Source organism: Mobula hypostoma, chromosome 17 (assembly GCF_963921235.1).
Source record: "Mobula hypostoma chromosome 17, sMobHyp1.1, whole genome shotgun sequence".
In the NCBI taxonomy this organism is placed as follows: Eukaryota; Metazoa; Chordata; class Chondrichthyes; order Myliobatiformes; family Myliobatidae; genus Mobula; species Mobula hypostoma.
Window position 1 is genome coordinate 58,062,808 of NC_086113.1, and position 72,089 is coordinate 58,134,896.

Genomic DNA, 72,089 nt, shown 5'->3' on the forward strand with positions numbered 1-72,089 from the left:
TGTAGTGGAGGGTATACTGACTAGCTGCTTCAAAACCTGATATGGAAACACCAATGCCCTTGAACAGAAAATCCTACAAAAAGTAGTGGGCATGGCTCAGTCCACCAGGGGTAAAGCCCTCCCAACCATTGAGAACATCCAGATGAAACACTGTTGCAAGCAAGCAGCATCTACCATTAGGGTCCCCACCACTTAGGGCATGCTCTCTTCTCACTGGTGCCATCAGGAAGATTCTACAGGAGATGCAGGAGTCACACAACCAGGTTCAGGAATAGTTACTACCCCACAATCATCAGGCTTTTGAACCAAAAGCCTTCAACTTCGTTTGCCCCATCATTGAAATGTTCCCACAACTAATGGATTCACTTTCAAGGACTCTTCATCTATGTTCTCCATACTGTTTGCTTGTTTATTTATTATTATTTGTTTTTTTTTGTATTTGCAATTTGCTGTCTTATGCACAGTGGTTGAATGCCCAGGTTGGGCAGTCTTTCATTGATTCTGTCATGGTTACTATTCTAGAGATTTATTGAGTATGCCCACAAGATAAATCAGCGTTCTATATGGAAATGTACATTGAATCTTTGAACATATACTTTGATAATAAATTTACTTTGAACTTTGATGCTTCATTTTAAACCATTCATCAACTGTTCTTGCATATTGCTTAGTCATAGAAAAATACAGCACAGAAACAGCCCTTTCTAGTCTGTGCCAAACCATTTAAACTGCCTAGTCCCATCAACCTGCACCCGGACCCATAGCTCTCCATACCCCTCCCAACCTATCCAAACTTCTCTTAAATATTGAAATCGAGCTTGCATGCACCATTCTGCTGGCAGCTCATTCCATACTCTCATGACCCTCTGAGCGAAGAAGTTTCTCATCATGTTTCCCTTAAACTTTTCATCTTTCACCCTTGACCCATTACCTCTTGTTGTAGACCCACCAAAGTGGAAAAAGCCTGCATGCATTTACCATATCCATACCCCTCAAAATTTTGTATACCTCTATCAAATCTTATATGTACCAATGAATAAAATCCTACCCTACTCAATCTTTCCTTATAACTCAGATCCCCCTGTCCCAGCAACATCCTTGTAAATTTTCTTTGTACTCTTTCAAACTTATTTACATCTTTCCTATAGGTAGCTGGACATAACTGCACACAATACTCCAAATTAAGTCTGACTAATATAATACACAACTTCAACATAATGTCCCATCTCCTGTACTCGATAGAAACATAGAAACATAGAAAACCTACAGCACAATACAGGTCCTTCAGCCCACAAAGCTGTGCTGAACATGTCCTCACCTTAGAACTACCTAGCCTTGCCCATAGACCTCTATATTTCTAAACTCCATGTACCTATCCAAGACCCTATCATTTCCACCTCCACCACCGTCACTGGCAGCCCATTCCATGCACTCACCACTCTCTGCATAAAAAAACATACCCCTGACATCTCATCTGTACCTACTTCCAAGCAACTTAAAACTATGCCCTCTTGTGCTAGCCATTTCAGTCCTGGGAAAAAGCCTCTGACTATCCACATGATTAATGCATCTCATTATCTTGCACACCTCTACCAGGTCACCTCTCATCCTCCGTCGCTCCAGGGAGAAAAGGCCGAGTTCGTGCAACCTATTCTCATAAGGCATGCTCCCCAATCCAGGCAACACCCTTGTAAATCTCCTTCCTGTAGTGCGGCAACCAGAATTGAGCACAGTACTCCAAGTGGGGTCTGACCAGGGTCCTATATAGCTCCCGGCTCTTAAACTCAATCCCACAGTTGATGAAGCCCAATGTACCGTATGCCTTCTGAATCACAGAGCCAACCTGCGTAGCAGCTTTGAGTGTCCCATGGATTCGGACCCCAAGATTTCTCTGATCCTCCACACTGCCAAGAGTCTTACCATTAATACTATATTCTGCCATCATATTTGACCTACCAAAATGAACCACCTCACACTTATCTGGGTTAGATAGATAGATAGATAGATAGATAGATAGATAGATAGACAGACAGATAGACATACTTTATTGATCCCGAGGAAAATTGTGTACTCCATCTGACACTTCTCGGCCCAGTTTTGCCTCCTAACATGTCCCGCTGTAACCTCTGACAGCATTCCACTAGTCACAGGTCTCCAGTCAGAGATGCATTCCTTTACTACCACTCTCTGGCTTCTCTCACAAGCCAATGTTTAACCCAATTTACTATCTCATCTTGAATACCAAACAACTGAGTCTTGACCAACTTCTCACACGGGACCTTCTCAAATGCCTTACTAATGTCTATGTAGACAACATCCACTGCCTTGCCTTCATCAACTTTGCTGGTAATTTCCTTGAAAAAAACTCTAAGATTGGTTAGACATGGCACAAAGCCATGCTGACTAGGGTTTATTCCTCTTGCTGTATCCAAGAAATTCAGTCCTAGCAGGTAACTCTTGCTTTCTGTGGTATGCAGTTCCGACATCAGATCTATAAGCTCCAGTAGCTTCTGTGGTTCTTTGTGCGGAGACCTTTGGAAAACTGTACTGAATGTACTGAACAGAGATTCTTCATTTGCCTCCAGAGAGGCATATCTATATCATTTGTCCAGTCTCTACCACAGTATTCGTAATTGCACAGCTGGATTATTGATGTGAACTGACTTAACCCTACTTGCATATTCCAGCGACTCCCCACCAAGCCACTTGCAGAGAAGATCTAGCTCTCAGCTAGATCTGAGGCTTAGTCCTTCCATGACATTGCGAAAGCTTGACTTCCAGGACAGATAACTGGCAAACTGGTCGTTGAACATTTTTGGTCCTGCTGTGACTAGGTCTCAACGAGCCAGACACTGTGCCAAATCTAATGCACCTGCAGCTTCTGAATGAGGGCATTGAGCAGTCTGCTTGCCAAATGTGTGTCCTGGAATAGATGGAAGCACAGGCTGTCCATATCTGTGTAAATGGAGCTGGTATTTGTAGCAACTCTTGGCGGAGATTTTTGCTGTGTTGAAACTTCAGAAGGAGGTGTTGTGGATTTTTGCTACTGTAGACTTAGACTGTCAATACCTGGACTATGTTGTTGGCTGCGTGGTGTGGATAGCTTCTCCTTATAGAGCTGGAACACTGTCTCTTTTATAGCCAAAATGCATTAGAACATATTCTTTAGGAAACTGTGTTGGCTGTTGTGACAGCAAAGCAGGGATGATTCTGGTTGCAGACTCACCACTGTCTAAGTCAGGTGCTGCTTCATACACCTTTGCCTCTGCTGTGGCAGCCTCAGCTTCATGCTTTTCCCTGAGTGCATTTAATGTAGCCTCTACAGGTGGTCTCGTCATGTTTATATGTGCTTTCTCTATGTCTAGAAGAGCTTTCTCCATTTGCATCTCAACGTCACATTTGGCGTAAGCAGCTTTCATTCTTGCACTTTCAGCTCTGGCGTGGATTCATGCTGCAGCTAGGGGAATTGTGGATTTGTTCCAACGATGTGAGGACGCGATCGATGCACCACATTCTGACCTGACTTTCAAGTCTCGGCAAGTGATGTTGCTTGGGTCAGAAGCTGACATTACCGTGTATGACACTGAGATGCATCTCCAGTCCCTGGGCAATACCTTGGAAGACAAGTTACCCTTTCACTCTACTGCTGTCACAGTGCATATTTACAAAGCTATGCAGTGAGTTAAACACCCTTGTAAAAAGCACCCCAGGCAGAAGCTTCCTTCAGGATTGTTAACAAGATCTTACTTATGAACCTGCAGAAAGTTAAGTAAAATGCAAATTAATTCAATACAAAATTGCAGCATGCCAGCATATACTAATACTATTGATTATTCTTACTATCGGTGTTAACACTCAACTCTCCATTACTATGCTTTGTAAACAAGGGTAAATTTGTGACACAAAGGTATCTTAATAATGATAAGTAATAAACATAATACTTTCAAAATATTTCCCAAATGTTTACTGATACTAACAACAAGGATGTTGCCTGGAGTGGGGAGCATGCCTTATGAGAATAGGTTGAGTGAACTCGGCCTTTTCTCCTTGGAGTGACAGAGGATAAGAGGTGACCTGATAGAGCTGTATAAGATGATGAGAGGCATTGATCGTGTGGATAGTCAGAGGCTTTTTCCCAGGGCTGAAATGGTTGCCACAAGAGGACACAGGTTTAAGGTGCTGGGGAGTAGGTACAGAGGAGATGTCAGGGGTAAGTTTTTTTACTCAGAGTGGTGAGTGTGTGGAAAGGGCTGCCGGTAACGGTGGTAGTTACATGACATACAAGGTTTCTAGAGTCAAAAAGGTCTATTTACATTCTATGCCAGAAACATGGCGACACTTGTGGCTGCCCAGCACAATCCTCGCTGATTTTACTTGACGCAAACGACACATTGCGCTGTATGTTTCGAAGTTCATGTGATAAATAAAACATATCTTTATTTCTCTATACTTCCCTATAAGGACAGTGAAAAGCATAAATTAAATGTAACGGGCAGCCTGCTGGAGAATCTCAGCGGGTTAAGCGGTATTTGTGTAAGGAAAGGAATTGTCCATATATCGGGTCAAAACCCTGCACCCAGTTTCTGCAGTCTTTTGTGTCAAAACCCCTCTACCTGCATTCCAGCTCCTGTAGTCTGTGTCACCACTTAAATTTATTCGTGCACCTAGAAAGCATACTGGGAAATATATCATTGGCTTTGTTATGTTCCAGAAAACACGAATTAACATTATACAAACAGCCGTGATACTACCCACCGCAAGAAAAAAGTGCCCTAACCTGAATAGTTATGGTGGCAAACATTATAACTTGTCGCTAACAGATACTTTCGAATCTTTGAATTATTATGAATTATTCAACTTTAGGTTTCTGATTTATATCGCCTATCTATAGATAGGGAATAATTTTCATAGTTTTTGTGTTTAGAAGGGAGTTAGAGTAAAAACCACAGCACACTTTCCCTCGTTTCAGTTAGTTGAATTTTAATTACTGGTTACTTATAGAGTGGCTTTGCAGGAACCAACTCACCCTGCTGCGCTCACTTCTGAATATGTTGGCCACACATCTGCCACTAACCTACAACAGCTGCCGTCACCCGGCAACGGCCAGCCATTCCGGTGCTACCAAATAGAAACCATGCCTTAAAAGGAGGCAGTTAACTCAGCAAACGAGCGCTATTTATACACTAAGAAATGCATTAGTTCGAACAATTCTGCGCCGAGGAATCACTGCAAGTGCGGAGACCGATAATTAAATAGCTGACGCTGTTTTTGAAGCCCCTCTACTAACGCGATGGAAGGACGATGTGCAGCGCACGTCGGGAATGGTAGTCCTCCTAGGCTGTCCAGCGAGGTGTAAGAAAGGTTGACTTCGATTCCAAAATACTACAGGAACCAGCATTCCCCGCGAAGACGCCGAGGGAAGCGCCTGTCGGGACAATCGAACAGGTCGCCGGTAAACTAAGTAAGCGGTTAGTCTTGTGTGCTGCTCAGGCTTCTGGCAGCGTCTGCTGTGTTGTCCGGCCTAGGGTGGGATCGCGGAGCATTTCCCTTCCTTCCCTATTCCCCCTTCTCGTGAGGCGGATGTTGGGCCTAGTGATTGTCAGTGATAGGCACGCACAATCACAGTATGTTACAGAGCATCGGTCTGACCCTGCTGGTCTTGGTCGCCACTCTCCTCTGTGTCCTACTCTTCATGTTGTTCGGTGAGTAACATACAGCCTAGAAGGGCTCTTCTTCTCTGCAAAGAGGAGACTGATTAGGCCAAAATTTGAGATACAATTTTGTTTAAATATTCACACTGCACGGGATCTAAATTTTTGGCGTCTACAGAATCAACGTCTGGTTTCAACAGGGAATAATTTTCAGAACTGTGGAGAATGAGACAAATAGATCAATGATTTCATGTCTACCGACTTTAATGCATGGGTTCGTTATTTTCTGGAGTTGGAGATACAGTAGTTGCAGTGATTGGTTGCGTTTGAAGAGCGAGAATGTAAGTGAACTCCTTGTGAATGGGAAACATCAAGCAAGTATTTCTAGTTCCAGACAAGAAGGAGCCCGTGCATTAAAGTCATTAATCATGATATAGATTTGATGGGCTGAATGGTGTTATCTGAACTTTAGCTCTTCTTTCACTCTAAGCAAATGCATTGGTGGGCATCTGGTATCCCAGCACAAATACTGTGTTTAAATGCCAGGGTGTAATTACTTTTGGGTATTTCCATTTATGTATGCCTAAATATGCTTCATTGAGCCTGCAAGGGTAATTTGAGCATTTAATTTGTATTATTAAAACCAGTCAAAGCCTAGAAAACATATTAATGTCTTTCATGGAGATAGGCTTTTATAAATGACTGCAAGCCATGATAGATAACCAAAAGTTTGGTTAGGGAGGTGGGTTTAATGAGGAATCTTGAAAGAAGAGTAAAGTGTGAGGATTTTCTGGAAAGAATTCTAGAACACGAACAGACAGAAGCTGTGGCTTATTTAACTTTGTTTTGTATAGACCCAATGCATAATTAGATTTTTTAATGGAAAAAAGTAGGCAAAAAACATTTAAAGTAGCTCTGTCATTTTGTACACGTGCATGGAAAAAGTGATGTTTCAATAGGTACATTTAATATCAGAGAAATGTATACAATATACATCCTGAAATTATTCTTCGTAAACATCCATGAAGACAGAGGAGTGCCCCAAAGAATGAATGACAGTTAAATGTTAGAACCCCAAAGTGCCCCCTCCCCCACATAAGCAGCATCAAAGCGACAACTCCCTCCCCCAACAGAGAAAAAGCATCGGTTGTATGCAGTTCTGCTCAAGTGCTTCGTGTGTCACTGTTGTGTTGACCACTGGGAAGTTCAAAGTAAATTTTATGTTCAAATTAACTTTTATTATCAAAGTATGTGTATGTGACCATACACAACCCTAAGATTCATTTTCTTGTGGGCACACTCAGCAAATCTATAGAATATTAACTGTAACAGGATCAATGAAAGATCAACCAAGTGCAGAAGACAACAAACTGTGTAAATGCAAATATAAATAAATAGCAATAAATAGAGAACGTGAGATAATGAAATAGAGTCCTTGAAACTGAGATAAATGGTTGTGGGAACTTTCAGTGATGGGGCAGATGAAGAGTGTAGGGGATAACCCTTTTGTTCATGAGCCTGGTGGTTGAGGGGTAGTGATTGTTATCGAACCTGGTGGTGTGAGTCCTGAAGCTCTTGTACTTTCTAACTGACGGCAGCAGCAAGAAGACAGCATGATCTGGGTGATAGGGATCCCTGATGATGGATTCTACTTTCCTACCATAGCATTTCATGTAGATGTGTTCAATGGTTGGGAGGGCTTTACCTGTTATGTATTGGTCTGAATCCACACTACACATCTATAGAAGTTTGTCAAAGATTTAGATGTCATGCCAAATCTCCACAACCTCCTAAGGAAGTGAGTTAGTGCTTCTGGAACTTTCTGTAGCAACCATAAAACAGTGGCCAATATGGCTGCTATAGAGGTAAGGAAAACAGCAAGGAGTATAGGAATCATATTGTCCATCGTGTGCCTGTGCACATACCACATATTGGATTAGCCTATTTCGCTTCCATGCCATAAGAGTTCCAAGCCATCGTTGGCTGAAGACTGATCAGGGCACCAGGAACTACAACACGCTGGTTTGAATTGATTATATTTACAAATTGCATGTGGTGAAGTGCACCATTTTATAATGCTGTTCTTTGAAAGACGAAGCTGGCAAGTGCTCTGTGTGATATGTTCGTGTGACATTGCAGTTCCTTTCATTGCTGCCTTATTGCCAGACCCTGCATGAATGTGCTGTCAGTTCTGTGAGTCATCAGCAAAGGTGGTGGGTACACCCAGTCCTCACAAGAAAACAATTCCAACTTCTACCAGCAGTGAAGGAAATGTGCTGTGGACAACATCTAACATTAGATGCAGGACTAATGGGCATATATTGGCTTAGGTAAGGTAAGGTGAGTCTACAATTTATATCTGGGATTTCCTGATGCCTTAATTTGAGCAGCAAAGTATCATTCTGGGGATCCAAGGAAACTTTATTTTCTGCATGATTTGCACATATTTTTATAAATGTTTGAAAATGGATTCATTTAGTTGGCATATTGGTGTATAACCAATCCAAACTTCTCCAAGACAATTAATTTTGTCCTTGAAAATGTTTTTCAGTAGTTTTCGCACTACTAGTTTAGATTGATTGGTAATCCCAGTTCCCTTTTGTGAATAGCATTTGCAATTCTTTATTCTGGCACCACAGTAGTGTTTAAGGTGAATTAGAAATTCTGTTCAGCGTTTAAACTATCTCCATTTTTCGCCACTTCTCCCGTCAAGCTCTGAAGGCGACTGTCTCCGCCATGAGGAGGTACTTGGTGTCCCTATCCCAGACCCTTCCACACCTTCGGGACACTTTCTTCGCCGTCTGTAATGATCCTACCCGTTATTTCATCCTCCGTCGGATCCACGCCTGCAATCGCCGTTTTTTTGACTTTGTCATGTTAGGCAAAGATCGCAAGATCCTACATCTACGGACTCCAGAGCCTGCTGGCCATGAAACTAGCAGGCATGAACTTCAGATTGCCTCTGCCATTGATCTCGCCGGCTCCAACACCTCAGGGCATATTCAAAACCCGGACTCCAGCAACGACCATGGACACATTCAAAGTGATTGCGCAACCACCAACTGCGACTCCAGCCTTGAACTCCAGGCCGGGTCTTTATGTGCTGCTATTGTGACTCCCATCTCCCCTTCCCCCACCACCACTCTGCAACCCCGTCTCCTTCAGATCCCATCGTCAGCTCCTGGGCCCTCAGATTCTCCATCTTCCTCTCACCCCAACCATCCCCTCTCCACTGACACCCCCAGCCTCCCCCCTCCCCCCTCTGATCCCAGCTCTCAAGATTCCAGCCTTGAACTCCAGGCCGGGTCTTTATGTGCTGCTATTGTGACTCCCGTCTCCCCTTCCCCCACCAATACTCTGCAATCCCATCTACTTCAGATCCCACCGTCAGCTTCTGGGTCCTCAGAGGCTCCATCTTCCTCTCACCCCAACCCTCCCCTCTCCATTGACACCCCCAGCCTCCCCCCTCTCCCCTCTGATCCCAGCTCTCATCCGTGCCGGGTCTTTACCATCCCCTCCGACCTTCAACTGTCTGACGCAGAACACTCTGTCCTTAATAAGGGCCTCACCTTTGTCCCCCTTCGCCCACACCTCAGCGAGTTCCGTGTTCGCCACGATGCGGAACTTTTCTTCCGCCGTCTCCGTCTCCGAGCCTACTTCTTCGGCAAGGACTCTTCCACCCCTACCGATGACCCCTTCTCCCGTCTTCATCCCTCCTCTTCTTCATGGACACCCCGCTCTGGTCTTCTGCCTGCTCTGGATCTCTTTATTGCCAACTGCCGACGGGACATCAACCGTCTCGACTTCACCGCACCTTGTCCCCATTCCAACCTCACTCCTTCGGAACGCTCTGCTCTCCACTCCCTCTGCACTAACCCTAACCTTATTATTAAACCCGCCGATAAGGGGGGTGCTGTTGTAGTCTGGCATACTGACCTCTACCTTGCCGAAGCACAGCGACAACTCGCGGATACGTCCTCTTATTTACCCCTCGATCGTCACCCCACTAAGGAGCACCAGGCCATTGTCTCCCACACCATCACCGACTTTATCCACTCAGGATTTCCCATCCACTGCTACCAACCTTATAGTTCCCACACCTCGCACTTCCCGTTTCTACCTCCTACCCAAGATCCACAAACCTGCCTGTCCTGGCCGACCTATTGTCTCAGCTTGCTCCTGCCCCACCGAACTCGTTTCTGCATACCTCGACATGGTTTTATCCCCCCCTTGTTCAATCCCTTCCTACCTATGTTGATGACACTTCTCACGCTCTTAAACTTTTCGATGATTTTAAGTTCCCTGGCCCCCACCGCTTTATTTTTACCATGGATGTCCAGTCCCTATATACTTCCATCCCCCATCAGGAAGATCTCAAAGCTCTACGCTTCTTTTTGGATTCCAGACCTAATCAGTTCCCCTCTACCACCACTCTGCTCCATCTAGCAGAATTAGTCCTTACTCTTAATAATTTCTCCTTTGGCTCCTCCCACTTCCTCCAAACTAAAGGTTTGGGCACCCGTATGGGTCCTAAGTATGCCTGCCTTTTTGTTGGCTTTGTGGAACAATCTATGTTCCGTGCCTATTCTAGTATCTGTCCCCCACTTTTCCTTTGCTACATCGACGACTGCATTGGCGCTGCTTCCTGCACGCATGCAGAGCTCGTTGACTTTATTAACTTTGCCTCCAACTTTCACCCTGCCCTCAAGTTTATCTGGTCCATTTCCGACACCTCCCTTCCCTTTCTAGATCTTTCTGTCTCTGGAGACAGCTTATCCACTGATGTCTACTATAAGCCTACTGACTCTCACAGCTATCTGGACTATTCTTCTTCTCACCCTGTCTCTTGCAAAAACGCCATCCCCTTCTCGCAATTCCTCCGTCTCCGCCACATCTGCTCTCAGGATGAGGCTTTTCATTCTAGGACGAGGGAGATGTCTTCCTTTTTTAAAGAAAGGGGCTTCCCTTCCTCCACTATCAACTCTGCTCTTAAACGCATCTCCCCCATTTCACGTACATCTGCTCTCACTCCATCCTCCCACCACCCCACTAGGAATAAGGTTCCCCTGGTCCTCACGTACCACCCCACCAGCCTCCGGGTCCAACATATCATTCTCCGTAACTTCCGCCACCTCCAACGGGATCCCACCACTAAGACATCTTTCCCTCCCCCCCTCTCTCTCTGCATTCCGCAGGGATCGCTCCCCAGCGACTCCCTTGTCCATTCGTCCCCCCCCCATCCCTCCCCACTGATCTCCCTCCTGGCACTTATCCGTGTAAGCGGAACAAGTGCTACACATGCCCTTACACTTCCTCCCTTACCACCATTCAGGGCCCCAAACAGTCCTTCCAGGTGAGGCAACACTTCACCTGTGAGTCGGCTGGGGTGATATACTGCGTCCGGTGCTCCCGACGTGGCCTTTTATATATTGGCGAGACCAGACGCAGACTGGGAGACCGCTTTGCTGAACACCTACGCTCTGTCCGCCAGAGAAAGCAGGATCTCCCAGTGACCACACATTTTAATTCCACATCCCATTCCCATTCTGACATGTCTATCCACGGCCTCCTCCACTGTAAAGATGAAGCCACACTCAGGTTGGAGGAACAACACCTTATATTCCGTCTGGGTAGCCTCCAACCTGATGGCATGAACATCGACTTCTCTAACTTCCACTAATGCCCCACCTCCCCCTCGTACCCCATCTGTTACTTATTTTTATACACACATTCTTTCTCTCACTCTCCTTTTTCTCCCTCTGTCCCTCTGAATATACCCGTTGCCCATCCTCTGGGTCCCCCCCCCACCTTGTCTTTCTTCCCGGACCTCCTGTCCCATGATTCTCTCGTATCCCTTTTGCCTATCACCTGTCCAGCTCTTGGCTCCATCCCTCCCCCTCCTGTCTTCTCCTATCATTTTGGATCTCCCCCTCCCCCTCCAACTTTCAAATCCCTTACTCACTCTTCCTTCAGTTAGTCCTGACGAAGGGTCTCGGCCTGAAACGTCGACTGTACCTCTTCCTAGAGATGCTGCCTGGCCTGCTGCGTTCACCAGCAACTTTTATGTATGTTGCTTGAATTTCCAGCATCTGCAGATTTCCTGTTGTTTCCATCTTTTCTCCCTGGTAATCTAGAATACGCTGAAGGTATTTTGTGTGTGGGGGGTGGGGTTTCAACTAGAAGTGCCACTGTCTCTCCGTTTCAATGTCCTGGGTTTTTATGCTGTCTGTATGGAGTTTGCAGGTTCTCTCTATGACCACTTATTTTCCTTTGATCATCTGGTTTCCTCCCAGATGTCAAAAACATGGTGCGCGGTAGGTTAATTGGGTGGGTTATTTGGGTGATAAGAGAATTGGGGCATGTTGAATTTTTTAAAATCCACAATGTGAGGGAGTAAATATCTTTGCATTATGACTCCGTTACAATGTACAGATATGAGAATTTATAAGTCTAATAGCTTGTAGAAAGAAGCTGACCTGTAGCCTGTTGGTCCTGGTTTTAATGCTGCAGTACCGTTTGACCGACGGAAGCCACTGAAACAGTTTATAGTTGGGGTGACTGATGTCCCCGATGATTCTCCAGGCCTTCTTTCTGCACCTGCTGCCGTAAATGTCCTCAATGAAGGGAAGTTCACCTCCACAGATGTGCTGGACTGTCTGTTCCACTCTGTGCAGTGCCCAGCAATTAAGGTTGGTGCAGTTCCCATACTAGGCGGTGAAGGGCTTGAAGATTTGGGGGCTCATGCTTAACTACTTCAGTCACCTGAGATGGAAGACGTTTATACTGAGGAACTTGAAACTATTAACCCTCTCAACTGCAGACCTATTGATGTTGATCAGGGTGAGCCTGACTCCGTTCCTCCTGTGATCCACGATCAGCTCTTTTTGGATTTTTTTTTGACATTGAGGGAGAGGTTGTTATCTTGGTACCACTGTGTCAGGGTGTCAGCCCATCCTCTGTAGGCTGTCTCATCACTGCTAGAAATAAGGTCGATCAAAGTCGTGTCATCTGTGAATTGAGAGAGAATGGGTTACAGGGAAACTGGTGGGAAAAGATATCAGTGCTATTTCTCTGAGAGATGCGGGACTCAGTAAGCTAATTCTCAGTTTTATGTTTTGAATAAATTTGAGAAATATAACTAGTAACTAGATACTGACAACAAAGCAATTCCAAAACCAATGATCTGCACCTCCTTCTGTGAATGGAGGTGCGTGGATGGTTAAGAAGATACTAGTGTGGAATCTGAGTAAGCATTCTGTTTTAGCAATGCTGAAATCCTTCTCATGAATACAAAAAACAAAGATGAAGTACTTGCAGTTACCATGTTGCCAGAAGCATCAAGTGAAAATTTTCTTATGACATAGTCTGTTTGGCCCTCAAATCTATTCTAACTCTTGGAGTATGTGTGTGGCACGTGGCCAAGTGGTTAGGGCATTGGACTAGCGATCTGAAGGTCGTGGGTTCGAGCGTGTGTGTCCTTGAGCAAGGGACTTAACCACACAATGCTCCAGTCTACCCAGCTGAGAATGGGTACCAGAAAAAAAATGCTGGGGGTTAACCTCGTGATCCTATCGGGGGGGGGCGGGCGAGGGGGAGTCTTATACTCTTAGTGGCTTCATACCACGGAAATTGGTGTAAGCACCGGCCTCACACATCAAAGTTGCTGGTGAACGCAGCAGGCCAGGCAGCATCTGTAGGAAGAGGTGCAGTCGACGTTTCAGGCGGAGACCCTTCGTCAGGACTAACTGAAGGAAGAGTGAGTAAGGGATTTGAAAGTTGGGGGGGGGGGAGATCCAAAATGATAGGAGAAGACAGGAGGGGGAGGGATGGAGCCAAGAGCTGGACAGGTGATAGGCAAAAGGGGATATGAGAGGATCATGGGACAGGAGGTCTGGGAAGAAAGACAAGGGGTGGGGGGACCCAGAAGATGGGCAAGAGGTATATTCAGAGGGACAGAGGGAGAAAAAGGAGAGTGAGAGAAAGAATGTGTGCATAAAAATGAGTAACAGATGGGGTACGAGGGGGAGGTGGGGCCTTAGCGGAAGTTAGAGAAGTCGATGTTCATGCCATCAGGTTGGAGGCTACCCAGACGGAATATAAGGTGTTGTTCCTCCAACCTGAATGTGGCTTCATCTTTACAGCAGAGGAGGCCGTGGATAGACATGTCAGAATGGGAATGGGATGTGGAATTAAAATGTGTGGCCGCTGGGAGATCCTGCTTTCTCTGGCGGACAGAGCGTAGATGTTCAGCAAAGCGGTCTCCCAGTCTGCATCGGGTCTCGCCAATATATAAAAGGCCACGTCGGGAGCACCGGACGCAGTATATCACCCCAGTCGACTCACAGGTGAAGTGTTGCCTCACCTGGAAGGACTGTTTGGGGCCCTGAATGGTGGCAAGGGAGGAAGTGTAAGGGCATGTTAAGGGCAAGTGTAAGCACCGGCCTGATGGGCCACAAAGCTCGTGACAGACTTTAAACTTTAATCATGGAGTATGTACAAATATTCCATTGTTTTGTCCTCTGAAAACTATTCTCCCCATATTCCCAATCTCCAACTAGATTCTACTAATTGGCAATGCACTGAGGGAAGATCTACTGTGCCAATCTCGCCTATCAACCTGCACATCTTGAGATAGGAAACGAGCACACAAGAGAAATTTGGCCTGTCAAAGGGAGGATGTGAAACTCTAGTAATACAGTACTGTAGGTCAGAATTGAATATAGGTTGCTAGTTCTACTACCAGTGTGTCATTGTGCATCCTTGCCCTCAGTCGATTCCATCGGAGATGTCAGCTATTACCCATTTGATCCATTGCCTTTTCTGCCATTTACTGAGCTATCTCCAAAAGCTTCCTTTGCAAAATGTCAGTATATACTTGTGGAACTGAAAGGGTAAAAAGACCCTGATGGGAGTTTTATACAGACCCCCTAACAGTATAAAGGATGTGGTCTACAAATTACAATGGGTGATTGAAAATGCATGCCAAAAAGGCAATATTACAATAGTCATGGGGGATTTCAATATGCAGGTCAATTTGGGAAAATCAGGTTGGTGCTGGATTCCAAGAGAGGCATTTTCCAGAATGCCTCCCTGATGGCTTTTAAGAGCTGCTTGTGGTTGAGCCCTCTAGAGGATCAGCTATTCTGGATTGGGTGTTGTGCAATGAACCAGAATTAATTAGAGGACTTGGGGTTTAAAAAAACCCCTCAGGGGAAAGTGATCATAATATGATTCAATTCACCCTGAAATTTGAGAAGGATAGCTAAAGTCAGGTGTATCAGTATTACAGTGGAGTAAAGGGAATTACAGAGGAATGAGAGAGGAGTTGGCCAGAATTGATTAGAAAAGAACACTGGCAGGGATGACGGCAGAGCTGACATGGGTGGAATTTCTCTAAGCAATTCGGAAGGCACAGGATATGTACATCTCAAAGAGGAAGAAGTATTCTAAAGGCGAGATGATACAACAGTGGTTAACAAGAGAAGTAAAAACCAACATGAAAGCCAAAAAGAGGGCATATGATAGAACAAAAATTAGAGGGAACTTTAGAGGATTGGGCAACTTTCAAATGCCATCAGAATGCAACTAAAAAGTCATTAAGATGAAGATGGAATATGAAAGTAAGCTGGCTAATGATATTAAAGAGGATACCAAAAGTTTCTTCAGGTACGTAAAGTGTAAAAGAGAGGCAAGAGTGGATTGATGCTGGAGAGGTAGACAAGGAAAGGGCGGATGATCTGAATAACTATTTTGCATCAGTCTTCACTGTGGAAGACACTAGCAGTGTGATGGAAGTTCCAAGTGTCAGGGGTCATGAAATGTGTGAAGTTACCATTACTAGAGAGGGAAACTGAAAGATCTGATGGTGGATAAGTCACCTGGACACCCCAGGGTTCTGAATGGGGTGGCTGAAGAGATCGTGGGGGCATTAGTAATGATCTTTCAAGAATCACTAGATTCTGGAATGGCTTCAAAAAACTGGAAAATTGCAAATATCACTCCCAAGTAGGGAGGGTGGCAGAAGAATAGAAATTATAGGTCAGTTAGTCTGACCTCAGTGGTTGGGAAAATGTTCAAGTCAATTGTTAAGGACATAGTTTCAGGTATTTAGAGACACATGATAAAATGGGCTGTAGTCAGCATGGTTTCCTCAAGGTAAAATCATGCCTGACAAATCTGTTGGAATTCTTTGAAAAAATAACAAGCAAGATAGACAAAGGAAAATTGGTTGATGTTGTGTACTTGTATTTTCAGAAGGCCTTGACAAGGTGCCACACATGAGGCTGCTTAACAAGCTACAAACCCACGGTATTACAGGGAAGATTGTAGCATGGATAAAGCGGTGGCTGGTTGGCAGGAGACAAAGTGGGAATAAGGGGAGCCTTTTCTGGTTAGCTGCCAGTGACTAGTGGTGTTCTGCAGGGGTCTGTGTTAGGGCCGAGTTTTTTTTAAACATTATATGTTAATGATTTAAATTATGGAATTAATAGCTTTGTTATAAAGTTTGCAGATGACTCGAAGATAAGTGGGGGGGGGGGTAATTTTGAGGAAGCACAGGTGTTCCCCGCTTTTCGAATGTTCGCTTTACCAAACCTCACTGTTACGAAGGACCTACATTAATACCCTGTTTTTGCTTTCAGAGGGTATTTTCACTGTTACAAAAAAAAATCAGTGCGCAATAAAAGGCAGCGCGCGCCCCGAGCAGCCGCTCTCCCTTGGATTCGGAACTGCATTCTTGCCGGCATTGCTTAAACACATGCCTGGGAGCAGCCGTTAGCAAGATGAGTTCTAAGGTATTGGAAAAGCCTAAAAGAGCTCATAAGGGTGTTACACTTGGTGTAAAACTAGACATAATTAAGCGTTTTGATTGTGGTGAACGAAGTAAGGACTAAGTGAGTTTGGCTTGTGGAAGCTGATGAACATGATGTTGAAGACGTTTTGGCATCCCATGACCAAGCACTGATAGATGAAGAGCTGATGCAATTGGAAGAGGAAAGGATAACAGTTGAAACTGAACACAGTAGCGAACGGACCGGAAGTAAAGTCGTCCAGGAACTGAATGTGAAGCAACTGCGTGAGATTTTCGCTGCAGTGATAAAGTACGATGTAGCCCCCTGGCCAGCCTCAGGGTCACTGGGCTCGCTGTTGTCTAGGGAAACAGCCCTCGGCCCCGCCAAACTGGGTAATTAGGTTGTGTGGATGCTGTGTGATGTACCCCACTCTGCCCAAATAACAGCCAATACACCAGATATGATTAAATGATTTACAGTTTATAGATATTACTAGAACTATATATTAATAGAGAATAAAATATAAAAGGAAAATAAAAGGCACCACACTTATCAAAGTTCAATCTCTTCGTGCACAAACAGTTGGAGCTCAGGACCCTTTTTCTTCACCTTGCAACCCCTCGGACCACCTCGGCCGGCCGCCTGGGACCAACAACGGTGGTCGACCAGATGCTCCACAGGAGTTCGTCTCCGTCTCCTCTTCTCGCTGAACGCCCTGCTCGGAGTTTGACCCCGTTAGCGGACATCACAGCACCTGGTCCATCCTCTGTCTCTCTCTCCCGCCTTCTCCCCCAAAACCCTGTGCATACAATATCTTCAAATACACCAAAAACCTAACAACTATCCCAATTGGTTCATAACATATTCTTATCACAGTCTAACCCAAAGCAAGCTGCTAGCGCAAGAACTTTCTCAGTATTTAACATAACAAAGAAGCATTCCCAAGTATAACATAACAAAGAAGCCATTTTAATTAGCCTACGCAGTAACATAAAAGACGAAACCCCCTTACAACGACTTTAATTTTGAAAGGGTACGTCGGTTTAGGGGATATTTGCAGGATGGTTTGAGTCCTTACAAAGAACTGTATGATTAAAAAAAATGCTCGAGGCTCAGCAGTCAAGCAAGTCTTCCACATCAGCCACAGCATGAAACAATACAAAAACTACACTAAACTACGTAAAACAACGCAAAAACTACACTAGACTACAGACCTACCCAGGACTGCATAAAGCGCACAAAACAGGGCAGGCATTACCATAAATAATAAACAAGACAACAGGCACAGTAGAGGGCAGTAGGTTGGTGTCAGTCCAGGCTCTGGGTATTGAGGAGTCTAATGGCTTGGGGAAAGAAACTGTTACATAGTCTGGTCGAGAGAGCCCGAATGCTTTGGTGCCTTTTGCCAGATGGCAGGAGGGAGAAGAGTTTGTATGAGGGGTGCATGGGGTTCTTCATAATGCTGTTTGCTTTACGGATGCAGTGTGTGGTGTAAATGTCTGTAATGGTGAGAAGATGATCTTCTCAGCTGACCTCACTATCTGCTGCAGGGTCTTGCGATCCAAGATGGTGCAACTTCTGAACCAGGCAGTGATGCAGCTGCTCTCAATACTACCTCTATAGAATGTGGTGAGGATGGGGGTGGGGGTGGGAGGTGGACTTTTCTCAGCCTTCGCAGAAATTAGAGACGCTGCTGGGCTTTCTTTGCTATGGAGCTGGTGTTGAGGGACCAGGTGAGATTCTCCGCCAGGTGAACACCAAGAAATTTGGTGCTGTTTATGATCTGTACGGAGGAGTCGTCGATATTCAGCGGAGGGTGGTCGCTCCGTATCCTCCTGAAGTCAACAACCATCTCTTTTGCTTTGTTCACATTCAGAGACAGGTTGTTGGCTCTGCACAAGTCTGTTAGCCGCTGCACCTCCTCCCTGTATGCTGACTCATCGTTCTTGCTGATGAGACCCACCACGGTCATGTCATCGGCGAACTTGATGATGTGGTTCGAGCTGTATGTTGCAGCACAGTCATGGGTCAGCAGACTGAACAGCAGTGGACTGAACACACAGCCCTGGGGGGCCCCCGTGCTCCATGTGATGGTGTTGGAGGTACTGCTTCCAATCCGGACAGACTGAAGTCTCCCAGTCAGGAACTTTAGGATCCAGTTGCAGAGGGAGGTGTTCAGGCCCAGTAGGCTCAGCTTTCCAATCAATTTCTGAGGAATGATTGTGTTGAGTGCTGAAGTCTATGAACAGCATTCAAACGTACGTGTTTTTTTCAATTTCAATTGCAAGAAATTGAAAGCTGATTTTATAGAAACATAGAAAACCTACAGCACAATACAGGCCCTTTGGGCCACAAAGTTGTGCTGAACATGTCCCTACCTTAGAAATTACTAGGGTTACCCATAGCCCTCTATTTTTCTAAGCTCCATGTACCTATCCAAAAATCTTCTAAAAGATCCTATCATATCCGCCTCCACCACCGTTGCCGCCAGCCCATTCCATGCACTCACCACTCTCTGCGGTTTTTTTTTAAATACCCCTGATGTCTCACCTTAAACCTGTGTCCTCTTGTGGCAGCCATTTCTGCCCTGGGGAAAAAAATGCCTCTCATCATCTTATACACCTCTGTTAGGTCACCTCTCATCCGCCGTCACTCCAAGGAGAAAAGGCCGAGTTTACTCAACCTGTTTTCGTAAGGCATGCTCCCCAGTTCAGGCAACATCCTTGTAAATCTCCTCTGCACCATTTCTATGGTTTCTACATCCTGTAGTGAGGTGACCAGAACTGAGCACAGTACTCCAAGTGGGGTCTGACCAGGGTCCTATATAGCTGTAACATTACCTCTTGGCTCCCAAATTCAATTCCACAATTGTTGACGGCCAATACACCATATGCCTTCTTAGTCACAGAGTCAACCTGCGCAGCTGTTTTGAGCGTCCTATGGACTCGGACCCCAAGATCCCTCTGATCCTTCACACTGCCAAGAGTCTTACCATTAATACTATATTCTGTCATCATACTTGACCTACTAAAATGAGCCACTTCGCACTTATCTGGGTTGAACTCCATCTGCCACTTCTCAGCCCAGTTTTGCATCCTATCAATGTCCCACTGTAACCTCTGACAGCCCTCCAGACTATCCACAACACCCCCAACCTTTGTGTCATCAGCAAAATTGCTAATCTATCCCTCCACTTCCTCATCCAGATCATTTATAAAAATCACAAAGAGTAAGGGTCCCAGAACAGATCCCTGAGGCACACCACTGGTCACTGACCTCCATGTAGAATATGACCCGTCTACAACCACTCTTTGCCTTCTGTGGGCAAGCCAGTTCTGGATCCACAAAGCAATATCAACTTGGATCCCCGCCTCCTTATTTTCTCAATAAGCCTTGCATGGGGTACCTTTTCAGATGCCTTGCTGAAATCCATATACATGGCACTTACTGCTCTTCCTTCATCAATGTCACATCCTCAAAAAATTCAATCAGGCTCGTAAGGCACAACCTGCCCGTGACAAAGCCATGCTGAGTATTCCTAATCATATTATACCTCTCCAAATGTTCGTAAATCCTGCCTCTCAGGATCTTCTCCATCAAATTACCAACCACTGAAGTAAGACTCACTGGTCTATAATTTCCTGGGCTATCTATCTCTACTCTTTTTTTTGTAATTTATTTTTTATTGAATTTCATCATCAAACAAACATTTCCATAAGATGTATTTCAGATACTGTACATGTATATCATATATTTGTCACAAATCTCCACATAATATTTATTTGAGGTGTACACTTATAGAAAGGAGAGGAAAGAAAGAACAATCGAAAGAAGAGAACTATGTACAGAGTAGGGAGTGATTTTTTTTTTAAACAACATGTTCATTGACTTGTGAGAATAAAATCAGGCCTATGAGGTCTTATGTAGTTAAACCATTTTTTCCAGTATGAATAGAATCGTTCCAACTTATGATTAACAGATGCTGTTATCTTCCCCGGTTTGTAAACGTCCATTGTAATTTCCATCCATACATTTAAAGTTATAACCATTTCCTGGTAAGGGTCTTTTTACCAGCCACCAGCAGTACATTCATTAAATATTTATCTCTTTTCAATCATTCTTGAGGTATATATCCAAAATATATGGTCTTACTCTCTAAGGGTATTTCACATTTAAAGATGTCTTGTAGGGCATTATGTATCCCACTCCAATAGTTTTTGGTAACGGGGCATTCCCAGAAAATATGATAATGGTTTGCATTTTGATTTCCACTATTTCTCCAGCAAGCAGGGGAGTTACTATTATAATGGGATTTCTGAGAGAGTTTAATAAAATATCTTATCAAGTTTTTCCATCCGAACTCCCTCAATTTCTGTGAACTGGTACACTTCCGTTGATACGTCCGTATTATTGTCCAGTCTTCCTCATATTATTATCCCTCCTTCCTTTTCCCATTTTGTTTTAATGTATGAAGTCGAATGTGTTTTAAGATTTGACAAACCCTTATAAACGCTTGAAATTATTCTACTACTGTTGTCTGAATTATATGCTTTTCTAAATAGCTCCATCAGATATGTACTTTCCTTGGTTACATTTTTAACCGTCCTATTAACATACTGTTGCAACTGTAAATACCGGTAAAAGTCTTGTTTTTCTAATAAGTGTTTCTCTTTGAGCATTTCAAAACTGAACAGTGTTCCTTCTTTCATTATATTGCAAATAGCTGTTATTCCTTTAGCTGTCCAGTCCTTAAGTCTAGTATCCAGTTTATTCGGCGTAAAATCCGAGTCATATGCACACCATTTAAGAATTGCAATATCTCTCTCTAGTTTATATTCTTTTATAATAGTTTTCCATATTTTAAGAGTCCATTTCACCCACGGGTTGTCAATATTATTTATGTAACTTTGTAGGTTGTTATCAGCCAAAATTGCCTGTATGGGGATGGAAAGTATCCTCTCCTCAATGTTTTTCCATTGAGCGCCGTGTGATGGGTTGCACCAGCATATCATGGCTCTCAACTGGGCTGAAAAATAATAATCTCTAAGAGAAATAAGGCCCCATCCTCCTCTTTTCCTTGACTAATTGCAAAGTTTTGAAATGAACCCTAGGTCTTTTACCTTGCCATATATATCTTGATAGCATCTTGTTCCATTCATTGAATTGATTTTGTTTAATCTCCATTGGTAGGGTCTGAAAGAGATATAGTAGTTCTGGACAGTATATTCATTTTAATAGATTCAGTCCTTGAACTGAGACCGAGAAAAGGAATTAGGTTCCATCTTGTTATATCTTCCTTAATTTTCTTTTTATATATAGACTGATAATTGCATTCTGATAATTTTGCCAAATTTTTTGGCATAATGATGCCCAAATATTTGACGGACTCTGTTTGCCATGCCCAAGGATATCTACTTTCAATTTCTCTTGGTGGGCTATAGTTATATGAAAGTAGTTGGGTTTTATCTATGTTGAACTTGTATCCTGATAATTGACCATATTGTTTAAAGGATTGCATTAATTTAGGTAAAGAGTCTGTTGGTTGCCCTAGATAGATCAAAATGTCATCCACGTGACAGGCCAATTTATGCTCTGTCTCTTTAATAGTAATTCCCCTGATATCTTCATTTTGTCTAATGTATTGAGCTAATGGTTCCAGATATATTGCGAAGAGTAGTGGTGACCATGCACAACCCTGTCTCGTGCCCCTTTCTAGGGTAAAACTATTAGATAAATATCCATTGATTTTAATCCTGGCAGTAGGATTGTCGTATAGTGCCTGTATAGTTTTAATAATTGTGCCATATAGACCAAATCTACGTAAAACTCTGTAAAGAAAATTCCAATTAACCGAATCAAATGCCTTTTCAGCGTCCACCCTTATCACTATTGCTTCAATTTCATTTTTAAAAATATGATCCATAATATGAAGTGTCCTTCGTATATTGTCTTGTGTTTGGCGTTGTTGTATCATTATGTCTGATCATTATGCATCAGTGTGGGTAGAAACTCTTCTAATCATTTGGCCATGATGGAAATAAATATTCTATAATCCACATTAAGAACAGATATTGGTCTAAATGACCCACATTCCATTTTATCCTTGCCTTCTTTTGGTATAGCTGGGTTTATTGCCTCCTTCCAGCTGGGTGGCATTTGCGTCTTTGTTAGGGTCCAGTTCAGTGTGGGGAGTAAAATAGGAATTAATTAACTCACTTCTAAACTCTTTATACCACTCTGCTGTATATCTATCTGATCCTGGTGACTTGCTTAATTTAAGCCTACTAATTGCAGTTTTTAGTTCAGCTTCAGTTATGTCAGCAGTCATCGTTCTATTTTGTTCTTTGCTTAAAGTGGGTCACTTTTGTTCTTGGATCCCTTATTCTATGAATTGTATTTTCTGCTATCTTTTTTTCAGTTTCCACGCCAGTATTTTCATAGATTTAGATCCACTTTCATAGTGTCTCTGTTTCAGAAACATTACATTTTTTCTAATTTCTTGTGTAGCCAAACTATTAATTTCATTCCTAATTTTTAAAATTTCCTCCAGTGTATCCTGTGCCAACCTCAATTTGTGTTTTTTTTTCTAGTTCCTTCGGCTTATTTTGTAATTCCTCTAATGTTCTATTCCTTATTTTTTCTTGTATGAAGATAGCGCTATAATTTTCCCTCTTAAGACAGCCTTCAGAGTATCCCATAGAATGGGAGGTGAAACCTCTCCATTATCATTGAATTCTAAGTAAAGACCAATTTCTTTTTTAATTTGTTCCTTAAAATAAGGGATCATTGAATAGACTTGAATTTAGTTTCCAAATGGTATTCTTTGGTTGTAGGTCAAAATCAGTAGATAAATAAATAGGTGCATGGTCACTTACATCTGTTGTCCCAATTCCACAGGTGATTATTTTGTCTCTATCTTTTCCAAATGTTATGAAATAGGTTATTCTTGTATATGCGGAATGGGGGAGGGGCAGAATAATGAGTATAATCCCTTCTGTCGGGGAAAAGGTCCCTCCATATATCAATTAGACCAACATCCTCAAAAAGAGTGTTAACTTTCTACTCCCTTTCTTGAATAAGGGATCAGCATCCACAACCCTCCAATCCTCTGGAACCTCTCCCGTCCCCATTGATGATGCTAGAGGCTCAGCAATCTCCTCCCTCACCTCCCACAGTATCCTGGGGTACATCTCATCTGGTCCCGGCAACTTAGTCAACTTGATGCTTTCCAAAAGCTCTAGCACATCCTCTTTCTGAATATCTATATGCTGAAGCTTTTTAGTCCCCTGCAAGTCATCACCACAATCACCAAGATCCTTTTCCATAGTGAATACTGAAGTGAAGTATTCATTAAGTACCTCCGCTATTTCCTCTGGTTCCATACACACTTGCCCACTATCATACTTGTTTGGTCCTATTCTTTCATGTCTTATCCTCTTGCTCTTCACATAATTGTAGAATGCCTTATCCCAAATGCTAATCTTATGTTTCAGCAGAAATGATTTCTTTTTGTTAGGGCTACCAATTTCACTGAGCAGCAATCTTGCCATCTTGTAACTTTGTAAAGTATCAGAATACCACCTTAGTTACCACCTGAAAAATTAACTCTCCTTCTGTCTGTTTAGAGTCTGTCTGACTTGAGTCTCTCCCGCATTTTGTATTTTGACTTCTTTGTAAAATAACTTGTATCTAGGGAAACAGAACAAAAGAGCCTAAATGCTAGCATTTGATGAACCTTTTAAATGTTTGTCCTTGACAATTTCAAAGTTTAAAGTAAATTTTATGATTGAAGTGCATATATGTCACCATATCAGACATCCCACCCTGCAAAAACTCATTTCAGGGAGGTAGCACTGTCAATTTGCGGGAGACTCCCGGAACTTCCGGGAGAGGTGGGATGTCTGCAATAGAGTAGCTCCTGAGCAGCTAGCCAGCTAGTTTAAATAACGTTAGCTATGCTAATGAATGAATAACATCTGTTAAACTCACCTCAACATGTCTTTTACAGTCTTAACCCACCATGGGCAATAGAAAAGTCCCTGTTGCAAACAGTGCAGCGAGCGACATTGTCATTATTTTTAACCCGTATTAGGCAGGGGTACACTTTAGTGTAGTCTGGGGTGATGTACGTTTTATTTTTTTTGGAACACTCTGCCACTCTGACTTTTTTTGGAACTCTCTCGCTCTTGCTCTCACTCTCTATCGCGTGCGCGCTCTCTTGCTCGTCGTCGCTCTCACTTGCGCCTGCTTTCTCACTCGCTCTCTCACTCTCACTCGCGCCTGCTTTCTCGCTCGTTCTCGCGCGCTCTCTCTCCCGTTGTCGCTCTCACTCGCGCCTGCTCTCTCGCGCTTGCTTTCTTGCTCTTGCACTCGCACGCTCTCTCTCTCTCGCTCTCTCGCGCGTGTTCTCTCACGCTCCCTGTCAAAAAAATCAGTTTCCAGGACATTGTATATAATTTGCGGGCATCAGGGAGCTACTATTAATTTGCGGGAGACTCCCGGAACTTCCGGGAGAGGTGGGATGTCTGCCATATACAACCCTGAGATCCTTTCTTTTGTGGTAATTTGAACGGAGTCATTGGACAGACAATGAAGCTAGTGGATCTATAAGTGTTTTATTCCACACAAATGAGCAGTAGCAAATGACTTGCTCTTGGAGAAAGGCCTCCCAATCTAATACTACACAACATTTTTATATGTTAAAGATCAAGGATAACAGCTGAACAACTCTACAGTTACAGTGTATTTGCAATGCTTCACACACCTCCTCCTTCACACCCACACTCCAGGCACCCAAAATGAATGTTAATCAGCATCATCTCCATTGCACAGCTCCAGGAAAAAGTATTGCTTAGGGCTGCATTTTAAATTCAATCTACAATCTACGTTGATGTCTGGTGAGGTTAATATTTGCTATATATCCTAACTCCAGAATATGCCCTAACAATACTCAACAAATCTATAGAATAATAACTATAACAGAAGCGATAAAAGACAGCCTAAGTAGGGTGTTTTACCAGCGTGCAGAAGACAGTAAACTGCGCAAATACAAAAAGAAGAAACAATAAATAAATAAGCAATAAATATCCAGGACATGAGATGAAGAGTCCTTGAAAGTGAGTCCATTGGTTGTGGGAATATTGCAGTGATGGGGCAAATAAAGTTATCCCCTTTGGTTGAAGAGCCTGATGGTTGAGAGGTAGTAATTGTTCCTGAACCTGGTGGTGTGAGTCCTGAAGCTCCTGTATCACCTTCCTGATGGCAGTAGTGAGAAGGAAACATGTCCTTGGTGGTGGCTTCTGCTTTCCTGTGATAGCGTTTCATGTAGATGTGCTCAATAGTGAGGAGGGCTTTACCCACGATGGACTGGGCCAAATCCACTACTTTTTGTAGGATTTGCCATTCAAGGACATTGGTGCTTCCATTTCAGGGCTGAGGCAGCCTGTCAATATACTCTTCAGTGCAGATCTATGGAAGTTTGTCAAAGTTTTAGATCTCACGCCGAATCTCTGCAAGCTCCTAAAGAAGTAGAAATGCTGCTGTGCTTTCTTCATAATTGCGCAGATCCTCCACAGAAACATCATTGAGGATCTTAAAGTTGCTAATCCCCTCCACATCTGGCTCATAGACCTCTGGTTTCCTTCTCCTGAAGTCTATAATCAGCTCTTTGGTCTTGCTGACATTGAGTGAGAGGTGGTTGTTATGATGCCACTCAGTCAGATTTTCAATCTCTCTCCTATATGCTGGTACATCATCACCAGTAAGTTTCAATATGGCATTGGAGCTGTGCTTAGCCGCACAGTCATAAGTGTAGAATAAGTCGAGCAGGAGGCTAAGTGCACAGCCTTGTGGTGCAATTTAATGATGCAAATATGTTTTTGAACCCTCTGAATCTCTTGCTTTTATTATTATTGTGGTTACTGAGTAAGTAATTGTTGAGCATATTTTCATTTTCTTATTTATATTTTCATTATCACTTTTGATAGTTTGTAAAAGTGTCAGTATTACTCCCGAACAAACTTTTTCTTCATATACTGCTAATGTTGTTATTTTCAGACCGTCTTTATTCTTGCAACAATAGAAAGAACACTTCACCTGTTTGATGGAATTTGTTTTTGCGAAGTCTGCAGTTATTACAGTCACTGTGTTGGGAGAAACAATTTGCATCATAAATGATCATGGTTTTTAACTGTGAATTAATACACTGGTTAAACACAGTGGGCTCTGGTAGCATCCCACTTACAATGCTGAAGCTCACCAGTGTAGCATACCACATTGCACTCCAAACTATTCCATTATACCAATGGCTAGATAGAAAATTGTCAACTATGTTTAAATACAAATAACAGGACAAATCTCATCTGACCAATTGTTGCTCCACCAATCTCCTCGCGGGCATAAGTTTCTCACTATCTTGGTAATGAACGACTTTCTATTTCTTTCCAGGTTGGTATGTAGTTTGGCAGCTGTTCCTGTCCAAGTTCAAGTTCCTTCGTGAACTCATAGGTGATACCAGCTCACTCCAGGGAGACAGCGACTCGTCAGAGAATGTAAGCATAGGAGAATCGTCATCTACACCTCCAGGGCATAGACCTAAATCAACACGTCTACGGAGACCACCGGTTGAAGGCAGCACATAGAAAACCAAACTGCTGCATTGTTCCACTCATTTGGAATTACTCACTTGGCATTTAAGCACGACTTCAGTCTGTGATTGACATGCTGTGCTTTATTTGATTGTTTGACTTGCTAAAAATACAATTTCTCATATATGGAGAAATTTACATATGTTTGGGTCACATTGAAATAATAATGCTTACTTTAATTTGTCAACATAAGGTTATCTATTTCTCTCCCATTGCTCAATGAATCAATTTACAATTAATTAGTAGGTCACTCAGTCATGAGTCAAATTGTGCTACCAACTAACACTAATTTTACTGGATATGATTCCACTATCTGAATTACTGAGCTAAATACTAAAAAAAAATTGTCGTGAAATAGCATTTTTAAAAATGTTAATATCATTTGAACTTCGCTTTAGGTTCTATTTTTTAAAAACTTTTCATGTAATTATGAAGAACACATTGAGCATGTTTACATAATGGTTATTCCATTTGCTGCTGCATCTTGCTTATTTTTATGTCAATTGAAACAACCTAACTTGCTTTCATTGGAATTAGTAAGAACATAAGACCTACCTAAACTAGCGTTTTCTTTATAAACAAAACAAGGTTACTATTAGCAATCAGGAGAGACGTGTGGAATTTTAGTTTTCCGAACAGTTGACTGAAAACCAGAAATGGGTCCTGCCTGCTAAAAGAGTGCTAAAGGGATGTACACCAACAACTATTTGAATTGTGTGCCACCTGTGGCTGGGTTCAGTAGCACCTGGCTTGATGTCTACTGTTTGTTTGATGGACACTTCCTTTCACCTAGTGCAAAACAGTGAAGAAAAATGATGACAACAAAAGATCAGAGCCCCTGTGAGGTGGAAAGTAGGCTCTTCCAAATGTGCCCGATGAAACATAACCTCTGAAATACATGATTTAATTTTCTGGGCAAAGACTTCAAAGGATTAATTTAGAGGGAATGATGTAATCCTCTGCACGACTGACCAGGAAATTATGTCAAGCATACAAGGCTGTAGCATCACTGGAATTCCCAGATCAAATTTCCAGAATTGCATTATTTGACACAGAAAAGGCTACAGTCATGCTCCATTCTGAAAGGAAATTATTTTCATCCACTTTGAACTGCAGAAAGCAGTTCTGTCTGAATCTGTCTGAATTTCTAGGCCATAGTTTATTGTTAGCATCCTTTTTGGTTTAATTGACTATGATTACTTTGTGGATTCCAAAAACTTTGATTTATTCATCCATTTTGACAAAATCTGCCTTACATTTTCAAGGCAGTTACAAGCTGATAAAATGCATAAATTATATAGAATTTCATAATCATGCAATGTACAGTTTGAGGCATACTTAGTAATTGCTTTGACTGAACATTGTAGTGGGTGTGGGGGATTGTCCTTTGGCATCTGTTTGGATCTAGGCCCAATTTACAGGCGGTGTCTAGAGTGACAATCACATCTATGTGCCAACAGCAAACTTTGTCAAACAGCTGGAATTAAAGGTGTGGAAAATGAAAAAAAATTGTACTGTAAAATGACTCTTACATTGAGTTAAAGGTGCATCATTGAAGTAGAAAGCAGTTCTCTGCAATAGCTGACTTTGAAATGTTTAATGCTACTTCAAGCTGTCAATAAATCCATTCCACAGGATTGATTTTTTCCTTTAGTTATGAATGGAGGAACTTATTTTCCTCCCTCTCTGCTCCTTTCCCCCCATCTCTTTAATTAAAATAATAATTGCTGTCTTGTCTGTGTTTCGGAAAAAAACAAGATACAAATAAAATGATGTAAACTAGGTCAAGGTGGGAAGTGAGGGAGAGATAGAGGCAATTAATTTCAGACTGAAGGTAAGACAGGTCTTGCTAATAGTTGGTTTCCCCATCAATTTTGCAGTATTCATTCAAGCTCGTCAAGGCTTTTTGTGGCAAGACTGTATAGAATTCATTCATAGCCCATCACCCCAACTGGGGCAAAGGCCATCAACAGCAGTTTGCCAAAGTCCGCTGTCCTGAGCCAGTCTTTTAACTTGTCCCTGTCTTCTTAGTGTATCTTGCCTCTCCCAGGGATATGCCTTTGGAGCTTCTGTTGGCATTTCTGTAGCACTGGGTTTTCACGGGATAGGGTTGCTTACCCCATACCCAGTCCTCCTTTTCACAGCTAGGCTTGGGACCATCCACAGTGGAGTTGTATATTGGATGGTGCTGGTTTTTGTTTTGCATACTATATGGTTTATCAACACATCCACAGATTACCTCTGAAGGGTCACGGCAGGAAACCTTTTTTTATTTTCTAAATGAACTATAGAGAAATAGGCTTATTTTATTTGAAATTTTAACTTCTTTTACATGAAGCGTATTGATATTGGGTATCTCAGATGTAGACAAAACGTGTATAGAGATTTTATGGTAAAAAGAGGGATTTAAAAATGTATATTAATGATCACATGAACATTATACAAAAAAAAGTTACCCTAATGTTACTTGCCTCATCATCTGTCCTAAACCTCTATGACTTTGTCACAATAAATCACTCCATATTTCTGGCTGTTTACTACGCCACTGTTGTATCATGGTGCCTGTGCTATTTTTCCAGCAAAGCTAGTACTTTATTACCTGTGGATCTCACTCCATCAGCTATCCTCTAGGGCTGGCGTTCCCAACTTTTTTTTATGCCGCGGTCCCCTACCATTAACCGAGGGGTCCTGGACCCCAGGTTTGGAACCTCTGCTCTCGGGTACAAATTGCACTGCCATATAAAGTTCCATTCAAATTTTCTTGCCTGTGATTCTTTGTCCCTCACCCCAATTTCTGCATTTTCTATGGTTTAGCTCAGCTCAGTTCTCTCCCTTTTAATGTGGATGGTGCTCCTTGGTAACATTAGCACAGGATCAGAGGAGACTGCAGATGCTGGAATCTGGAGGAGGTCTGCTGGAAGAACTCAGTAGGTCAAGCATTGCCTGTGGGAGGAAAGGAATTATTGACGTTTTGATTTGAAACCTGTATATGATGCAGTGTTTTGTCCCAACCTGTTAATGATTTATTTCCTCCTATATATGCTGCTTGATCCTCTGAGTTCTTCCAGCAGATTGTTTGTTAGCACAAGATCAATTCCCAGAAATTAAGTCACCTATCTTTGTCCTTCTCCTGTCTACTCTCCTTAACCCCATAGATGCTATCATTCTGTTTGAAGGAAAACCTAATTTTCTCCATTTCAACAGTGGTATTACTGTCATGCAGCCTTTGAAAGAAATATTTCGTAAGTCTGATTTTTTTTCCTATAGTGAGTCAATAACAATGGTTTCCTATTTGAAGTAAAGACCAATAGAAGAGAGGCTGTAGAGAAACTTATTGTTGCGGAAAGGCTCTGCAGTACTGTTTTAGTGCAGAGTTGTTGAGGTGGAGAAATCAAATAAACAGCTGAAATAATATAATAAACAGATCATGGCAGAAGGAGTACTTTTTCTATTGCTGTGATACGGAGCCAGCAAAGAGCTTGGATGACTTCATTTTGTGTTTGGAATTTTAACAAAAATTGCTTATTTTGTTCACAAATTGTCATCTACCAGATCACTTGTCTAACTTTATTACCTTTTGGTTTGAGTAGCATGACCAGAATCCATTTTGAAGATTGTCATCTTTCAGCTTGATCCCAGTAACTTGTTCCAAAATGGTACCCTGTGTAAATTCCATCTTTTACAAAATTTTTCAGTTCTTCAATTTGTAACGCTTTCATCCTCCAACCATGATTCATTGACTTTAAAATTAGCTCTACTCATCCATACCTGGATAGTCTTGAGAATATTTACAATCCATACTCTTCTGACTCCGTGTATACGACTCAATTTCACCCTTCCTTACTGCTCTACCACAGTCCCTGCTCTCTGCAGCTTGCTGCCTAACATCTTTTGTGTTACTGTGTCCCTATCCACATTCAGAACAAACTTCCCTGATTGTCCTTTCAACCATCTCCCTGTATTTTGTCCATTTGTCCTCTGAGGTGCCTTTCATTACTGGAAAGGCTCTACAAAACTGATCGATGCTTATTTGAATGCATACTACTTTTTGTTTCAGGAGATACTTGAGCCAATATTTATGGGGGCAGTGTTAGTGAAAAAAATACAAGTCGAGGGATGCAAAGTTTCTGCTGAATTTAACACCAGAACCCCATCATTTCAATCCTATTTACTGCTCCTATAATCTTGTTGATTGACATTCTCTCTTTCCACTTTAGGAAAACCAGTCGAACGCTGTACTAGGAAACTGAGTAGGAGAGGTTGTGGATGGGGTATTGTGAATGGAGCACTAAATTAGGAATTGTGAGGGGAGATGCTGGTGAGAGAGACCTGGGCCAGATTGGGGGAGGGCCTGTGGTGATGACAGGGAAGGAGGAGACCACGATTGGGCTGTGGGGTGGGGAAGCCTTGCTATTTCTGTAATTCTGTAACAAAGTCTTTATATTTTTGAGGCTAGAAGCTACTACATGCTCTTCATAGCTGCATTTACAAAGCCCAAGAAACAACAGGTGGCACCTATTAAATTTAAATCTGGCTCTTCTAATATAAATATGTTATTAGAATATCTACAATGATTTAAGAAATTGTTCACTACTTCTAAATTCCTAATGCCATTCTCTTGTCTGTCATGAAGGGTATATTATCAAGGTTAAATACTTAGAAGGTGAAGATCTGATTTTCCTCAACCTTTATTTGTATTATCAAAGAGGCTACCTCAAACTCTATAAATGGTAGGTGCTTGTGCTTTCGTGGAAGTAACTTTAGATTAAAAACATTTATAAATACAGAGTGAAATGCAACTTTGTATTAAGTGACAAATCTAATTTTGCATTGAAACCATTATATGTTTTAAATTTGTTTCTGGTTATATTTGAATCTTAGTTTGAATCCATGTTACATTTAAGTTATTAGAATGCAAGTTGGACTGTTTACTTGACTGAAGGAATGCTTTCATAGTTGTATGGTCATGTTCATATAGTATTATAGACAAAAGTCACTTAACAAAGCTGATGAGTGTTAATAATGTCCTTGGTATGTTTTCTGTTTCTTAAACTGACTGCTGTAATAGAAACAATGAAATAAAATGAAAGAAAAAGTTTTTTATTGATGTCTTTTTCTGATACCGCCTTTTTCTATTTATCTCCAGCTATCCTCCCATGCCCTCAGAAGAATCCCCTACACTTTTTTTTGAAGCAGTACAATGTTTCTTTTTGTGGTTGTCACTTTTAAACTGTTTTGAAGCATCCTGATAATTTATTATTAATCTATGCAATTACAAATTTCATTTCTCATTTACATCACACCTGGTGTCTTTTTTTTTGCATTTAGTGATTGAAATTGTTATAAGTATGAACAATTTTTTCACAACTTTGCTGCCATTAAGCGTCAAAGTGAATCACCTGTTCCTAATCCAAAGAAAATTGCGGTGCCTGAAAATTAAAAAAAGAAACTATCACCGATACTGGGAATCTGAAATAAGAACAGAAAATGCTAGAAATCTTCAGCAGGTCAGGCAGCATCTGTGGAAAGAGAAACCGTGAACAACTCTTTATAAGAGAAGAGGAAATGGAGAATTACCCATTGGTCTTAAATAAGAGAGGAGCTGGAGAAGAAATGTGTAGAACAAAAGAAATCTTTGATGGAAGCAGTTACTGGAATGTTTACTGTTGACTGGTTTTCTTCTCACAGATGCTGCCTGACCTTATAGATTACAAAACCCTCTTGTGCTGATTTTAGTTTTGTATATACTTATAACAGGTCTTCATCCTTTGTTAAAAGCATTATTCCTGCTCTTAATTCCTCTCACTTTATTTTGGCAAGAAAATGAAAAAAAGGCTTGTCAAAAAAATGATGAGAGAATGTAGAGATGTCAGTGACCCAGAAAATGATTCACAGAAGGTTAGTTTTCAGGTAGAACAAATGATGAGAAAAGCTAACAGAGCCTTGTTTATTGCTATGGCAATTGAATGCAGTAGAGAGGAAGTTATGTTTCAATGGTGAGATTACATGTGGATCACTGTATTGGCTTCCTAAAGGAAAGACATTACTACATTGTAAGCAATTCAGAGGTTTCCTAGACTACTGCCAGGAAAAGGCTGGAAAAGTAAGGGAACTTGATCGAAACACATAGGATCCTGAGCAGTCTTAACAAGGTTAATTTACTGAGGACATCTCTTGTGCGAGACTCTAAAATACAGTTTACAAAGAAGAGGATGCCTATTAAAACAAAAGTTATTTTTTTTCTCTGTGGGTTGTAAGTCCTGGGAATTCTTTTCCTCCAAAGCTCTGGAAGCAAAGTATTGTAATATTTTTGAGACAAAGGCAGTCATTTGATTAAAAAGGGCAAAAGATTGCTGTGGATAAATGGGTTTGTAAAGTTGTGGTTACAATCATATATGCCATGATCTGTTAAATGGATTTAAGGAGATCCACAAAATCACCAGAAGAATACAACAAGCAATTTAGTTACATTCTTTTTGTTCCAGCTATTATTGATCTAGGCCTGATGAGCAAATGTCAAAACACAAAATAAATTTTATGAACATCTGCAGTTAGAGTCTTGCACACAATTTAACTTAATACCTTCTGGTGTTGTTGAAGTAACTTGGAGAAAAGTGAAGCAATCTATGAACAAAGCCAACTGTGTAATTTGACCTGTTAAATGCACTTAATATTTTGTGTTTTTTTAAAAAAAGAGTGATGAGTTGCCTGTAGCAGTCATCGACATCTACCTATTCTCATTGGGCAACTTCCCCTAAATTTTTTGTTATGCCCTTGTTCCTTTTTGCATCTTGTGCTTCAGGTGGCATTTATCTGTCTTTTATGAGGCTGAGTTGCTAGCTTGACGCTCAACCCAATATGGATGGACAGTGTGCAACACATAAAATGCTGGAGGAACTCAGCAGGCTAGGCAGCGTCTACAGAAAAAAGTACAGTCGACATTTTGGCTGTCTGGCCTGCTGCAGCATTTTGTGTGTGTTGCTCGGATTTCCAGCATCTGAAGATTTTCTCTTGTTTGTGGATGGAAGGGATGCAAGGCGCTGGTGGGATTTGAACCTGTGACCGTAGGCCTTGAAGTCCACTACACCACTGGCTGGCTACCTCATGGCATTGATTCAACAAATTCTGGCCCAACTTCATTCTCTCCCTCTGCTTCCTGTATAATACTCCAAACTCCTTGCCACCCCTTACCCGCCATGACAGCATAAATCTCATGCTATAAATAAAAACTTCAACAGTAAAGCACATTGTTGTGAATGCAAATTGAATATATATCTTCAAAGGCTAATTATTGTAAATACTCATGTGCTACTACTTGTTGGATGATTGTGTGTAACACACTTATGATCTAGTTTGTTTGCCTGATCATGTGCACTTGCAACATTAGTCCTATAATTAAAATTATTTGCTGGCACTCCCATAAAGTGTCTTGCAATGTCTAACTTCATTTAAAACAATCATTATATGACACAGTTAATCTTTACTGTCTTGTATAATTTACGTTCTCAAGCCCGAGAAAGTCTGCAGATGCTGGAAATCCAAAGCAGCATATGTAAAATGCTGGAGGAACTCAGCAGGCCAGGCAGCATCTATGGAAAAGGATAGGCATATCCTTTGTCATTGCCCAGGATCAGAGGGAATTTCTTGCACAAAAGTAGTCGATTTATGGAAGGGATACTTTGTGGCACTGCTGGAGTGGTGGGTTGTGGGGGAGGAAGCCACTGGAGATATCTTGTCACAATGTTTGCTAGTATGCGGTATTACTGAGAGATCCCGAATTGTAAAGCAGTGAGACAAGGGTTCTATTGAACAATGTAAGTGATGTTCACTTTATTGCTCAGCTCTGCCCTGACATTTACTCCTACCCATTGAAACAGGAGAACCAGAGATGAGACGCTGCTCAGAAGTCACAGAAGGGTTGAGTGCTGGTAGGTAGAAAGATCAAGTACAATCCGGACTGTTATTTTTCTAGCAAAGTGCCAAGCTGCTGGAGAAACTGAGGGAGTCTATCTGCATCCTCGGGAGTTGTGAAAGAATTCCCTAAGAATGTATCAGCTCCTGATGCAGACTCTTGATCCCAAACATCACAATTCCTTGTCCCTACCCCACACAGATACTGCTCAGCCTGCTGAGTTCTTCTGGTAGTTTGCTTTCCTGCTCCAGATTCCATTATTTGTATATTTGTTCTTGGTATTTTCCATTGATTGTATAAGTCAACAATGTTCTTTTAAATGTAAGTAGCTAGCCAGAAATCACTAATTGTTATATGGCTCATTCCTATCCCAATGATTAATTTTTAACATTGGAAACCAAATCTGGAAGAAATTATTGAAGAATAGTAAAAATAAGTGCCTTTTCTCTCTTATCAGATCAAATTATCTAAACATATAATCCCTGTCAGTCTGGAGCAAAGTTTATGATTTATAGTTTTTGATGAAGCTGAGATTCACACAGTAGGATTACACTGTATTTATAGAAATTCACCCTCACGGGACAGCTTTCTTAACTCCTAATCTGGAATAAAATCATAGGAACATTTGATGTTTGTTTTCCATTTCATATAATATTTTTAGTATTTTTGCAGCAATTAGCTGTTAATGGGAGAGAACAAAAGCTGATTCATATATTAAGATCTCCAAGAACATCCTCCCATCTGGGCCATGTATAATCGCCCATGTATAATTGTTCAGTAAATTTTCCAGCAATTGTAGTATAGCAGATTCTGTATTTTATTCAGCTTCTTAGTTTTTCTGCACTGGGAGTCACACCACTTGAATCCAGCTATTTTATAGGTTAATTGTTAATCACTGGACTAGTGTTAATTGGAAGACTGGACAATGCTGATTTAAATTCATTATTTGGGTGTCATTTAGTTGTCTGTAGTATGGGTGTGAAGATTGTGTATGGTTCAAAGGAAGCATTGTGGATGCATTGTAAATATGGAATTGTCCTGAATCGTGCTTTGATCTTTAGCATATAAAATGTTGTGTCCGGTAGGGTCAAGCAGACTTTCTTCCTTGGAAAGGGGTCTCCATGTGATGCCTGCTGTGTCTTATTTAGTTGAATAAAGAGACTGCTTTATATCTACCAGTACTTCTCGCCAGTGACTTTGTTTATGTTAATGACCATGAGTTCTTATTTTCTGTGTCTCTGTTCATTCTTTGTTCTTATAACATTTAATAAAACAACCATAACTGCCATGTTTTATGCCTCATTCTTGACTTCCGAAGAACCTCTGGATCAATAATACTATATCCAACAGTCTCAACCTGAAATCCAAGACAGCGTGAAATTTGTTGGTGAACCATTGACCTGTAGTTAACTCTTAAATTATTAAACTGTGGATTATTGCCAAATGCAATATGTAGAGTACATCTACATATTAGGAGCAATGTGCATGCTGAGAATAGGAACAAAAACTTGCCCTTAATGATAAAAGGCAAACTTCGGTATAGAACAAACCAAAATGCTGGAAGAACTTGGCTGCTCAGGCAGCATCGGTGGAAAGAGAAACAGGTCAACCTTTCAAGTCAGGGAGCTTTCCTCAGAACTGGCCTGAAAAGTTAAGTGGTTTCTCTTTCCACAAATGCTGCTAGACTGGTTGTCTGCATTTCTGTTTTGGTTTCAGATTCTAGCATCTGCAGTTGTATTAATTTCTCTAACTTTACTGGAATGTTATCAATCCTCTGCATAGCATTTCGGTTCCCTGTGCTAAAAAAAATTTTTTTTTTGCTGTCTTTATTTTCACAATTTCTGAATTCTTCTTCAGTGCATTTAGATCAGTTGAGTTAATTGTTACATGCATAAGTGCCTGTATGCACAGGTGCAATGATTATTTCACTTTGAGCAGATACAAAATGTTCACACAAAAAATATAAATTAATAACTTACATTATACAAGATGTTGCAATGTTGTTATGATATGGACCTCCAGATTGAAATAGAATCAGCTTGCAAGTGGTTTGCATTCTGATTTAGTTGATACTTCATGCATGTTAAATCTTACTCCTCTTTCTTAACTACCTTTTTTCTTTACAGTACTGGGATTTACATCCTTCCTCTGTTGGTACTTGCCCTGAATTTGTTCATGATGTTTCAGCAAACACGGGGATGACCCACTTGCATTGATTTCTTTCAACTGCAGGTTCCTCAAGTTTTTGTAGAATTACTTGAGCATAGAAACAGACTCTTTGGTCCATCAAATCTGACAACATTGTGACATCTTGCATTACTCCTGTCTAACTCTTCTCACCTTCCACCACTCACCTCCCCTCTGTGCGGCAATTATAATTGACAATGAACCTACGAAACTGCAGGACTTTAGGAAGTGTGAGGGAATTGGAAAACCTATCTCAGGAAGAATGTACAAACTCTACTCTGAGAACAGCATAGATCAGGATTAAATCTGGATCATTGGAGCTGTGAAGTGGCTGCTCAATTCCCGTGCTACTGGGCTATTTGGGGCACTTGCCTTCTTTCTGGCTCTTGTAAACTCATCTTTCGTCAGGTTTTGCTTTTACTCCTGCTCGGTTTCCACACTCACTCCTTATTTGGCAGACCATATGGGAATTTTGGTTTAGTTACTGACAGAAGTGCTGTGAATTATTAAAACCATTTTGTTATTGAATTAGTTATTGAGTCATAGAATTATACAGGATGGAAAAAGGCCTTTTGGCTAAACTTGTCCTTACTACCAAAGCTAGTCACATTTGCCTGGATTTCGTCAATATCTTTCCGATATCTACATTCAGTGGTCACAGGTACAGGAGCGAAATTCAAGGTTTCACATGTTGTGCATTCAGAAATGCTCTTCTGCACACCACTGTTGTAACGTGTGATTATTTGTGTTACTGTCGCCTTCCTGTCGGCTTGAACCACTCTCATTTACAAGTTATTTTCACCCACAGAACTGCTGCTCACTGGAATTGTTTTTTGTTTTTCACACCACTTTCTGCAGACGGTTGTGCATGAAAATCCAAGTAGTTTCTGAGATATTCAAACCACCCTGTCTGGCATCAATAATCATTCCATAGTTAACCTTATTTAGATCACATTTCTTCCCCATTCTGATATTTGGTCTGAACAACAACAGTACGTCTGACCAAGTCTGCATGCTTTTATGCATTGAATTGCTGACACATGATTGGCTGATTAAATACTTGCATTAACGAGCAGGTGTACATAATAAAGTGGCCACTGGGTATTGAAATTTTTTTTTAATGTTGTAATTGTCCCTACTTCCATCATTTCCTCTGGAAACTCATTCCATCTCAGTGTGAAAATCTTGCTGACTTAACAAAGCAGCCAAGTAGAAATTGAATTAGAAAACAAAGCACAGATTTAGTCACAGAATTACAGAAAGTAGAATGGTGATCATTTTGTCCTTCGAGCACATGCTGGCTTCACACATGAGCAATTCAGCTATTCTTATATGCCTGTATTTTGGGGGCTGTACTTTGTTCACTCATGAACTGCAAGTTGTGGCTGGGCTTTGAATTATTGAACAACATTCTGTTATTGTAGGAAGAGGTGCTGTCGACGTTTCAGGCCGAGACCCTTCGTCAGGACTAACTGAAGGAAGAGTGAGTAAGGGATTTGAAAGCTGGAGGGGGAGGGGGAGATGCAAAATGATAGGAGAAGACAGGAGGGGGAGGGATAGAGCCGAGAGCTGGACAGGTGATTGGCAAAAGGGGATACGAGAGGATCATGGGACAGGAGGTCCGGGAAGAAAGACGGGGGGGGGGTGACCCAGAGGATGAGCAAGAGGTATATTCAGAGGGACAGAGGGAGAAAAAGGAGAGTGAGAGAAAGAATGTGTGCATAAAAATAAGTAACAGATGGGGTACAAGGGGGAGGTGGGGCCTTAGCGGAAGTTAGAGAAGTCGATGTTCATACCATCAGGTTGGAGGCTACCCAGACGGAATATAAGGTGTTGTTCCTCCAACCTGAGTGTGGCTTCATCTTTACAGTAGAGGAGGCCGTCGATAGACATGTCAGAATGGGAATGGGATGTGGAATTAAAATGTGTGGCCACTGGGAGATCCTGCTTTCTCTGGCGGACAGAGCGTAGATGTTCAGCAAAGCAGTCTCCCAGTGTGCGTCGGGTCTCGCCAATATATAAAAGGCCACATCGGGAGCACCGGACGCAGTATATCACCCCAGTCGACTCGATCTCCCAGTGGCCACACATTTTAATTCCACATGCCATTCCCATTCTGACATGTCTATCCACGGCCTCCTCTACTGTAAAGATGAAGCCACACTCAGGTTGGAGGAACAACACCTTATATTCCGTCTGGGTAGCCTCCAACTTGATGGTATGAACATCGACTTCTCTAACTTCTGCTAAGGCCCCACCTCCCCCTCGTACCCCATCTGTTACTTATTTTTATGCACACATTCTTTCTATCACTCTCCTTTTTCTCCCTCTGTCCCTCTGAATATACCTCTTGCTCATCCTCTGGGTCACCCCCCCCCCTTGTCTTTCTTCCTGGACCTCCTGTCCCATGATCCTCTCGTATTCCCTTTTGCCTATCACCTGTCCAGCTCTTGGCTCTATCCCTCCCCCTCCTGTCTTCTCCTATCATTTTGGATCTCCCCCTCCCCCTCCAACTTTCAAATCCCTTACTCACTCTTCCTTCAGTTAGTCCTGACGAAGGGTCTCGGCCTGAAACGTCGACTGCACCTCTTCCTACAGATGCTGCCTGGCCTGCTGCGTTCACCAGCAACTTTGATGTGTGTTGCTTGAATTTCCAGCATCTGCAGAATTCCTGTTAACATTCTGTTATTTATTTTTTGCTGTGCATTTTTGGAAAATGATCCTATTTGTCCACCAGGTGGTGCTGTCTGTTCAGCATATGTCATATGGATTCTGAGACAATAAACTTTAAAATGAGGTAGTGCAAGCCAAACCTGCTGTATCTATGAAAGTTAATATTGCAAATTTCTCAGAATCAGAAAAAGGTTGATCGTCACATGATATGAAATTAGTTGTCTTGCAGCAGTAGAAAAGTGCAAAGACATAAAGTTATTATAAACTGCAAAATAAATAAATCAAGCAAAAAAAAGGAATAATGAGGTATTATTCATCGGTTTATGGACTGTTCGGAAATCTGGTAATTGAGTTTGGGTCTTCAGTCTCCTGTATCTTCTCCCTGCTGGTAATAACAAGACGAGGCCAAGTTCTGAATGGTGAGGGTCCTTAATGATGGATACCTCCTCTTGAAGATGTCCTCGCTGGTAGGGAGGATGTGCCCGTGAAGAAGATGACTGAGACTACAATACTCTGAAGCCTCTTGCGATTCTGTGCTTTTGAAGCCTCCATTCCAGGCTGTGAAGCAACAAGTCAGTATGCTCTCCACTGTACATCTGTAGAAATTTGCACGATTCTTTGGTGACATTCCAAATCTCCTCAAACTCCTAATGAGTAGAGCTGCTGGCACACCTTCCTTGTGATTACATTAATATACTGGGCCCAGGACAGATCCAGGAACTTATAAACCTTCTCTTCTTGAGTCCACAAAGATCGCAAATGATAAAATGGCAAATTTTGATCATTTTGCCATTAAAGTCACATGACATGAAGCAACTGAGCCTTTTATCAAAACATTACAAATTCTACAGCGTGCTAGAACCCTTTGAGTTGCTTCAAAAAATAACCCAGAAATGATTCCAATTCACGGCAGGGAAATGAACAATAGCTTCAGCAATTTGTTGCTAAAATAAGCAAGATAGTCAGGATCCTTATCGTTCAATTATTCTCTAAACTCAGTTGAAGAAAGATCAATTTCAGAACATGTCTACATTGTTGCTGGAACCATAGATTGATATCTTATTTACATTGGTGACTTGCATTACATAGTCAGAAAGGTATTTTAATAATGCAGGATTAATGATAGCAATAAAAAATATGACCGACAGCCCTGCAAATATTGTAGAAAGTGAATTTGTTTCAGTCATTCAAGTACGGTTTTAACTTTTCTCCACTGTGGAATGGATTTCATTGGTGATTGTGGAAAGCAGTATCTTTCTGATGAAATCCCAGACAATAGTTCTAGGAACACACCTACATCTGTGACTCTTCTCATGCCCACAATCTTCCTCATCTTCAGCATGGATGTTCAGTCCCTCTACACCTCAATCCTTCATCAGGAAGGCCTCAAATCCCTCTGTTTCTTTCTTGACAAAAGAACCAACCAATCCCCTTCCACCATCACCTTCCTCCGTCTGGCAGAACTGGTCCTCACCCTGAACAATTTTTCCTTTGACTCCTCCCACTTTCTCTAAACCCCAGGGGTGGCCATGGCCACTTGCATGGGCCCAGGTTACGCCTACCCTTACTTAGTTCATGTTCAAAGCCCTGCCAGTATTACTCCCCAACTCTTCCTCCACTACTGATGCACCCTGCCCTTACATTCAGTTGGCTTTCTCTGACACCTCTCTCTCCTCCTTCTTGATATCTATGTCTCCGTTCTTGGAGACAAACTGTCAACCGACATCTTTTATAAACCTACTGATTCCCATAGTTACCTCTTCCCATCCTAAGTCCTGTGAAAATGCTTTTCCCTTTTCTCAGTTTCTTCACTTCCACTGCATCTGTTATCAGGATGTAGCTTTCCATTCCAGGACATTAGAGATGTTCTCCTTCTTTAAAGAACAGGGTTTCCCTCCCTCCAGTATTGGTGCTGCCCCACCCACATCTCCTCTATTTCCCAAACATCTGTGCTCACACCATCTTTCTGCCATCATAATAGTGATAGTGTCCATCTTGTTCTTACCTACCACCTCATCAGCCTCCACATCCAACACATTATCCTCCGCTACTCCACTATCTCCAAAGAGACCCTATCAGTAAACATACCTTTACTTCCCCCCACTTCCGCTTTCTGCAAGGATCACTCCCTCTGTGATTCCCTTGTCCTTTTGACCCTCCCTACTAATCTTCCACCAGGCACTTAACCCTGAAAGTGGCCTAAGTGCTATGCCTGCCCATACACCTTCTCTCTCACCTCCATTCAGGGCCCCAAACATTCCTTCCAGGTGAGGAAACACTTCACCTGTGAATCTGATGGGGTCGTCTATTGTGTCTGGTGCTTCTGATGTGGCCTTCTCTACACTGGTGAGACCTGTCATAAATTGGGGGACTGCTTCATTGAGCACCGCTGCACCATCTGCCATAGGTGGCCAAACATTTTAATTCCGGTTCCCATTCCACTTCCAACATGTTGATCCATGGCTTGTGCCAAGATAAGGCCACCCTTAGGGTGGAGGAGCAACTCTTTATATTTTGTCTGGGTCATATCCAACCTGAAGGTATGAGTATCAATTTCTCCTTCAGTTCAACGAAACTACTCCACCTCTATTCCCCACTCTGAGTTTTTAGTTTTTGCCCTGCCCACACCTTTTCATTCAGGCTTCTCCACCCCACTCTTCCCTCTCAGTCCTGATGAAGGGTCTCGGCCCAATATGTCAAATGTTCACTCTTTTCCATAGATGCTGCCTGGCCTGCTGAGGTCCTTCAGAATTTAGTGTGTTGCTTTAGTTCTAGGAAGTGATTTTTGTTTTGTTATCGAAGTACAGTATCAGCCCTTCTGCATTGCAGAATTTTGTTGTATTCGAATGGAATATTTTGCACCATCAAGGTTTGATGTGGTGAGGCACCAGCATAAATGTTTGTTGTTGTTCTGACATTGGATCAGTGGATCTTTAATGGCATAAACTTTGATCTATTGCCTTAGATTTCATTGGAAAAGGTACTGCTCTCCACAATTACCAGCCACAATCATGGCCCTCTGGAACTTCCATTAGCGGAGACTTATTTTGTTGGTTTGAAACATTCTCGAATCACTTTTGAAGCTCTGGATGGCCCTAAACTCTGGAATTTTCCACCTATACATCTGGATCGAACAACATTTCCCAAAAAATGTAGAGGCACAGTGCACATTTAAGATGTTGCTACTATCCTGCTCGATTTCAGTTTCAATTATAATTTATTTGGGACACTGGAAAAGATTCCAGCCTAAATGTTGGATCCTGTCAGGCTGCTTTTATAAGTGCAGCAAACTGTCACAAAATGGTAACTGGGGTGTAATTTCACAAGTTTATGGCTGTTCCGGATATGTGACCAGGTGCTACCTGGTAATTGAATCTGTTAGATTGTTGTCATATGTACTGACAATTTGTGATAAATGTTGTTTTGCATACCATCCATACAGATCATTCCAAACATAGATACATTAAGGTGGTACAAACATAAGGTTCTCAACCCCGAGGGGTCCATGGACCCCTCAGTTAATGGTAAAAGTCCATGATATAAAAAAGATTACGAACTTCTGGTAGGGAGGGAAAATAAATAACTGATTGTAGAATATAGTGTTGCAGTTACAGAGGAAGCACAGAGCAGGTCTTAAAGTTGTAGAATTTTTACTATGAAGAATGGAATGATTTTAATGGATACAGTGAATAGATCTGCTACACTGGACAACAAATTTTTTTCAAAAGTGTTGCTTCCTCAGAATTATTGTTGTTTATGATAGACTGCTTGAAGCTGAACACAAATATAATTTCAGACTACTTGTATCACCTAGGAATTCGGAGAAACAAGAAATGAACTTTTCTTGAACATAATTGCATAATTGTGCTGACCTTTGCAATAGTTCAACAAAGCTAAAAAATGTTTTGTTGAAGATTTTTGTTTGTACTCAGTGTCTGAGGCTTCTTGCTTAACTGTCCAACAATTATCAGCTAGCATTGATGGATCCCGGTTGCCCTGATACTGTTTCTCCATGACCACAACGTCCTGGTGAAACCTTTCACCATGCTCATCACTGACAGCACCAAGATTTGCAGGGAAGAATTCTAAATGGGAATGCAGAAAATGAATCTTTAGTGACATGTTGATCTTCATGGTTTTGCATGGTTGAAGCATTTTGTCAATGTAGATTGGTGCTCTGTAGTTGCCAAGAAAATTTTCAACAACATCCTTGAACGCCTTCAATGCAATTTTCTCCAGTCCCTCTAGAACTCCTTTGAATTGCTTTATTTGTGGACCAACAAAAGATCCCTTCCGTAATCTTGGTATCAGCTATTCTGACTTGAAATAAATTATGAACTGAAATAAATATAGAAGATTTCAAAAATGGTGCATGATGGGGAAATATCATGGTAAGATCCCCCAAAAGGATTCAAGAAGCAAAATCTTTGTTGTCCAGTGTCATCAGAGTCACCACACTCTGACACCATCTTGAAAAGTGATGGTGAGAAACTTGTGTGTTTCTTCTGCTTACTAATCACACAATCACTGTTCTTCAACAGTGCTTTTCATGTGGAAGATTCCCTTTGGAGCGTTGTTCTTGAAATGGAACTACAGAGTATGTGTGAGATGCAACTTTCAGCCAACATAATCAATATATTTCCTTCTACTTACTAGGTATGGCTGATCTTGCATGAAACAGATACCCACATACCAGTCTGACAACTCCTGATCACATTCTAGAGCCCCTTCTCATGTCCCAAACTCACAGACCCTTCACAACTTGAACAAAAATGTCTTAGTTCACTTCTGTTCCTCTGTATACCCTTATAACAGTTTTTGCCACTAATTATACCTGTCTTTCTAAATAAGCAATTTCAGCCATATGAATGTTACAACGTTTCAGAAACAGGATCCTGTTCACCTACATGAGGGGGAGAAAAAACACATTTGATGTATTTATAGTAACAGGAAGCTGCTTGCCAGCAGCTTTACAAACAAATCAGCAACTATAAACAATATCTGCTGTTTTGAGAAATGGAGGGATATTTTTCATTGTAGCAGCTTGGAATATTGAATGAATATTTACGAGGCTGCTTTGGCAAGTAAGGTGAAAATAAATCCAAAGGGTTTCTACAGTTGTATTAATAGCAAAAGGATAGTGAGGGATAAAATTGGTCAATTAGAGAATCAGAGTGGATGGCTATGTGCGGAGCCAAAAGAGATGGGGGAGATTTTGAACAATTTCTTTTCTTCAGTATTCACTAAGGAGAAGGATATTGAATTGTGTAAGGTAAAGGAAACAAGAAGGGTAGTTATGGAAAGTATGACGATTAAAGAAGAGGAAGTACTGGCGCTTTTAAGGAATATAAATGTGGATAACTCTCCGGGTCCGGACAAGATATTCCCAAGGACCTTGAGGGAAGTTAGTGTGGAAAGTACAGGGGCTCTGACAGAAATATTTCAAATGTCATTAGTAACGGGGATGGTGCCGGAGGATTGGCGTATTGCTCATGTGGTTCCATTGTTTAAAAAGGGTTCTAAGAGTAAACCTAGTAATTATCGGCCTGTGAGTTTGACGTCAGTGGCGGGTAAATTGATGGAAAGTATTCTTAGAGATGGTATGTATAATTATCTGGATAGACAGAGTCTGATTAGGAACAGTCAACATGGATTTGTGCATGGAAGGTCATGTTTGACAAATCTTACTGAATTTTTTTCATGAGGTTACTAAGAAAGTTGACAAGGGTAAAGCAGTGGATGTTGTCTATATGGACTTCAGTAAGGCCTTTGACAAGGTTCCACACGGAAGGTTAGTTAGGAAGGTTCAATCGTTAGTCATTAATATCGAAGTAGTAAAATGGATTCAGCAGTGGCTAGATGGGAGACGCCAGAGAGTAGTGGTGGATAATTGTGTGTCAGATTGGAGGAGGGTGTGTAGCGGTGTGCCTCAGGGATCTGTACTGGGTCCAATGTTGTTTGTCATATATATTAATGATCTGGATGATGGGGTGGTAAATTGGATTAGTAAGTATGCAGATGATACTAAAATAGGTGGAGTTGTGGATGATGAAGTAGGTTTTCAAAGCTTGCAGAGAGATTTAGTCCAGTTAGAAGAGTGGGCTGAAAGATGGCAGATGGAGTTAATGCTGAAAAATGTGAGGTGCTACTAATCAAAATAGGACATGGACAATAGACAATAGGTGCAGGAGTAGGCCATTTGGCCCTTCGAGCCAGCACCACCATTCACTGTGATCATGGCTGATCATCCACAATCAGTATCCAGTTCCTGCCCTATCCCCATAACCCTTGATTCCACCATCGTTAAGAGCTCTATCCATCTCTTTCTTGAAAGCATCCAGAGACTTGGCCTCCACAGCCTTTTGGGGCAGAGCATTCCATATATCCACCGTTCTCTGGGTGAAAAAGTTTTTCCTCAACTCCGTTCTAAATCGCCTACCCCTTATTCTTAAACTGTGGCCTCTGGTTCTGGACTCACCCATCAGCGGGAACATGTTTCCTGCCTCCAGCGTGTCCAATCCCTTAATAATCTTATATGTTTCTTTTTTTTAAATTTTATTTTTATTTGGATAAGGAATTCATGTACTTTTTTCACACGTATAACCTTTTCCATTTTTTTATATGTATAAAACTATAATTATTTATACATTCTTAAGTACACATTGAGATGATATAAAAGGAAATTAGACACTTAAATAGGTAATTATGTACAGCGGTAATTCTAATCTATTAGGCTAAGTAATGGTATTAGTTGTTAAGAAAAATAGTAATAATAGTTTCCATATATCTCTTCTGGACCATTTCTACTGGTCCAAAATGTCGTATGTAAGCCTATGTAACAACCATTGTAGGTGTTTATATCCTAATTTGTTCATGCTTGCTCCTGCCCCCAGACATAATTATCCAATCCCTATGTACTTATTTACTTAATTTTATCATTTTTTATCCCTTTCCCAAATCTTTTCCTTTACTTGTGTTAATTCTCTATTTTCCAAAAGAAAACAAAAAACAGTAGACATTTAGACTAGGGGTGCTTACGTTAGCGATATTACTGTGTTGATGAGAAGAGCAGTATAAATCATTAGGAGAGTCATCTAAAGTCTGCTCGCATATAATCTTATATGTTTCAATAAGATCCCCTCTCAGCCTTCTAAATTCCAGAGTATACAAGCCCAGTCACTCCAATCTTTCAACATATGACAGTCCTGCCATCCCGGGAATTAACCTTGTGCACCTACGCTGCACTCCCTCAATAGCAAGAATGTCCTTCCTCAAATTTGGATACCAAAACTGCACACAGTTTACATGGTAAATGGTAGGGCATTGAAGAAGGCTGTAGAACAGAGAGATCTAGGAATAATGGTGCCTAGTTCCCTGAAGGTGGAATCTCATGTGGATAGGATGGTGAAGAAAGCTTTTGGTATACTGGCCTTTATTAATTACAGCATTGAGTATAGGAGTTGGGATGTAATGTTGAAATTGTATAAGACATTGGTAAGGCCAAATTTGGAGTATTGTGTACAGTTCTGGTCACCAAATTATAGGAAAGATGTCAATAAAATTGAGAGAGTACAGAGGAAGTTTACTGAAATGTTGCCTAGGTTTCATCTCCTAAGTTACAGAGAAAGGTTGAACAAGTTAGGTCTTTATTCTTTGGAGTGTAGAAGGTTGAGGGGGGGACATGATAGAGGTGTTTAAGATTATGAGGGGGATTGATAGAGTTGAATTTTTCCATTGAGAATGGGGCAGATTCAAACAAGAGGACATGAGTTGAGAGTTAAAGGGCAAAAGTTTAGTGGTAACATGAGGGGGAACTTCTTTACTCAGAGAGTGGTAGCTGTGTGGAACGAGCTTCCAGCAGAAGTGGTTGAGGCAGGTTCGATGTTGTTGTTTAAGGTTAAGTTGGATAGATATATGAACAGGAAAGGAGTGGAAGGTTATGGGCTGAGTGCAGGTCGGTGCGACTAGGTGAGAGTAAGAGTTTGGCATGTACTAGAAGGGCTGAGATGGCCTGTATCTGTGCTGTAATTGTTATATGGTTATATGGAATAGCACTGGGAGCCCTTGTCATTAAATTCAGACCCACCAGGGTGCTGCCTGCCCATTAGGGATTGTTGCTTGATCATGTTTGCCTGAGGCTTTGTTGCTTTGATTTATTGAAGTGCTGAAATATTCCAGTTGCTGACGTTTGAATTGAAGGCTATTTGTTCAGTCTGGTATAAGTGCGGGCAGCTTGTTTGTTGCCTACCTTCTCAATCTCTCTCTCCAAAGAATATCCTTGTTGTTCTTCATCCAAGTCAGACTATGCAAGAATGATGTTCAATTGCTTCCTCTTCCAACTAAGAAATAAGAGCAGGTTCTTAAATCTAAGAATCTAGGTCACTGGCTTCCTCAAACGGGTTCAGGGCGAGAAGTGACGGATTATGTACGTTACCGCGTCCATCTCCTCTTCAATCTGCATGGTATTCATTATAACACTCCTCTTGACTTCTGGATCATCTAGCAGAAATGTCCAGAAAAATCAGGATTCGCAGGCCATTTTCTTTCAGGCTGAAGGAAGTACTAAGGCCCTGATACCCACGTCTCATTCTTTAGGATGCATTCACTTTCAAGCCTCTAGAGGCCACATCTGCTGGGTTGCTTGAAGCGTTTGCATACCTCCATTGAGAAACTTGTGAGACCCTAAGAACTTCTGAAGCTCTGTTTACAATGAAGGTTTGGAACCTGGGTGTTTCATTCTTGATATATTTCATCACAGAAATACCATCAGTCCGAAACCATGCAGCAGTAACTTCTCCAAAATCCATGGGTTTCAAACATTTAACAACCTTGAAGTCTTCCAACTGGCAGGGTTCTTTCAACAAGCTTGTCCACTCATGAGCAACTAATATTGGTGTAGTGTCAACCCAGCCGAGCCTTTTCTTACACATCCTGTAGGATCTTCTTAGCTAATAGTACCACTGGACTCAAGATTACTACAGATCATGGAACTAATTGTGGAGAGGATCTCCCTTCTGGTGAGCGGTCTGTCTTGGATTGTGATCTTAACTTGAAAGTATCAGACTGAATGCACCATTGCACACCCAGTACACTTTCCACTGAAGTTATATCTTGATCCAAATCCAAATCCTTCATGTCCTTCATTCCTTGCTCTTCTGGTATCACAGACAGCACACCTATCCACTTTGTGAGTTGAAATCTGCCTTTAGCACAAATGGATACAAGGTCATGATAGAGAGACACCACTTCTTCCTCAGAGGACACTGATACAAGGCAGTCATCAACATAGATGCAATGCAAAACCTTATCCACTGTCTCATGGCTGAAATGTCTTCTGTGCATTTTCTAAGAGTGAAATTGGCACAACTTTGTGATGACATTGCTCCAAAGGGATGTACCACCATTCTAAAGTATACCATATCTTGGCTGAGGTCACCATCTGACCACCAGAGAAGCCTCAGCAGATCTGCGTCTTCTGCTGGTACTTAAACCAGATGAAACATTGATTCACTATCTGCCAAGATCACCACTGGTTCTTTTCTGAATCTGGTTATGACTCCAGTCAGTAAGCTAATAAGATCTTGCTCCTGTAAAAGCTGAGCATTAAATGATATTCCCTGAAAAGTTGCTCCGCAGTCAAACACAACACAGTTTCCCTTTTCTGGGGTGATAAACACCATGATGTGGAATATACCAGACTTTCCTATCACTGTATTCTACATCTCTGCGGGCACACCTTCAGCATAATCTTTGGAGATGAATCAGAATCAGGTATATTATCACCGGCATGTATCGTGAAATTTGTTGGCATATCTCACTCCTGTACACCCTCTCGTCTCAATCAGACTCTACCAACAATGGTTGTATCATCAGCAAATTTATAGATGGTATCCACACAATCATGGATATATAGAGAGTAGAGCACTGGGCTAAGCACATGCCCCTGAGGTCCACCAGTGTTGATCGTCAGCTAGAAGGAGATGTTATCACCAGTCCACACAGATTGTAGTCTTCTGGTTAGGAAGTCGAGGATCCAATTGCAGAGGAAGGAACAGAGGCTCAGGTTCTGTAACTTCTCAATCAGGATTGTGGGAATGATAGTGTTGAATGCTGAACTATAGTCAATGAACAGCATCCTGACATAGGTGTTTGTATTGTCCAGATTGTCTAAGGCCATATGAAGAGCCATTGAGATTGCATCTGCCATTGACCTATTATGATGATAAGCAAATTGCAATGGGTCCAGGTCCTTGCTGAGGCAGGAGTTCAGTCTAGTCATGACCAACCTCTCAAAACATTTCATCACTGTAGATGCGAGTGCTACTGGACAATAGTCAATGAGGTAGCTTACATTATTCTTCTTCAGCACAGATATAATTATTGCCTTTTTGAAGCAAGTGGGAACTTCTGCCCATAGCAGTGAGAGGTTGAAAATGTCCTCATGAAAGTTGTGTAGTCAGTTTGAAATGACAAATTCCCAAATTCTCTCTTTTAGGCAAAGATTAAATGTGTTGCTCTTCTACCAATAAGGCTGTTATCTCATTTTGCAGCAATCTTTACTTGTCTCTCAATAAAATCCACAATATCACTGAAAATAATCTTAGGTTTGTGCCTTACTTGCAGTTAAAAGACCATCATTCCCATTTATCCCAAAGTATATATAGAGGGGGATTTTTTTTTATGACAATTGACATATTGGCAGGCATATCCAGCTCATGCATGTGCTGCACTTCTTCCATGGCATTGCAACAGGCTCTAAGAAAAAGACTGAAGTTTTGGAGAGACTTCACATCTTCAGATTTGATAGGTACCCAAGAAAGAGTGATTTGTATGTAGGCAAATGCAAATTTCTGTTCACTTCCAAAATGTTCCTGTTTGTAAAGCCTTAACATTTACATATCTTTTCTTCGGGTCGACATGCTAGCAATTCCTGGCAGGTTCTCTAGGGCAACCCCTAGTGTACTGTTGAAGGAAATAAAGGTAATCACTATAGCTGTCAGTCTTGCCTTCAACACTATTTTCAAAAGCTCTCATGAATGCATGATCCTGCAGTGGATCTCCATCAAAGATTTGAATCTCTCTTTTAGGCAAAGATGAATCCTTACCAATAAGGATGTTATCTCATTTTGCTTTCTCAAAACCTCAATAATAATATTTTGACATCTATCATGTAAAACAAGAGTGTTTCCATGCTGTAAGTGAATATCCCCAGGAGCACTTTGAGTTGTGGATATGACACAGGTTCCGAGTACCTTATTAGTGCAGGCTGGAAGTAAACACCGTGGGCTACCTCATGGGGGTTTAGCTCATGTTTCACTGACACTTGAGGAACAAATGAATCAGCATTGACATTCAGTGTTTTTGTTTTCTTCTGTGTCCTTTCAATATAGGAACTCACACCACAGGACTGTCTTGCTGGAGCACTTTGAGCACTCATCACATTTGAATCCCTTAGCACATTAACTTTGGTCACCTGTGCAGCAATTCCTTCCTCCAACTTAAACTTTTCTTTCCTTTTCCACACCAATTAATCATTCCTCTTGTTCCTCTATCATATGTCTGTCCTTTAATAATTGTTGATGTGCCATTAATACAGCTAAATAAATCTCTGATTTAATACCTGCAAAGGAGGTGGTAGATACCAAATATTTTCTTCCTGCAGCAGAAGTTCGAGCAGTGACATTTGACGCACTGTTCATTTTCACATCATCTTAAGGGTCCTCTGCTATATGCACATTCAAAATATGCCTTGGAATTTGAGAAACATTGTCTGAAGGAAGATGAGATACATATTCACTTGTTGCAGCAACATGACCTTCAATGCAACACGTTTGGTTCAACTATTGTTTCATATCCTCTATGAATGCATTGCAATAGCAATCAATGTTTAAAAAACATTAGTTCTGTTTTTCTTGTTTGGCCAGGGGAAAGTAATGAGATTAGCTTGTGATGTTCCTTAGCAACAGCTTCACTAGCCAAGTCCTCATGACAAGATTGCACTTGTGAGACATCTTTTTCATAAGATCTTTAATTGCTGTTATTAAATCTTTAATTTTATTCACATTTGTTTCATACTCCTTTCAAAGACTTTCAATTAGATTTGACGTAAATTTGGCTTTAATTTCTCTTTTGCAGGCCCCAACTCCAGAGTTATTGGCACCAGTTCCACGCTATAATACACTTATGTTACTTTCTCTAGTTGCACGGCTCACAATTAACTCTGTTTGCCTGCAGCACCAAGATTGTCTTTTGGGGAGGAGCTCAGAAAATCTGAAATAGAGATCACCGGGTTTTCCAAAGAAAAAGATTTCCATATGAGTTCACAAATTTGCAAAGGGAGAAATTGCGAAAAGCCATATTTTCAAGCTCAATCCAGTACTTGAAGATGGTGTCTTGAGAGTTGGTAGATGGTTTAGTAAGGCAGCCATGCCTGAAGAGTCTAAACATCCTGTTATACTGGCAAAGGATCTTCATATCTCAGACATCATCCTGAGGCATGTACTTCAAGAGGTGGGACATGGAAGGCTGTAACCACATGTTATCCAGGTTCCACCAAAAATACTAGATTCCCGGTGCTGGTCCAGCTACAGAATCCTGTCCAAGTGTTTTGCTTGTGGATGGTTGCATACAGCTCCAGGATGCCAGGATGTCAGATCTACCTCTGGACAAGGTCTTTCCAGATGAACCTCCATTTATGTGTGTAGGAGTGGATTACTTTGGACCTTTTGAGGTAATGAGCAGAAGGAGTTTCGTGAAGAGGTATGGGGTCATATTTACCTGTCCAGCTATAAGAACTGTTCAAATTAAAACAGCATCTTCTTTAGACACAGATTCCTTTGTGAATGTAGTTCAACACTTTATAGCAAGATGAGGACAGGTTCGTGAACTGTGCTCTGATAATGTGACAAACTTTCTTGGAGCTGAGGGTGAATTGTGAGAAGCCATTGAAAAGTGGAAGTAATCACGGATTTGTGACGTCCTTCTTCAAAAAGGAATGAAGTGGATTTTTAGCCCCTGGCTGGTTCACATCTTGGAGGAACATGAGAAAGATTGATCAGGGTCTGTGCAAAGGGTCCTCAGTTCCACCATGAAGATATAGAATCTTGGTGAAGAGGGTTTCCACACAGTGCTTTGTGAAGTAAAGGCTATTATTAATGGTTGTCCAATTATTAAGGCAACCTCTGATCCCAATGAATTAAAAGCATTGGCACCCAACTATCTGTTGCTTCTGAAGACCTCACCATCCTTACCACCAGGGGAGTTCCAAAAGGAGGATATTTATACTCATTGTAGGCAGAAGGAGGTCCTATAAATGTTAAACTTGTTTTGGAAATGGTGGGTAAAGGAGTATTTACCACAGCTATAGGAACATCAGAAATAGTCAGGTATAAAACGCAATTCCCTTCCAGGAGACATTTATGCCTGACGACACAATGCCTCGAAACTCATGGATCATGGGAAGAGTCATTCAAGTCTTTTGAGACAGAAGAGGATTTGTGCAGCATGTGTGCATCAAGACCAAGACCAGCTGTCTGGACAGGCCTATAACCAAGATCTGTCTTCTACAGGAGGCAGATGTTTGAGGAGCTACTGCTCTAGAATCCTCATGACTTTGACTTGACTTACTGACTTGTCAGAGAGTGATGATAAAGATCACTCTGTACTGGGTTAAGTGCTGGTAACCTGTGGCCTAGATGACTGACATGACTTGACTAGAAGAAAGAGGATATTTGTATAAGTATTAAGATATTTGTCCTTGAAGACTATGACTTACAGTAGTTTAGTAGTTTGTAGTTGTAATTATTATAATGTAAAAATTAGGGCTGGGATGTAGGAGCCATGTATCTATTTTCTGTCTGTAATGTACTTTGTGACACATTTATTATGGACATCTGTCACAAGGGTTGAGGTGTAGTAGAAGCAAATGAGTATAGTTGCATATTCATGCTTTGACTTAGTTTAGTTTAATACACAAAAAATGCTGGAGGAACTCAGCAGGTCACACAGCATCTGGGAAAAGAGTACAGCTGATGTTTCAGCCCAAAACGTCGACTCTTTTCATAGATATTGCCTGGCCTGCTGAGTTCCTCCAGCATTTTGTGTGTGTTGCTTGGTTTTCCAGCATCTGTGGATTTTCTCTTGTTTGTGATTAGTTTAGTTTAGTCTGGTTGAGAAAGTGTGAGCAACAGGAATGATAGTTTTTCATTGACCACTATTCGCACGCTAGATCACTAATGTCATCTAGTTATATCACTAATTATACCACTTAATATTGTTGAAATTGTTATTAGATTGCTAGACTATTATGTCACCAGTTTGATTTTGTTAGTGTTTAATTGACACAAGATCGATCCTCTTTCCTCGTTTCATAATAAAGGATCGAATGTACCTTTCTCGATTTGGAAATTCGTAATTTGGCAGTGTGTCATACAGCGTCAATTACACGGGTTTAGTCTGTCAGTGGATTTGGTTTATTTTCAAGAAACTGCTACAGGGTTGGCAATCATGCTCATGAGAATGTACATAACAGCAAATTAGGGTTTACTTGTGGTTGGATTTAACTCCCTTCCTTTTGTTCAGTCTTGACTGAAGCACAGTGATGGCAACACTCCCTGCTTACCTTAGATCACGTTCCAGGAAAGAAGATTACAATTAGATTGCCACTGCAAAGGAGCAGTATTTATTTAGTATTAAGTTACTGCTTCCAAGCCACAGAGATGGCATTAAAGTTTAGTTTGAGAGTTTTAGTTAGTGGCCCTGTTAACTCAGTGAACTGTTGATTCCGCTTCTGTGCTCTTCTCCTGCACTTGGGCCATCACCGAACACTGTGTCAGTTAGTGGATCAAGGCAAACTCTAGACTGGGGATATCAATAGATTGTTTAGAATGTAGCCAAAGAAGAACAAATTTTGAGGCACGTTCCCCTACTGTGATGGATACTCATATTGAGTATCTATGCTTCTAACACTTTTATGGCAGCTTTGCCATCTAGGATTGACTAGAAGATGGGACATTTGACATTGTTGATGGATAATGGACAACAGGCAAAGGATCAGTAAGATGATGGCTTTATTCTATAGATGGTGTTGCCTTTGATCTCAAACCCAGGAGGATTCCATTTCTTGTTTCACTGCAACTCTCCTCCAGACTGACTCATGGATGGACAGAATCTTTAATGCAGGAAGATATTCATCCTCGATGTATTGTAGGCCAACAAAAGTGAATCTGCCCATACAGTGAAATTGCATTGTCGTCAAACTTAGATTGCATGCTGGCTGAAGTTAACATATTCTAATTGTAGGGTCCTGGGGAATATTGAGGAACAGAGAGACCTTAATCTATAAGTCCAAAGATCCCTAAAGATGGCAGTGCAGATTAAAAAGACACATGAGACACTGGTTGGGCCATTGAATATGTAGGAAGGGAAATTATACTCCAACTCTATAAAACATTGGTCAGACATCCACTAGAGTACTAGGTGCAGTTTTAGTCAGCATACTTTAGGAAAGATGTTTTAATGCTGGAGAAGATACAACAGTGCTAAGTAATTTGCAAAAGAGATCCAACAGGATAAAGCACACAGAATACTGGAGGAACTCAGCAGGTCAGTTGCTGGTGAGGACAGCATCAATGGTAGAGGAAAGGAAATGCCATTCTTGGAAGAAGGAGGGCATCTCTGATGTCCTGGATAAAGGAACTGAGAAAAGGGAATGGCATTTTTATAAGAGACAAGGTGGAAAGAGATATTGTCAAGATAGCCATGGGAGTTGGTAGGTTTGGGAGATGGAGGCAAAGAGATCAAGAAAGAGGAGAGACAGGTGTCAGAAATGGACCAAGTGAATTTAAGGGCAGAGTGAAAGTTGGTGGCAGAGCTGATGAAATTGACGACCTTAGAAGGGACTTGGCCTGAAATGTCAACTGTTTATTCACTTCTATAGATGCTGCCTGATCTGCCGAGTACCATCAGCATTTTGTGTATGTTGCTCTGGATTTACAGCAACTGCAGAATCTCTTGTGCTTAAGATTTACCAGAATGTTGTCTGGACAAGAGGGCATGTCTTACGAAGATAGGTTGAGCAAGCTAAGGCTTTTCGCTTTGGAGTGAAATAAGATGAGAAATGCAAAGACAAGTACATCTCCAGATGCTGGAAATCAAACAACAGACAGAAAATGCCGGAGGGACTCAGCAGACCAAGAAGCGTCTATAGAAAAGAGTAAAGCAGTTGACGTTATGGGCTGAGACCTTCATCAGGACTAGAAAAAGAGATGAGAAGTTAGAACAAGAATGTAGAGGGTGGGGAGGAAGAAGAACAAAGTGGTAGATGATAGGTGAAACCAGGAGAAGGGGAGGGGTGAAGTAAAGATCTGGGAAGCTGATAGGAGAAAGCAATAAAGGGCTGGAGATGTGGGAATCTGATAGGAGAGGGTAGAAGACCTTGGAAGAAAGGGAAGGAGGAGGAACACCAAAGGGAAGTGATGGGCAGGAGAGAAAAGGAAACGGGAAAGGGGGATGGTGAAGGGGTGTGGGCAATTACCAAAGGTTTGAGAAATTGATGTTCATGCCATCAGGTTGGAGGCTACCCAGATGTGGTGTTGCTCCTCCAACCTGAGTGTGGCCTCACCACGACAGTGGAGGAAGCCTTGAAATGACATCTCAGAATGGGAATGGGAAGTGCAGTTAAAATGGGTGGCCACTGGGAGATTCCACTTTTTCTGGCAGACAGAGTATAGGTGCTTGATGAAGGGGTCTCCCAATCTACGTTGGGGTCTCACTGATATACAGGAGACCATGCTGGGATCATCAGATACAGTATATGACCCCGACAGACACCCGCCACCTCCTCTCTCACTACCATTCAGGGCCCCAAACAGTCCTTCCAGGTAAGGCGACACTTCACCTGTGAGTCTGTGAGTTTGTGAGTCATAGATGCTGCCTGGCCTGCTGAGTTCCTCCAGCATTTTGTGTGTGTTGCTAGGATAAGAAGTGACTTGATAGAGGTGCATAAGATGATAAGAGATGTACTGTAGGGAGAATGATTAGCCAGAGGCATTGTTTCTCAGGGCAGAAATTGCTAATACAAGGGGGTATCATTTTAAGGCGATTGGAGGCAAGTATAGGGGGGATGTCAGAGGTGAGTGCTTTACTCAGAGAGTGGTGGGTGCATGAAATGCTCTGTCAGTGGTGGTGGTTGAGGCAGATACTCTAGGGGCAATATTAGAAACTCTTGGATAGGCACACAGATGAAAGAAAAATGGAGAGTTATGTAAGAGGGAAGTGTTAGATTGATCTTAGAGTAAGTTAAAAGGTCTGCTCAGTATTTTGGATAGAAGGGCAGAAGGAGAGAATGTTTCTGTTTTTTGTTCTATGAAGGAAGGTTTTTGCTCATGAAAACAGAAATAGTTTTGTCATTATATAAAATCTTGAGGGTTTTATAGAAGTACAGAGAGAAAAATCTTGTGTTCTCCAGCTGTGCATGGGAATGAGAGGTAGCAACATGCACAGGAAAACACTGAATAAAACTGCAAAGTGAACTTGTAGTGCAAATAGCTAGTTCTAATATTTAACTAGAACTTAAAGTAAATATCAATTGTTTTGGAATACAAATATCAAAGGAATGTACAACTGTTACTATTCGCTCTTTGCTTCTTTAATATTGACAATCTGAGATAAAAGGATCATTACAACTCTTCCCTTCTTTATTCTGACATTCATTGATCACAACTGGTTTCAACTTCTCACCTGCCTATTACCTCCTCCTGGGTCCCCTCCTCTTTCCCTTTCTCCTATGGTCCACTCTCCTCTCCTATCAAATTCCTTCCTCTCCAGCCCTTTATTTTTCCCACCCACCTGGCTTCACCTATCACCTTCTAGCTATCCTCCTTCACCTCCCCCCACCTTTTTACTCTGTAGTCTCCCCACTTCCTTTCAAGGCCTGAAGAAGATTCTCGGCTCAAAATGACAACTGTTTATTCATTTCCAGAGATGCTGCCTGACCTGCTAATTCTTTCAGCAGTTTGTGTGTGTGGCTTTGAAAGTAGATACACGTTTTGCTGTTCATACACCATTCTGGAGGAACTCAGCTGATCAGGCAGTTTCTATAGAGGGGAATAAATATTGACGTTTTAGGCTGAGACCTTTCTTTTGAACTGTCCCAGATGCTGGAAAAGTGATATCTTGGTTTGAAACATCCACTACTTATTCCACTCCATAGGTTCAAAAATTCAAAGTATATTTATTATCAAAGTATGGATGCAGTATACAACCCTGAGATTTATTTTCCCACAGACAGCCACGAAGCAAAAAAAAAGAATCACACAAGCAGTGAAAAAAAACATAGAATATAAACAGAAAATTGGAAGAGTCCAGGCATATTTAATTCAATTCAATCACTTACTGTGTGATTCCTTATCTTCAGGGCCTCCATAGATCCTTCATGACCTGTTGAGTTTTTCCAGCACTTTGTGTGTGTTGCTTTATATTTCCAGCATCTGCAGAATCTCTGTGTATGTGTTTTGCTGGGTATGTTCTGCAAGTATTAAGAACATAGACCAAAGAACACTGCAGCACCGAAACTGTGTTTTTTAGCCCATGATATTGCATTGGATAAGTAATTAAATGCCTAACTGAACTAATCCCTTCTGCCGACACAATGTCCATGTGGCTCCATTCTCTGCACATTTACAGGATATGCCTATCTGAGAGCTTTTTAATTGTCTCTACCAAACACAAACACATGGTAGCACAACCCAGGCACTTACTGCTTTCTGTGCAAACAACTTGCTTTGCAATTCTCCTTTGAACTTACCTCCCATCACTTGAAATGTATGCCCTCTAGTATTAGACATTTTGACCCTGGGAAAGATATACTAGCTGTCTACTCTACCTATGCCTTTTATAATCTTATAAAAATTGATAAGGTCTCCCCGCAGGCTCCGCCACACTAGAGAAAATATACCTAACTTTATTGTTTCCTTCTCTAATCTCTGTCATTGGTTTCACACCACTGGCCCGCTGAGAACAGAGAGAAGTAAGGAGTAACCTGCCTGTGAACGGACAATCCTTTCAATGGAAATATTGAGAAATTGCGAATGGACTCTCAAGTTACAACTCAGGGATAAGAAGCAATCAGTGACAGAATAAAGGAAACTTGGTGCTTCGGAAACCATCAAGTCAAAATATTTGTAAATAACACAACATTATAGTGACAACAGATAAAGCAAGACAAAAAAATAATATGGAAAAGCGGCAAAAATAGAAGCAAGGAAATGTGGTTTACTTCTAGGCTAATGAAAATAAATGGCAGGGAAATTAGCCTTCTTAGAACTCTGGGAATACTTTGAAGACCTCTGTTTTAATATCAAAACTTAGATTTTTAATTCTTTGAGGCCTCCCATTGGTCTATGCATGTTGGGCCCTAGCTTTCTGCATGATACTCAAGCCAGTATGGAAGCCAGGGCAGTAAGGTATCGAAAACAGGCTGTTACCCATACGGCAACCTCCCCCTCTCCACATAGCTGATGACTCCAAAGGAATGGCAGGGGGCAATATAGTTTGGCACTAGTGGTGTTGCAGGAATTGCTGGTCAGATTTGAACTTAATGTAGGACTGCCTTAGGGCGTCCAGTACCCAATTTTCCCTTGTGGTTTCCTCAAGGAGAGCCATGAATGGGTATAGCTGCAAGGCAGCTGTGGTTTGAGATCAGAGTTTTCCTTCTCCTAGATGAACTGCCAACTGTTGTGATGACTCCCATCTGCCCAAAGCGAATGGTGTTAAGGTACCAGTAACCTGCTTTTGTCCCTTCTCCTGTCAGTAGAAATGGTTCCTGTGGGCTTAGTAGCTAAGCCACACGTGAAGGACAGGATCTGGACTTGGCTGTCGGAGGCTATTTGAGACACATGCCATTGGAAATATTTAATAGGTAGTGGAAGCTTATCCCCACCTTCACCTCTGGCTATAACAACCTTCAGGAACCTATAATTATTTAAATTGTTTATTTCACTGTAGTACATGGTACAGATACCTCACACCTGGGTTCAGTCCTGATCTTGTATGCTCTCTGTGACCATGTAGAGCATGAATAATCAATACAGTTAGTTCACCTATGTTGGTGAAATCCACGTCAATATATTCTCACTTCTGGAAGAATCCAAAATAAGATGGCGAGGTGATGAGTACATCCAATACGAAACTTCTCTCCTCGAAGTGAGGTGGGGGATGGGACTCTATGCATGAAGGTGATGGAGTGGGAGGGATTTGACATGTAACCAAACACTCTAAAGAGCTTTTACAGATACACTGTTAAAGTATTGTGACTGGTTGCTTCATGCCTTGATATTGAAAGATGCTGCTGGGAGCGGTGGTCACTGTCACGAGCACTGCCCTCCTCACCATTGACTGCATCCGCAGGAAATGCTACCTCAAAATGATGGCATCCATCATCAAGAATCCCCAACATCTAGGTCATGTCTTGTTCTCACTGCTGCTATTGGGCAGGAGGTACAAAGATCTGAAGTCCCACATCAGGTGCAGGAACAGTTAATTTCCTACAACCCAACCAACCTGAGCAACTGTAACCCCACCTCAGCAATGGAACATGATGGACCACCTCTTGCACTATCATGGTCTGTGTGTTGTCTGAATCCAAGTGCCTGTGATGCTGCTCCAAGCAAGTCCATCAATGTACCTGTACTTCACTGCACACGACAATAAACTTCACTTGACTTGAAACAAAGGACAGAAAGGGAAAAAGGAAAAAAAACAATAAAGGCAGAGAAATCAAGGGCAAGAACCAAACAGGGTCAGAGTGCAGCAGAAGAAACAGATCACCTCATAAACCTGTCCACCCTGACAAACCAAACCACGCACCTGCCCACCCTGACAAACCAAACCACACACCACCCCACCCTGACAAACCAAACCACGCACCTGCCCACCCTGACAAACCAAACCACACACCACCACACCCTGACAAACCAAACCACACACCACCCCACCCTGACAAACCAAACCACGCACCTGCCCACCCTGACAAACCAAACCACACACCACCCCACCCTGACAAACCAAACCACGCACCTGCCCACCCTGATAAACCAAACCACACACCACCCCACCCTGACAAACCAAACCACGCACCACCCCATGCTGACAAACCAAACCACGCACCTGCCCACCTGACAAACCAAATCACATACCTGTCCACCCTGACAAACCAAACCACGCACCTCCCCACCGTGACAAACCAAACAACACACCACCCCACGCTGACAAACCAAACCACACACCACCCCATGCTGACAAAGCAAACCACACACCTGTCCACGCTGACAAACCAAACCACACACCACCCCACCGTGACAAACCAAACTACGCACCTGTCCACCCTGACAAACCAAACCACGCACCTGCCCACCCTGACAAACCAAAGCACGCACCTGTCCACCTGCCAAACCAAACCACACACCTGCCCACCCTGACAAACCAAACCACGCACCTGTCCACCCTGACAATCTAAACCACGCACCTGCCCACCCTGACAAACCAAACCAGACACCTGTCCACCTTGAAAAACCAAACCACACACCACCCCACCCTGACAAACCAAACCACACACCTCCCCACCATGACAAACCAAACCATGCACCTGCCCACCCTGACAAACCAAACCACACACCTGTCCACCTTGACAAACCAAACCACGCACCTGCCCACCCTGAGAAACCAAACCACACACCTGTCCACCCTGACAAACCAAACCACACACCTGTCCACCTTGAAAAACCAAACCACACACCACCCCACCCTGACAAACCAAACCACACACCTCCCCACCATGAAAAACCAAACCATGCACCTGCCCACCCTGACAAACCAAACCACACACCTGTCCACCTTGACAAACCAAACCACGCACCTGCCCACCTTGATAAACCAAACCACACACCTCCCCACCGTGACAAACCAAAGCACACACCTGTCCACCCTTGCAAACCAAACCACACACCTCCCCACCCTGACAAACCAAACCACACACCTGCCCACCCTGACAAACCAAACCACGCACCTGTCCACCCTTGAAAACCAAACCACGCAGCTGTCCACCCTAACAAACCAAACCACGTACCTGTCCACCCTGACAAACCAAACCACGCACCTGTCCTCCCTTGAAAACCAAACCATGCACCTATCCACCCTTGAAAACCAAACCACACACCTGTCCACCTTGACAAACCAAACCACGCACCTGCCCACCCTGAGAAACCAAACCACACACCTGTCCACCCTTGAAAACCAAACCATGCACCTGCCCACCGTGACAAACCAAACCACACACCTGTCTACCTTGACAAACCAAACCACGCACCTGCCCACCCTGAGAAACCAAACCACACACCTGTCCACCCTTGAAAACCAAACCATGCACGTGTCCACCCTGACAAACCAAACCACACACCTGCCCACCCTGACAAACCAAACTACACACCTGTCCACCCTTGAAAACCAAACCATGCACCTGTCCACCCTGACAAACCAAACCACACAGCTGCCCACCCTGACAAACCAAACCACACACCTGACCTCCCTTGAAAACCAAATCACACACCTGTCCACCCTGACAAACCAAACCACGCACCTGTCCACCTTGACAAACCAAATCACACACCTCCCCACTGTGACAAACCAAACCATGCACCTGTCCACCCTGACAAACCAAACCACGCACCTACCCACCCTGACAAACCAAACCACACACCTGCCCACCCTGACAAACCAAACCATGCACCTGTCTATCCTTGAAAACCAAACCACGCAGCTGTCCACCCTGACAAACCAAACCACGCACTTGTCCATCCTTGAAAACCAAACCACACACCTGTCCACCCTGACAAACCAAACCACACACCTGTCCTCCCTTGAAAACCAAACCACACATCTGTCCCTTGACAAACCAAACCACACACCCCCCCACCGTGTCAAACCAAACCACGCAGCTGTCCACCCTGACAAACCAAACCATGCACCTGCCCACCCTGACAAACCAAACCACGCACCTGTCCACGCTGACAATCCAAACTACGCACCTGTCCACTCTGACAAACCAAACCACACACTTGCCCATCCTGACAAACCAAACCACACACATGCCCACCCTGACAAACCAAACCACGCACCTGTCCACCCTGACAATCTAAACCACGCACCTGTCCACCCTGACAAACCAAACCACACACTTGCCCATCCTGACAAACCAAACCATGCACCTGTCCACCCTGCTAAATCTGGAGCAGAAGAAATTCATCTTTGATATTGGGGTGCCTATGAAGGAGAAGAATAACAATGTTTTCTCAATCCCACCTTTAATGTTTGCATTAATTCTTTTTCATTTTGAAGATAGGGAGCTACATAATGCTGAGATTTACCATTCCTCACACAAATGTGTCTTTGCAATGTTTTCCAGTTTTGCTCCAGTCGTCTCCTGAATTACATCTCAAACTAATATCCCACTATATTTCCCCAATTTTATGTTTGCTTTTGCTTAGTGAGGTTGTTTTCTCCAGGATGGTTCAATTTGACCCACTTCTCCATATTAAACTGAGCACTATCACAATGCTTGAAGCACAAGTGTTAACTCTATCATCACTAGAAAGGCAAACAACTCTTTTGTTTCACATGCTGTTTTAAAATGATGAAAACTTGACAACGAAAGGTAAGATGAAATGTGTTGTTTTACTTTACTTTATTGTCGCCAAACAATTGATACTAGAGCGTACAATCATCACAGCGATATTTGATTCTGCACTCCGCGCTCCCTGGATTACAAATCAATAGTAAACATTAAAAATTTAAATTATAAATCATAAGTAGAAAATAAAAAAGGGGAAGTAAAGTAGTGCAAAAACAAAATTGAGAGGCAGGTCCGGATATTTGGAGGGTACAGCCCAGATCTGTTAAGCAACATCTGTTAACAACTTTTGAGTCTAGCTGACTATAGTAGTGGTAAAGAGCATCTAATAGTTCCTGATGTCAATGATGTAAGAAGGAACACAAGCATATTTTTGAGAATGCCTGCATGTTCTAAAAATAAACTGGAGTAATCTTTACATGAGGAATTCTGCAGATGCTAGAAATTCAAGCAACACACATCAATCACTTTGATGTGTGTTGCTGGAGTAATCTTTATTGTCCACAGTTTCTCACTGTTAAACTAGTTAGGCAAAGACAACCACTCCAAAACAAAGTAAAAATTGAAAGTACAAAGTAAAAACTTAAGAAGAGAGAAAATAGAATTGGCTCATATTGGCAGTACAACTGAAAAACTGTCTTTTTTTCATTAAAAAGAACCAGTTCAGATTTCAGGCTATATGCAGTATCAAATAAGCCACCTGCTTCAGATAAATATAAGACTTTCCATTCCATAACTGCTGTCTTTAGGAATTAATATTCTTGGGCTCAGTTGCAAGTAATTTGAGTTAAACAAAAATTTCTGTTGTTTAATAAAATTGTACTATTTTATACTTTTGTTAAACTCACTTCCTTATATTTCAGAGGTTTTCAGGGAAGTCCACTTGACTTGGTTGGGCAGCTGGAGGAGTGAGGAGATGTGAAGAAAATCCATGGAACTATATTGAAAGTGTTGAAATATTATGAGGAAAGTCTTTCCTATTTGTCCGTCTTTATTATAAACACAAGAAATCTTGCAAATGCCGGAAATCTAGAGCAATACATTCAAAAGTGCTGGAAAAATCAGCAGGTTAGGCAGTACCTATGGAGAGGAATAAACCATGAATATTTAGGGCTGAGATTCTGATGAAGGGTGTCATTAATCCCAAGCATTTGCAATTGCCATCCAGCATTTCTTGTGATGGTATTGCCTGCCATTTTAAATGCTGTCTTCAGTTTGCTGGATGAGGAGTCATTTCAACTCTCATGAATACATGGGAATTGGTCTGCTGTGTTATGGTCATGACATCAGCCTCTGACGACAGGGCTTCAGGAACTTATTATGAATGTTCCCGTGTGGAATACCAATTGATTTCTAAGCTTGGTTCTATGTTTTTTTTATTTTGCTTTCTTCACCCTAATTATTTAATAGGAGCCATACTTGTTCTTTACGAAGGTGGAATTGTTGAGAGAAGAGGAGTGGTAGGAGCCAGCAGATCAACCTATTTGACAATTGTAGGTTGGGAGAGCCTGAAAGTACCCATGAGACCATGGACTGAGCCTTTCGAGATTGTTGGGGTGTTTTATAGAGTTATGGAATGTAGCCAAAGTTAATTTCAACAGCAACTAGTCTTCAGATCTGAATGTTGATTGTAGATTAAATTTAAAATGCTGCTCAGAGCAATGGTCTCCGTGAAGCTGCAGACTGGGGTTAAGTACAGACCAGGAAACCCCCCATTGACCTGAGGTGTCTGAATATACATGAATGTAGTTTCAACTCAGCGGAGATTAACATTCATTTTGGCTGTCTGGAGTGAGTGTTCATGTCAAGATCCAGGTCTTTGAAAACTAAATGTAATTCAAAGGAAGCATTGGGGATACATTGTAACTGTAGAATTGTCCTGCTGTTACCTTTGATCTTTAGCATAGCAAAATGTGATATATTGTTGGGTCAGGGAGCTCCTTCCTAGAGTGTCTCCAGTATGAAACCTGCTTTTTATGATGAATAAAGACTTCCATATCGCAGTTTCAATGTCTCTCTGGTGATAACGTTCACAGTCACAACAGAGATAACTAAAAGCCACTGCATTCAGCAATGCCCCTTTAACCATATAACCATATAACAATTACAGCACGGAAACAGGCCATCTTGGCCCTTCTAGTCCCTGCTGAACTCTTACACTCACCTAGTCCCACTGACCTGCACTCAGCCCATAACCCTCCATTCCTTTCCTGTCCATATATCCATCCAATTTAACTTTAAACGACAACATCGAACCTGCCTCAACCACTTCTGCTGGAAGCTCATTCCACACAGCTACTACTCTCTGAGTAAAGAAGTTCCCCCTCATGTTACCCCTGAACTTTTGCCCTTTAACTCTCTACTCATGTCCTCTTGTTTGAATCTCCCCCATTCTCAATGGAAAAAGCCTATCCATGTCAACTCTATCAATCCCTCTCATAATTTTAAACGTCTCTATCAAGTCCCCCCTCAACCTTCTACGTTCCAAAGAATAAAGACCTAACTTGTTCAACCTTTCTCTGTAATTTAGGAGATGAAACCCAGGCAACATTTTAGTAAACCTCCTCTGTACTCTCAATTTTATTGACATCTTTCCTATAATTCGGTGACCAGAACTGTACACAATACTCCAAATTTGGCCTTACCAATGCCTTATTCAATTTCAACATTACATCCCAACTCCTATGCTCAATGCTCTGATGAATAAAGGCCAGCATATCAAAAGCTTTCTTCACCACCCTAACCACGTGAGATTCCACCTTCAGGGAACTATGCACTATTATTCCTAGATCCCTCTGTTCTACAGCATTCTTCAATGTCCTACCATTTACCATGTATGTCCTATTTTGATTAGTCCTACCAAAATGTAGCACCTCACATTTTTCAGCATTAAACTCCATCTGCCATCTTTCAGCCCACTCTTCTAACTGGACTAAATCTCTCTGCAAGCTTTGAAAACCTACTTCATCATCCACAACGCCATCTATCTTAGTATCATCTGCATGCTTACTAATCCAATTTACTACCCCATTATCCAGATCATTAATATATATGACAAACAACATTGGACCCAGTACAGATCCCTGAGGCACACCGCTACACACCCTCCTCCAATCTGACACACAGTTGTCCACCACTACTCTCTGGCATCTCCCATCTAGCCACTGCTGAATCCATTTTACTACTTCGATATTAATGACTAACGATTGAATCTTCCTAACTAACCTTCCGTGTGGAACCTTGTCAAAGGCCTTACTGAAGTCCATATAGACAACATCCACCGCTTTACCCTCGTCAACTTTCTTAGTAACCTCATGAAAAAATTCAATAAGATTTGTCAAACATGACCTTCCATGCACAAATCCATGTTTAATCAGACCTTGTCTATCCAGATAATTATATATACCATCTCTAAGAATACTTTCCATCAATTTACCCACCACTGATGTCAAACTCACAGGCCGCTAATTGCTAGGTTTACTCTTAGAACCCTTTTTAAACAATGGAACCACATGAGCAATGCGCCAATCCTCCGGCACCTTCCCCGTTTCTAATGACGTTTGAAATATTTCTGTCAGAGTCCCTGCTATTTCCACACTAACTTCCCTCAAGGTCCTTGGGAATATCTTGTCCGGACCCGGAGACTTATCCACTTTTATATTCCTTAAAAGCGCCAGTACTTCCTCTTCTTTAATCGTCATAGTTTCCATAACTACCCTTCTTGTTTCCTTTACCTTACACAATTCAATATCCTTCTCCTTAGTGAATACCAAAGAAAAGAAATTGTTCAAAATCTCCCCCATCTCTTTTGGCTCTGCACATAGCCATCCACTCTGATTCTCTAATTGACCAATTTTATCCTTCACTATCTTTTTGCCACTAACATAACTGTAGGAACCCTTTGGATTTATTTTCACCTTACTTGCCAAAGCAGCCTCGTATCTTCTTTTAGCTTTTCTAATTTCTTTCTTAAGATTCTTTTTACATTCTTTATATTCCTTGAGCACCTCATTAACTCCAAGCTGCCTATATTTATTGAAGATCCCTCTCTTTTTCTGAACCAAGTTTCCAATATCCCTTGAAAACCATGGCTCTCTCAAACTTTTAACCTTTCCTTTCAACCTAACAGGAACATAAAGATCCTGTACCCTCAAAATTTCACCTTTAAATGACCTCTATTTTTTTATTACATCCTTCCCATAAAACAAATTGTCCCAATCCACTCCTTCTAAATCCTTTCGCATCTCCTCAAAGTAAGCCTTTCTCCAATCTAAAATCTCAATTCTAGTTCCAGTCCTATCCTTCTCCATAATTACACTGAAACTAATGGTATTGTGATCACTGGTCCTGAAGTGCTCCCCAACACATACCTCCGTCACCTGCCCTATCTCATTCCCTAACAGGAGATCCAACACTGCCCCTTCTCTAGTTGGTAACTCTACGTATTGCTCCAAAAAACTACCTTGCACACATTTGACAAACTCCAAACCATCCAGCCCTTTTACAGAATGGGCTTCCCAGTCTATGTGTGGAAAATTAAAATCTCCCACAATCACAACCTTGTGCTTACTACAAATATCTGCCAACTCCTTACAAATTTGCTCCTCCAGTTCTCGGTACCCTTTAGGTGGTCTATAATACACCCCTATAAGCATCACGACACCTTTCCTATTCCTCAATTCCACCCAAATAGCCTCCCTAGACGAGTCCACTAATCTTTACCTGGAAGTCTACTGCTGATCACCACAACCTCTTACAACAGGGCCTGCTAAAATTTGTTATGGAACAGGAAGTGAAGCATCCCAGGTTAATAGACATTTACGCTCATATTTGAAATCATAAGGAAGGTGCATGAGCAACTCTACTTTTTTCAGAATGTTAAGGAGGTTTGGCATGTTACCAAATACTCGAACAAGCTCCTACAGATGTGCAGTTGGAAGTATGCATCATGTTCTGGTACCACAATTCAAAAGAACAGGAACGTAAGAAGCTGCAGCGAGTAGTGGACACAAGAGATTCTGCAGATGCTGGAAATACAGAGAAACACACACAAAAATCTGAGACATGATTTCCAGTGGCCAAGCATTTTAATCCCATTCCCCACTCCTGTTCTGACATGTCAGTTTATGGCCTCCTCCACTGCCATAATGAGGCCACTCTCAGGTTGGAGGAGGCAACCTCCAACCAGATGGCATGAACATTGATTTCTCTAGTTTCCAGTAATTTTTTCCCCTCCCCTTCCCTCTTCTTCGAATACCCACTCTGGCTTCCTTCTTACCTATCTCCTCCTCCCCTGGTGTCACTCTTCCTTCCCTTTCTGCCATGGTTCACTCTCCTCTCCTATCAGATTCTTTCTTCTCTAATCCTTTACCCTTTCCACCTATCACTCCCAGCTTCTCACTTCAGCCCACCCTCTCCCATCCACCTGGCTTCACCTTCAATCTTCTAGCTTGTATCCTTCCCTGCCCCCTACCTTCTTATTCTGGTTTCTTACCCCTTCCTTTACAGTCATAAAGAAGGGTCTCGGCCTGAAATGACTGTTTATTCCTTTCCATTGATGCTTCCTGACCTGCTGAGATCCTGCAGTGTTTTGTGAGAGTAGCTGACTTAGTCCAATACATCCAACTCACTGTTGGTAGTTTCTACAGGGGGCACTGGCTCAAGAAGGCAACATCTATCATCAAAGATCCCAATCATCTGGGCCATGCCATCTTCTTGGACAACCATTGGGCAGGAGGTACAGAAGCCTGAAATCCCACATCACCAGATTCAAAAACAACTCCTTCCCTTCAAGCCTTTAGTTCTTGAACCAACCAGAAAAATTCTAATCACTACCTCTGTATATCAACCCATGACCACTTTCCAATACAATGGACTTTATTTGTTTTGGTGTTGTTTGTATTTTCTTCTATAGTTTTGCTTATGTTTTGATTATGTTTTTCTTCCGAATGCTGTGTCTCTAATGTGCTCGTGATGTTGCTACAAGTAAGCTTTTCATTGCACCCCTACATACATGTGCATATACCAATAAACTTCACTTTGACTTTCCAGCTGTTCCAATGACTATACTGTTCATGGGCTGGGGTTTGGTAAGGACCCAGCCAATCTTCCTCAGAAGCTCTGGTTAGTCAGTGGCCATCTACTCGACCATGCCAGAAGGCTTTCCATAAGTTGTTTATTGAGTCTTGGAATATCTTTCAGTTTTTGTCTGTCCCCATGATGACCAGCTGTGAGCAATGCCCATGCTGACATTTTTGCTCATCTACACTAATTCCATCTCCCTGCATTAGGAGCATGTCCTACTAATCTGGGAAATTCAAGCATTTGCGAAAAAGAAAGTGCAGAATCCTGCTCTCACTGAGTAGTGGGGCTCTGTCACAACACCATTTCGGCAATGGGCTACAAACTCTGAGACCTTCCACTACCTGTGGTGATTCAGGAGTTCAGGGCAAGAGTTGCACTCCACAGGGAGAGCCCGAAGTTGTGGATGCATAGAAACATAGAAACATAGAAAATAGGTGCAGGAGTAGGCCATTCGGCCCTTCGAGCCTGCACCGCTATTTATTATGATCATGGCTGATCATCCAACTCAGAACCCCGCCCCAGCCTTCCCTCCATACCCCCTGAGCCCTGTAGCCACAAGGGCCATATCTAACTCCCTCTTAAACATAGCCAATGAACTGGCCTCAACAGTTTCCTGTGGCAGAGAATTACACAGATTCACCACTCTCTGTGTGAAGAAGTTTTTCCTAATCTCGGTCCTAAAAGGCTTCCCCTCTATCCTCAAACTGTGACCTCTCGTTCTGGACTTCCCCAACATCGGAAACAATCTTCCTGCATCCAGCCTGTCCAATCCCTTTAGGATCTTATACGTTTCAATCAACATGCTGGAGAATCTGGCTGATCTTTGCCATCACTGCCTTTAGAAGTCTTTACCTTTAAAGAGATTGCTGCCCAAAAAGGTGATGTTAGCATCTGGAAGATTCTGGGGTGAGTGGCCTTTTTATCTCTTATTTCTTATCTTCAGTTATTGAGGGAGATGTGAAAAGCCTTTCTATCTCTGTAGAAAAAGGGAACTTGCACAGTTGTTTCATAGTTAAACAATTTATCACTTCATCTATATTAAAAACACAAGGTCACAAATGTACTAGAGTTCAATGTGGCAACTGCGTGGCAACTTATCCTGTTCACTCTCCACATGTGAAAGAAATCGATAAGATTTATGATAGTTTAAGAAGAATGGAAGTAATTTTGAGGCATGTTGAAACTTTGTGGGTGTCTTTTTCATCGATGGTAGCAATGAAAAAGAAGAACAGTTTGTAGAATTTTACAGTTTTCAAACTTACAGGATGTGGCAATATTCAGTCACATGTCACTGTCATCAGAAAATGTCTGCTTTGGAGTAATCTCAAATCAGTTTGCTTTTACAGGGTCCAACTGTGTCATTACTCACTGAAGATGGACAGTAGAACGCTTTTCACTGATGGCTTCAAGAAGTTAACAAGCTACATAGACTCTGCACATTGCAATATCCCTCCAGGAGGGTCGCGTAACAACAGAGAAGCCAAAAGATTAACATGACCATGAAGGAAACATAGGAATAGAGAAAAAAAAAGGGCTGGATGGACTATTCATCCCACATTTCTACATGAATTGCAGACTATTTAGAAATGGACTGCAGAGAAATTTCTTGACTCAGAGGGCGTGGGATCTTTGGAATTCTCTCCCCCTGTCATCTTAAATACCTTAACCCAAATTGTGAACTGTGAGACTGTGGTCCCTGGTTCTAGACTCCCAGCCAAAGGGCAAATCTTCCTCACATCCTGTTTGTCTAGGCCTGTCAGAAAATTGAATGCTCCAGTGCGATTCCCTCCCATTCTTTGAAACTCTATTACATGTAAACCTGGTTGATCCAATCTCCCCTTATGTTGTATTCCCATGTTCCAGAATCAGTGAGGTTGACCTCTGACCCCCTTCCCCTTCTATCTTAGATAAGAAGACCACAGCTGTACAAAGTGCTTCAGGTTTGGTTTTTACCGAGGTCATCTATCATTAGAGTGGGACATACTTGCTCTGCTCTAACCCCCTTGTGTTTGAAGCCCTTGATAAAACATAATGCTGACTCGGACTGTATTTCTTTTCTCTCTCTCTCTCAACTTGCACTAATGTGGTTTTTTGTTAACTTTGTCATGCAAGTTATGTATAATTGATGCCCCTGACAATAAACTTGAACTTGAACACATCATTTTCCTGCTGCTTCTGCTTGTTTGTCTTTAGTGGTTTTGTGTTTTCCATCCTGTTGAAGAACGTCGTCTGTGCTGCCCATGACAAAAAGACACCATGCATTTTGCATTTTGCAGCACTGCATGGCATAGCCACATTCACTGACAGGAATACCACCAGCTTCACTCATTTTTGAAATATCTATGTGTTTGCATCTTCCAGAGGTGCTTTGTGGGATAGATAATTAACTCCTGTATTGTATCTGCTTCAGTGTGACAAAGCCAAGAAAAGTAGCATAAAAGCAAATGCAGAGAAACTTATAAG

The 72,089-nt window shown here is 41.9% G+C and overlaps 1 protein-coding gene across 1 annotated transcript; it reads left to right on the forward strand.

Moving 5' to 3' along the window:
* The first annotated feature begins 5,220 nt into the window (after positions 1–5,220).
* smim13 (small integral membrane protein 13) lies at positions 5,221–32,177 on the forward strand. The gene is made up of 2 exons (XM_063069954.1): positions 5,221–5,702; positions 26,888–32,177. Exons 1-2 carry the CDS (start codon positions 5,627–5,629, stop codon positions 27,079–27,081), a joined length of 270 nt encoding a protein of 89 aa, XP_062926024.1. The 5' UTR covers positions 5,221–5,626; the 3' UTR covers positions 27,082–32,177.
* The last annotated feature ends 39,912 nt before the right edge of the window (positions 32,178–72,089 follow it).

Coding starts and splice junctions, on each gene's coding strand:
- smim13 (XM_063069954.1), top strand. CDS start 5,627: ATGTTACAGAGCATCGGTCTGACCCTGCTGGTCTTGGTCGCCACTCTC. Junction 5,703..26,887: donor CCTACTCTTCATGTTGTTCG/GTGAGTAACATA, acceptor ATTTCTTTCCAG/GTTGGTATGTAGTTTGGCAG.